Below are 68,596 nucleotides of genomic sequence, written 5' to 3' on the forward strand. Positions count from 1 at the left end.
ACTCTCCCTTCCCCCTTTTATCTCCCTGTTTTTTGCCCATTTGTCCCCCTCTTCTTCTCTCTCCTTTTCTCCTCCTCATCTCCTTTTCTTTTTCCTCCCTTTCTCATTCTTCTTTTCCCCTTTCCCCTCTTGTCTTCCTTTCCCTTTGGCCCCCTTTACTCTCCTCTTCTTCGCCCCCTTCTTCTTCTTTTTGCCCCCATCCCCACTTCCCCTTTCACCCCCTTTACCCCTTTTCCTCCCCATCTCCCTTTTCTCCCCGTCCCCCTTTTTTGTTTTCCTTTTCCTCTTTTTCTCCCCCTTCCTTCCCCCCCCTGTCCCTCGGCCCCATTCCTTTTTCCTTCCCCATCGTCCCCTTTTCTTCCAAAGCCCATTCCATTCGCAGTGCGATAGCGGCTCCTGCGAGCAGCCGAGCCCCGAGCAGCAGCGCTGCGTCTTGGCTCCCCCATTGCCCGCTGCTGAGCTCTTCCTGCCCTGGCTCCTCATTGGCTGAGCGCTGCAGCTTCCCCTTTTTGGCGACGCTTCACCACTCGCACAAACAGCCAGCAGACGCACATCTTTGCTGCCCAAACGCACGCAGGCCTTCATTGCTTCATTGCTTTCTCACCACTGCTCTCTTAACCAACGTGCGGTCGGAACTTGCGGCTCTCAGGTTTTCAGCATCAACACAGACACAGCCTCTGAATTGCTTCATTACCCCCCTGCCATTTGTGACCTTCCCGCTGCTCGTCGTTCTGCTCATCCGGCAGTCCTTCTGCAGTGCTGAGCTCGGCAGGAGGACAGAGGGGAGCAGCTGGGAGCCTCACAGCCTCCTCGCGTTCCCACGCAGCGGGACAGCGCTGCTGCGTGCGATGGCCCTGATTCCTCCCTCGTCCCCCTTTTCCTTTTTTTCCTCCCTCGTCCCCCTTTTCCTTTTGTCCTTCTCATGCACTTCCTGCTATCCCGCCTTATCCCCGCCTTCCCTCATCTCTTCTTGCACTCTTTGACCCCTTTTTCTCCCCCCAGCCTTATTTCTCTTCACATTCTCCTGTTCTTTTTTCCCCTTTCCTCTTCTTCGTCCCCAGCTCCGCTTCCCCCACCTCACGTCCCCTTTCTTCTGTCCCTGTACCCCATTTTTCCCTTTTTTTCCCCACCCCCTTGTTTTGTTCTCTGCTGTCCCCTATTCCCTTTTTCCTCTTTGCTCTCTCTCTCCTTTCTTCCCCCTCATCCTGTTACAGAAGAGAGTGAAGGAATGATGGACAAGCTGGTGCAGGATGGCAGCAGCAGGGTGGCAGGCCAGGTGGGTGCGATGAAGCCGGGGGTGGGCCTGGGTGGAGCCCGAGCCCTGCCTGAGCTCATTTAAGGGCTGGGAATGGCAGGGCTCAGATGTGTGCCTGGGCTTCTGGTGTCAGTGAGGTTGGGTGAGCAGTGAGGTTTGGGAGGGACCGACTTGTTGGCCTTGAGATTGATGCCCAGCTCCTTGCTCGTCGCATTCTGTTTGGCTCGAGGTTCCGGACACGGCTTGCTCTTCTAAGCAGTGTGAGGACTGCGAGAAAGACTTTGTTGGATGCAGCAGGAAAGCACAGCCGCTGCTGGTGGATGCCAGTGTCCGCTCCTGAGGCTCTGCGCCAAGGTACGTGGATCCCTGCCGTCTCCTGTTTCACACGCTCGCTCAGGTCCTTTGGGGCTTGGTGTCGCTTGTCCCTCGTGCTCCCGTTGCTGTCACCGCGTGTTGTTCCTTTCCCCATGCTCAGCTCTGCCCAGTGCTGATGGGATGCCAGTGCCACCTGCTGCTCTTAAGAAAAGGTAGGTTTGATTTCTTTTGGTTTCCATAGCATTTGCTACACTTTCATTCTGTCTCTCTTCTTTTTTTTTTTTTTTTTTTCTTTTTGCTCTCAATAAATGGCAGGTTCAATTCCTTTTGGCTCCTGTAGTGTTTGCTACACGTGTGTTCTGTTTCTCTTCTCTTTTTTCCATGTTGCCTGGCGGTGCCTGGCTGGAGTTCCCATGAGCCCCGGGCCCACTTGTGACCAAGTGAGGTGCCAAAAACAGAGGTATCTCCTAAACAGGCTTGTGCTGAGTGCTGTCCTCGTCTTGGGCTTTGTCCAATGCCCACCTTTCTTTTCTAGCCCACTTTGTTGAGGATGGCGTGTGAGGCTTTCTTCTTTCTTTGTAGGATTGGCGACTCCAGCCCCAGAAGTAGCAGGCATTTGGGGATGTCCAAGGTTCCGCAGTGAACGTGTCCTGTTCCTGGTAAAGGTGTGGGCGTTCCTGGACACGAAGGTATCTATCTTCATGCCTTGCCCATGTGCCCAGTCCCCCACCAGATGCTGTTTGCCTTTTGGCCCCCCTGATTTGCTGTACTGCTGCGCCCTGATCCTTGCAGAGGGGTAAGTGACACCTTTGTCCTTTCCGGAAAGCGCTCTCCACTTTCCTCTCGTTGGTCACCGGCAGCGCCGTCCTTCTCTCGCCAGGCTCTCATTGGTCAGCGGCAGTGCCGTCCCGCCCTCATGTGTCTCTCATTGGTGATCGACAGCACCGTCCCACCCTATCAGCGTCTCATTGGTCATCGACAGCTCCATCCCGCCTCCGCCAGCATCTGATTGGACAGCAGCAGCCTTTTGCCCGCCTTTTGCCCGCCTTTTGCCCGCCTTTTGCCCGCCTTTTGCCCGCCTTTTGCCCGCCTTTTGCCCGCCTTTTGCCCGCCTTTTGCCCGCCTTTTGCCCGCCTTTTGCCCGCCTTTTGCCCGCCTTTTGCCCGCCTTTTGCCCGCCTTTTGCCCGCCTTTTGCCCGCCTTTTGCCCGCCTTTTGCCCGCCTTTTGCCCGCCTTTTGCCCGCCTTTTGCCCGCCTTTTGCCCGCCTTTTGCCCGCCTTTTGCCCGCCTTTTGCCCGCCTTTTGCCCGCCTTTTGCCCGCCTTTTGCCCGCCTTTTGCCCGCCTTTTGCCCGCCTTTTGCCCGCCTTTTGCCCGCCTTTTGCCCGCCTTTTGCCCGCATTTCTCTTCACTTTCCCCCGGCCCCTTTTCCCCTTTCCTCTTCTTTCTTCTCATGTCCTGTTTTTTTCTTCCAGGTCTGCTTTTTACTCTCCCTTCCCCCTTTTATCTCCCTGTTTTTTGCCCATTTCTCCCCCTCTTCTTCTCTCTCCTTTTCTCCTCCTCATCTCCTTTTCTTTTTCCTCCCTTTCTCATTCTTCTTTTCCCCTTTCCCCTCTTGTCTTCCTTTCCCTTTGGCCCCCTTTACTCTCCTCTTCTTCGCCCCCTTCTTCTTCTTTTTGCCCCCATCCCCACTTCCCCTTTCACCCCCTTTACCCCTTTTCCTCCCCATCTCCCTTTTCTCCCCGTCCCCCTTTTTTGTTTTCCTTTTCCTCTTTTTCTCCCCCTTCCTTCCCCCCCCTGCCCCTCGGCCCCATTCCTTTTTCCTTCCCCATCGTCCCCTTTTCTTCCAAAGCCCATTCCATTCGCAGTGCGATAGCGGCTCCTGCGAGCAGCCGAGCCCCGAGCAGCAGCGCTGCGTCTTGGCTCCCCCATTGCCCGCTGCTGAGCTCTTCCTGCCCTGGCTCCTCATTGGCTGAGCGCTGCAGCTTCCCCTTTTTGGCGACGCTTCACCACTCGCACAAACAGCCAGCAGACGCACATCTTTGCTGCCCAAACGCACGCAGGCCTTCATTGCTTCATTGCTTTCTCACCACTGCTCTCTTAACCAACGTGCGGTCGGAACTTGCGGCTCTCAGGTTTTCAGCATCAACACAGACACAGCCTCTGAATTGCTTCATTACCCCCCTGCCATTTGTGACCTTCCCGCTGCTCGTCGTTCTGCTCATCCGGCAGTCCTTCTGCAGTGCTGAGCTCGGCAGGAGGACAGAGGGGAGCAGCTGGGAGCCTCACAGCCTCCTCGCGTTCCCACGCAGCGGGACAGCGCTGCTGCGTGCGATGGCCCTGATTCCTCCCTCGTCCCCCTTTTCCTTTTTTTCCTCCCTCGTCCCCCTTTTCCTTTTGTCCTTCTCATGCACTTCCTGCTATCCCGCCTTATCCCCGCCTTCCCTCATCTCTTCTTGCACTCTTTGACCCCTTTTTCTCCCCCCAGCCTTATTTCTCTTCACATTCTCCTGTTCTTTTTTCCCCTTTCCTCTTCTTCGTCCCCAGCTCCGCTTCCCCCACCTCACGTCCCCTTTCTTCTGTCCCTGTACCCCATTTTTCCCTTTTTTTCCCCACCCCCTTGTTTTGTTCTCTGCTGTCCCCTATTCCCTTTTTCCTCTTTGCTCTCTCTCTCCTTTCTTCCCCCTCATCCTGTTACAGAAGAGAGTGAAGGAATGATGGACAAGCTGGTGCAGGATGGCAGCAGCAGGGTGGAAGCCCAGGTGGGTGCGATGAAGCCGGGGGTGGGCCTGGGTGGAGCCCGAGCCCTGCCTGAGCTCATTTAAGGGCTGGGAATGGCAGGGCTCAGATGTGTGCCTGGGCTTCTGGTGTCAGTGAGGTTGGGTGAGCAGTGAGGTTTGGGAGGGACCGACTTGTTGGCCTTGAGATTGATGCCCAGCTCCTTGCTCGTCGCATTCTGTTTGGCTCGAGGTTCCGGACACGGCTTGCTCTTCTAAGCAGTGTGAGGACTGCGAGAAAGACTTTGTTGGATGCAGCAGGAAAGCACAGCCGCTGGTGGATGCCAGTGTCCGCTCCTGAGGCTCTGCGCCAAGGTACGTGGATCCCTGCCGTCTCCTGTTTCACACGCTCGCTCAGGTCCTTTGGGGCTTGGTGTCGCTTGTCCCTCGTGCTCCCGTTGCTGTCACCGCGTGTTGTTCCTTTCCCCATGCTCAGCTCTGCCCAGTGCTGATGGGATGCCAGTGCCACCTGCTGCTCTTAAGAAAAGGTAGGTTTGATTTCTTTTGGTTTCCATAGCATTTGCTACACTTTCATTCTGTCTCTCTTCTTTTTTTTTTTTTTTTTTTTTTCTTTTTGCTCTCAATAAATGGCAGGTTCAATTCCTTTTGGCTCCTGTAGTGTTTGCTACACGTGTGTTCTGTTTCTCTTCTCTTTTTTCCATGTTGCCTGGCGGTGCCTGGCTGGAGTTCCCATGAGCCCCGGGCCCACTTGTGACCAAGTGAGGTGCCAAAAACAGAGGTATCTCCTAAACAGGCTTGTGCTGAGTGCTGTCCTCGTCTTGGGCTTTGTCCAATGCCCACCTTTCTTTTCTAGCCCACTTTGTTGAGGATGGCGTGTGAGGCTTTCTTCTTTCTTTGTAGGATTGGCGACTCCAGCCCCAGAAGTAGCAGGCATTTGGGGATGTCCAAGGTTCCGCAGTGAACGTGTCCTGTTCCTGGTAAAGGTGTGGGCGTTCCTGGACACGAAGGTATCTATCTTCATGCCTTGCCCATGTGCCCAGTCCCCCACCAGATGCTGTTTGCCTTTTGGCCCCCCTGATTTGCTGTACTGCTGCGCCCTGATCCTTGCAGAGGGGTAAGTGACACCTTTGTCCTTTCCGGAAAGCGCTCTCCACTTTCCTCTCGTTGGTCACCGGCAGCGCCGTCCTTCTCTCGCCAGGCTCTCATTGGTCAGCGGCAGTGCCGTCCCGCCCTCATGTGTCTCTCATTGGTGATCGACAGCACCGTCCCGACCCTATCAGCGTCTCATTGGTCATCGACAGCTCCATCCCGCCTCCGCCAGCATCTGATTGGACAGCAGCAGCCTTTTGCCCGCCTTTTGCCCGCCTTTTGCCCGCCTTTTGCCCGCCTTTTGCCCGCCTTTTGCCCGCCTTTTGCCCGCCTTTTGCCCGCCTTTTGCCCGCCTTTTGCCCGCCTTTTGCCCGCCTTTTGCCCGCCTTTTGCCCGCCTTTTGCCCGCCTTTTGCCCGCCTTTTGCCCGCCTTTTGCCCGCCTTTTGCCCGCCTTTTGCCCGCCTTTTGCCCGCCTTTTGCCCGCCTTTTGCCCGCCTTTTGCCCGCCTTTTGCCCGCCTTTTGCCCGCCTTTTGCCCGCCTTTTGCCCGCCTTTTGCCCGCCTTTTGCCCGCCTTTTGCCCGCCTTTTGCCCGCCTTTTGCCCGCCTTTTGCCCGCCTTTTGCCCGCCTTTTGCCCGCCTTTTGCCCGCCTTTTGCCCGCATTTCTCTTCACTTTCCCCCGGCCCCTTTTCCCCTTTCCTCTTCTTTCTTCTCATGTCCTGTTTTTTTCTTCCAAGTCTGCTTTTTACTCTCCCTTCCCCCTTTTATCTCCCTGTTTTTTGCCCATTTGTCCCCCTCTTCTTCTCTCTCCTTTTCTCCTCCTCATCTCCTTTTCTTTTTCCTCCCTTTCTCATTCTTCTTTTCCCCTTTCCCCTCTTGTCTTCCTTTCCCTTTGGCCCCCTTTACTCTCCTCTTCTTCGCCCCCTTCTTCTTCTTTTTGCCCCCATCCCCACTTCCCCTTTCACCCCCTTTACCCCTTTTCCTCCCCATCTCCCTTTTCTCCCCGTCCCCCTTTTTTGTTTTCCTTTTCCTCTTTTTCTCCCCCTTCCTTCCCCCCCCTGTCCCTCGGCCCCATTCCTTTTTCCTTCCCCATCGTCCCCTTTTCTTCCAAAGCCCATTCCATTCGCAGTGCGATAGCGGCTCCTGCGAGCAGCCGAGCCCCGAGCAGCAGCGCTGCGTCTTGGCTCCCCCATTGCCCGCTGCTGAGCTCTTCCTGCCCTGGCTCCTCATTGGCTGAGCGCTGCAGCTTCCCCTTTTTGGCGACGCTTCACCACTCGCACAAACAGCCAGCAGACGCACATCTTTGCTGCCCAAACGCACGCAGGCCTTCATTGCTTCATTGCTTTCTCACCACTGCTCTCTTAACCAACGTGCGGTCGGAACTTGCGGCTCTCAGGTTTTCAGCATCAACACAGACACAGCCTCTGAATTGCTTCATTACCCCCCTGCCATTTGTGACCTTCCCGCTGCTCGTCGTTCTGCTCATCCGGCAGTCCTTCTGCAGTGCTGAGCTCGGCAGGAGGACAGAGGGGAGCAGCTGGGAGCCTCACAGCCTCCTCGCGTTCCCACGCAGCGGGACAGCGCTGCTGCGTGCGATGGCCCTGATTCCTCCCTCGTCCCCCTTTTCCTTTTTTTCCTCCCTCGTCCCCCTTTTCCTTTTGTCCTTCTCATGCACTTCCTGCTATCCCGCCTTATCCCCGCCTTCCCTCATCTCTTCTTGCACTCTTTGACCCCTTTTTCTCCCCCCAGCCTTATTTCTCTTCACATTCTCCTGTTCTTTTTTCCCCTTTCCTCTTCTTCGTCCCCAGCTCCGCTTCCCCCACCTCACGTCCCCTTTCTTCTGTCCCTGTACCCCATTTTTCCCTTTTTTTCCCCACCCCCTTGTTTTGTTCTCTGCTGTCCCCTATTCCCTTTTTCCTCTTTGCTCTCTCTCTCCTTTCTTCCCCCTCATCCTGTTACAGAAGAGAGTGAAGGAATGATGGACAAGCTGGTGCAGGATGGCAGCAGCAGGGTGGCAGGCCAGGTGGGTGCGATGAAGCCGGGGGTGGGCCTGGGTGGAGCCCGAGCCCTGCCTGAGCTCATTTAAGGGCTGGGAATGGCAGGGCTCAGATGTGTGCCTGGGCTTCTGGTGTCAGTGAGGTTGGGTGAGCAGTGAGGTTTGGGAGGGACCGACTTGTTGGCCTTGAGATTGATGCCCAGCTCCTTGCTCGTCGCATTCTGTTTGGCTCGAGGTTCCGGACACGGCTTGCTCTTCTAAGCAGTGTGAGGACTGCGAGAAAGACTTTGTTGGATGCAGCAGGAAAGCACAGCCGCTGGTGGATGCCAGTGTCCGCTCCTGAGGCTCTGCGCCAAGGTACGTGGATCCCTGCCGTCTCCTGTTTCACACGCTCGCTCAGGTCCTTTGGGGCTTGGTGTCGCTTGTCCCTCGTGCTCCCGTTGCTGTCACCGCGTGTTGTTCCTTTCCCCATGCTCAGCTCTGCCCAGTGCTGATGGGATGCCAGTGCCACCTGCTGCTCTTAAGAAAAGGTAGGTTTGATTTCTTTTGGTTTCCATAGCATTTGCTACACTTTCATTCTGTCTCTCTTCTTTTTTTTTTTTTTTTTTTTCTTTTTGCTCTCAATAAATGGCAGGTTCAATTCCTTTTGGCTCCTGTAGTGTTTGCTACACGTGTGTTCTGTTTCTCTTCTCTTTTTTCCATGTTGCCTGGCGGTGCCTGGCTGGAGTTCCCATGAGCCCCGGGCCCACTTGTGACCAAGTGAGGTGCCAAAAACAGAGGTATCTCCTAAACAGGCTTGTGCTGAGTGCTGTCCTCGTCTTGGGCTTTGTCCAATGCCCACCTTTCTTTTCTAGCCCACTTTGTTGAGGATGGCGTGTGAGGCTTTCTTCTTTCTTTGTAGGATTGGCGACTCCAGCCCCAGAAGTAGCAGGCATTTGGGGATGTCCAAGGTTCCGCAGTGAACGTGTCCTGTTCCTGGTAAAGGTGTGGGCGTTCCTGGACACGAAGGTATCTATCTTCATGCCTTGCCCATGTGCCCAGTCCCCCACCAGATGCTGTTTGCCTTTTGGCCCCCCTGATTTGCTGTACTGCTGCGCCCTGATCCTTGCAGAGGGGTAAGTGACACCTTTGTCCTTTCCGGAAAGCGCTCTCCACTTTCCTCTCGTTGGTCACCGGCAGCGCCGTCCTTCTCTCGCCAGGCTCTCATTGGTCAGCGGCAGTGCCGTCCCGCCCTCATGTGTCTCTCATTGGTGATCGACAGCACCGTCCCACCCTATCAGCGTCTCATTGGTCATCGACAGCTCCATCCCGCCTCCGCCAGCATCTGATTGGACAGCAGCAGCCTTTTGCCCGCCTTTTGCCCGCCTTTTGCCCGCCTTTTGCCCGCCTTTTGCCCGCCTTTTGCCCGCCTTTTGCCCGCCTTTTGCCCGCCTTTTGCCCGCCTTTTGCCCGCCTTTTGCCCGCCTTTTGCCCGCCTTTTGCCCGCCTTTTGCCCGCCTTTTGCCCGCCTTTTGCCCGCCTTTTGCCCGCCTTTTGCCCGCCTTTTGCCCGCCTTTTGCCCGCCTTTTGCCCGCATTTCTCTTCACTTTCCCCCGGCCCCTTTTCCCCTTTCCTCTTCTTTCTTCTCATGTCCTGTTTTTTTCTTCCAGGTCTGCTTTTTACTCTCCCTTCCCCCTTTTATCTCCCTGTTTTTTGCCCATTTGTCCCCCTCTTCTTCTCTCTCCTTTTCTCCTCCTCATCTCCTTTTCTTTTTCCTCCCTTTCTCATTCTTCTTTTCCCCTTTCCCCTCTTGTCTTCCTTTCCCTTTGGCCCCCTTTACTCTCCTCTTCTTCGCCCCCTTCTTCTTCTTTTTGCCCCCATCCCCACTTCCCCTTTCACCCCCTTTACCCCTTTTCCTCCCCATCTCCCTTTTCTCCCCGTCCCCCTTTTTTGTTTTCCTTTTCCTCTTTTTCTCCCCCTTCCTTCCCCCCCCCCCCCCTCGGCCCCATTCCTTTTTCCTTCCCCATCGTCCCCTTTTCTTCCAAAGCCCATTCCATTCGCAGTGCGATAGCGGCTCCTGCGAGCAGCCGAGCCCCGAGCAGCAGCGCTGCGTCTTGGCTCCCCCATTGCCCGCTGCTGAGCTCTTCCTGCCCTGGCTCCTCATTGGCTGAGCGCTGCAGCTTCCCCTTTTTGGCGACGCTTCACCACTCGCACAAACAGCCAGCAGACGCACATCTTTGCTGCCCAAACGCACGCAGGCCTTCATTGCTTCATTGCTTTCTCACCACTGCTCTCTTAACCAACGTGCGGTCGGAACTTGCGGCTCTCAGGTTTTCAGCATCAACACAGACACAGCCTCTGAATTGCTTCATTACCCCCCTGCCATTTGTGACCTTCCCGCTGCTCGTCGTTCTGCTCATCCGGCAGTCCTTCTGCAGTGCTGAGCTCGGCAGGAGGACAGAGGGGAGCAGCTGGGAGCCTCACAGCCTCCTCGCGTTCCCACGCAGCGGGACAGCGCTGCTGCGTGCGATGGCCCTGATTCCTCCCTCGTCCCCCTTTTCCTTTTTTTCCTCCCTCGTCCCCCTTTTCCTTTTGTCCTTCTCATGCACTTCCTGCTATCCCGCCTTATCCCCGCCTTCCCTCATCTCTTCTTGCACTCTTTGACCCCTTTTTCTCCCCCCAGCCTTATTTCTCTTCACATTCTCCTGTTCTTTTTTCCCCTTTCCTCTTCTTCGTCCCCAGCTCCGCTTCCCCCACCTCACGTCCCCTTTCTTCTGTCCCTGTACCCCATTTTTCCCTTTTTTTCCCCACCCCCTTGTTTTGTTCTCTGCTGTCCCCTATTCCCTTTTTCCTCTTTGCTCTCTCTCTCCTTTCTTCCCCCTCATCCTGTTACAGAAGAGAGTGAAGGAATGATGGACAAGCTGGTGCAGGATGGCAGCAGCAGGGTGGAAGCCCAGGTGGGTGCGATGAAGCCGGGGGTGGGCCTGGGTGGAGCCCGAGCCCTGCCTGAGCTCATTTAAGGGCTGGGAATGGCAGGGCTCAGATGTGTGCCTGGGCTTCTGGTGTCAGTGAGGTTGGGTGAGCAGTGAGGTTTGGGAGGGACCGACTTGTTGGCCTTGAGATTGATGCCCAGCTCCTTGCTCGTCGCATTCTGTTTGGCTCGAGGTTCCGGACACGGCTTGCTCTTCTAAGCAGTGTGAGGACTGCGAGAAAGACTTTGTTGGATGCAGCAGGAAAGCACAGCCGCTGGTGGATGCCAGTGTCCGCTCCTGAGGCTCTGCGCCAAGGTACGTGGATCCCTGCCGTCTCCTGTTTCACACGCTCGCTCAGGTCCTTTGGGGCTTGGTGTCGCTTGTCCCTCGTGCTCCCGTTGCTGTCACCGCGTGTTGTTCCTTTCCCCATGCTCAGCTCTGCCCAGTGCTGATGGGATGCCAGTGCCACCTGCTGCTCTTAAGAAAAGGTAGGTTTGATTTCTTTTGGTTTCCATAGCATTTGCTACACTTTCATTCTGTCTCTCTTCTTTTTTTTTTTTTTTTTTTTCTTTTTGCTCTCAATAAATGGCAGGTTCAATTCCTTTTGGCTCCTGTAGTGTTTGCTACACGTGTGTTCTGTTTCTCTTCTCTTTTTTCCATGTTGCCTGGCGGTGCCTGGCTGGAGTTCCCATGAGCCCCGGGCCCACTTGTGACCAAGTGAGGTGCCAAAAACAGAGGTATCTCCTAAACAGGCTTGTGCTGAGTGCTGTCCTCGTCTTGGGCTTTGTCCAATGCCCACCTTTCTTTTCTAGCCCACTTTGTTGAGGATGGCGTGTGAGGCTTTCTTCTTTCTTTGTAGGATTGGCGACTCCAGCCCCAGAAGTAGCAGGCATTTGGGGATGTCCAAGGTTCCGCAGTGAACGTGTCCTGTTCCTGGTAAAGGTGTGGGCGTTCCTGGACACGAAGGTATCTATCTTCATGCCTTGCCCATGTGCCCAGTCCCCCACCAGATGCTGTTTGCCTTTTGGCCCCCCTGATTTGCTGTACTGCTGCGCCCTGATCCTTGCAGAGGGGTAAGTGACACCTTTGTCCTTTCCGGAAAGCGCTCTCCACTTTCCTCTCGTTGGTCACCGGCAGCGCCGTCCTTCTCTCGCCAGGCTCTCATTGGTCAGCGGCAGTGCCGTCCCGCCCTCATGTGTCTCTCATTGTTTATCGTCGGCATCGTCCTGCCCTCATCAGCCTATGATCTGTCATCGACAGCGCTGTCCCGCCCCCGCCAGCCTTTATTGGTCAGCGGCAGCGCCATCCCTCCCTTGCCCGTCTTTCCTTGGTCATGGGCAATGCCTTCCTGCCTCCGCCACGGTATTATTGGTCATCATCGGCTCCATCCCTCACTTGAGAGCCTCTCATTGGTCATCGGCAGCACAGTCCCGCCTCTGCCAGCCTCTCATTGGTCATTGACAGCGCTGTCCTGCCCCCGTGTGCCTCTCATTGTTCATCAGCAGCGCTGTCCCGCCCTGGCCAGTCTCTCATTGGTCATCGGCAACGCCATCCCACCTCCGCCAGCCTCTTATAGCCTCTGATAAGGCTGTAGTCCAAACCTTAGTGAAGAGTGGGCTTTTGGGGCTCTGTGTCACCCCTCTAAGTTTCCAGTTTTGCCATTCCCGAAGGCAGGTGGCACCGATCCACTGGTACAGGATCCAAGAGAAATTAATGGCACAGTTCTCTTCGACACTTCTTTTAGGCCCTTCTTTCAGGTTGGGGTGAATCTTAATTTGGAAACACCTTTCTGCCTCCGTAGGCTGCCTTTCTCTTTTGGACTGGGTACCTGGGTTTTTGGTGGTTGAATTGAGGTGAGATGGCTCTTAGCGCTGTTGTTAGCCAAAATATTAACTCTCTCTCTACTTCTATGCTCCTTTTTGAAACAAGCACCCCAAAACTGCAAAGAATGGAGCAGATTGTCTTGAGGCACGTGCGGGATGAGGGGGGGATCAGGCCTAGCCAGCATGGGTTCGTGAAGGGCAGCTCCTGTTTGGCCAACCTGATCTCCTTCTATGATCCGGTGACCCATCTGGTGGATGAGGGAAAGGCTGTTGATGTGGTCTGCCTAGACTTCAGCAAAGCCTTTGGCACTGTCTCCCACAGCATTCTCCTGCAGAAGCTGGCAGCCCGAGGCTTGGATGAGTGCACTCTTGGCTGGGTGAGGAGCTGGCTGGAGGGCTGGGCTCAGAGAGTGGCAGTGAATGGAATTAAACCCAGCTGGCGAACGGTCCTGAGCGGTGTGCCCCAGGGCTCGGTGCTGGGTCTGTCCTCCTGAATATCTTGATTGATGGCCTAAAGGAGGGCATCAAGTGCTCCCTCGGTACATTCGCAGATGGCACCAAACAGGCTGGAAGTGTGGATCTGCCTGGGGGTGGTGAGGCCACACAAAGGGATCTGGACAGGCTGGAGAGCTGGGCTGAAGCCAATAGGATGAGTTTCAACAAGGCCAGAGGCCGGGTCCTGCACTTGGGCTGCAACAACCCCAGGCTGCAGGCTTGGGGCGTTGTGGCTGGAGGACGGCGTAGAGGAAATGGACCTGGGGGTATGGATGGGTGCTGGGCGGAACAGGAGCCCACAGTGTGCCCAGGGGGCCAGGAAGGCCAAGGGCAGCCTGGCCTGCATAAGAAACAGTGCTGACAGAAGGAGCAAAGAGCTGAGCATCCATCCCCTGCGCTCGGCCCTGGTGAGGCCGCACCTCGAGTGCTGGGCAACCTCCAGTGTTGGGCCCCTCACTGCGAGAAAGACATGGAGGCCCTGGAAAGTGATCAAAGGAGGGCAACAAAGCTGGTGAGGGGTCTGGAGCACAGGGATGAGGAGGAGAGGCTGAAGGAGCTGGGAACGTTCAGCCTGGAGAAGAGGAGCTCAGGGGAGACCTCACTGCTCTCTGTGACTGCCTGAAGGGAGGTTGTAGTGAGCTGGGGGTCGGCCTCTGCTCTCGTGTCATCAGTGATAGGATCAGAGGGAATGGCTTCAAGCTGCAGCAGGGGAGATTCAGGCTGGACGTGAGGAAGAATTACTTTTTGGAAAGGGCGATCAGGCACTGCAATGGATGCCCAGGGAGGTGGTGGAGTCACCGACCCTGGGGGTGTAGAAGGAAAGACTGGATGTTGTGTTGAGGGACGTGGTTCAGTGGGAGCTGTTGGTAAGAGGTGAGCGGTTGGACTGGATGGGCTTTGAGCTCTGTTCCAACCTCGGTGATTCCATGATTCCATGATTCTATGATAAGTGACCCATAGAGCCCCACAGTTGACCTGTAACCCATCAGTGCCGGTCCGTGCCCCACGAGTGACTCACAAGTGACACCACAGGGACCAACAAGTGCTCCACAAGTGCCACATCAGTGCCCCTTAAGTCACCCACAAGAGACAACTCAGGGTCCCAGACTTGCCCTACAGCGATCCACAAGCGACACAACGAGCGCCCCCCCTAGGAATCTGGGACCCACAAGTGCAACCCTAGAACCCCACAAGTGGCACAGCAGCGACACACAAGTACCCTTCAAGTGGCACCACCGTGACCCACAAGTGATGCATAGAGCCCCACAAGTGACAGGTGCCACCCCAGTGCCCCACAAGTGACACATATGCGCCTCATCACTGACCCAGAAGTGACCCACAACGCCCCACAAGTCACCTGTGACCCACAAGTGGTTCCCCAGTTCCCCATAAGTGACCCACCAGTGCCCCATAAGTGACACATCAGAGCCCCAAAAGTGACCCACAAGTGACCCGAAATGCCCCACAAGTGCCCCACAAGTGTCCCATAAGTGGCACACCAGCAGCCCCTCACTGACCCACAACTGCCTCCCAAGTGATACATCAGTGCCCCATAAGTCACCCACAAGTGACAACTCAGGGTCCCACCGTTGCCCCACAGCGACCCACAAGTGACACAAAGAGCCCCCCTACTGATCTGGGACCCACAAGTACAAACCCAGTGCCCCACAAGTGGCAGAGCAAGGACCCACAAGTACCTCACAAGTACCCCAAAGCGCCCTACAAGTGACCTGTGACACACAAGTGGCCCCAAGTGCCCCACAAGTACCCTTCAAGTGCCACGGCAGTGACCCACAAGTGACGCATAGAGCCCCACAACTCAACTGTGCAGCACAAGGGATCCATAGTGCCCAAAAGGTGCCCGATAAATGCCCAAAAAGTGACCCACAAGTGATGCAGACCGCCCCATAGTAGACCTGTGCCCCACAATTGCCCCAAAAGCGACGCATCTGCACCCCACAAGTGACTTCAAATGCATCGAGTCCGAAGTCTGCAGTGGAGTCCTGGGAACTGCAGCGAGGCGCCAGCAGGCAACATGGAAAAAAGACAAGTGAGACAAAATAAAACAGTAGCAAATGCTGTGGAAGCCAAAAGGAATTGAACCTGCAGTTCATGGAGAGCAGCAGGTGGCACTGGGCAGAGCAGAGGAAGGGGAGAGGAAGAACAGCCGGTGAAAGCAACGTGAGCATGAGGGACAACCACACCAAGCCCGAGGACCTCAGCGAGCGTGTGAAACAGGAGACGGGCAGGGATCCACGTACCTTGGCGCAGAGCCTCAGGAGCGGACACTGGCATCCACCAGCGGCTGTGCTTTCCTGCTGCATCCAACAAAGTCTTTCTCGCAGTCCTCACACTGCTTAGAAGAGCAAGACGTGTCCGGAACCTCGAGCCGAACAGAATGCGACGAGCAAGGAGCTGGGCATCAATCTCAAGGCCAACAAGTCGGTCCCTCCCAAACCTCACTGCTCACCCAACCCCACTGACACCAGAAGCCCAGGCACACATCTGAGCCCTGCCATTCCCAGCCCTTAAATGAGCTCAGGCAGGGCTCGGGCTCCACCCAGTCCCACCCCCGGCTTCATCGCACCCACCTGGGCTTCCACCCTGCTGCTGCCATCCTGCACCAGCTTGTCCATCATTCCTTCAGTCTCTTCTGTAACAGGATGAGGGGGAAGAAAGGAGAGAGAGAGAGAGCAAAGAGGAAAAAGGGAATAGAGGACAGCAGAGAACAAAACAAGGGGGTGGGGAAAAAAAGGGAAAAATGGGGTACAGGGACAGAAGAAAGGGGACGTGAGGTGGGAGGGAAGCGGAGCTGGGGATGAAGAAGAGGAAAGGGGAAAAAAGAAGAGGGGAATGTGAAGAGAAATAAGGATGGGGGGAGAAAAAGGGGTCAAAGAGTGCAAGAAGGGAAGAGGGAAGGCAGGGAGAATGCGGGATAGCAGGAAGTGCATGAGAAGGACAAAAGGAAAAGGGGGACGAGGGAGGAAAAAAAGGAAGAGGGCGATGAGGGAGGAAAAAAAAGGAAAAGGGGGACGAGGGAGGAAAAAATGGAGAAGGGAATGAGGGAGGAATCAGGGCCGTCGCACGCAGCAGCGCTGTCCCGCTGCGTGGGATCATGAGGAGGCTGTGAGGCTCCCAGCTGCTCCCCTCTGTCCTCCTGCCGAGCTCAGCACTGCGGAAGGACTGCCGGATGAGCAGAACGACGAGCAGCGGGAAGGTCACGAATGGCAGGGGGTAATGAAGCAATTCAGAGGCTGTGTCTGTGTTGATGCTGAAAACCTGAGAGCCAAAGTTCCGACCGCACGTTGGTTAAGAGGGCAGTGCTTAGAAGGCAAAGAAGCAATGAAGGCGTGCGTGTGTTTGGGCGGCAAAGATCTGCGTCTGCTGGGTGTTTGTGCGAGTGGTGAAGCGTCACCAAAAAGGGGAACCTGCAGCGCTCAGCCAATGAGGAGCCAGGGCAGGAAGAGCTCAGCAGCGGGCAATGGGGGAGCCAAGACAGAACGCTGCTGCTCGCAGGAGCTGCCATCGCACTGCAAACGGTATCTGCTTTGGGAAGAAAAGGGGACTATGGGGAAGGAAAATGAAATGGGGAAGAGGAGGGGAAAAGGAAAATGGGAAAAGGGGGGACGGGGTAAAAAGGGAGATGGGGTAAAGAGGGTGAAAGGGGAAGTGGGAAGGGGGCAAAAAGAAGAAGAAGAATGGGGAGGAAAAGAAGAGGAGGGAAAGAAGGGCAAAGGGGAAAGGAAGACAATGGGGGAAAGGGGAAAGGGAGAATGAGAGGGGGAGGAAAAAGAAAAGGAGACGAGGAATAGGAAAGGAGAGAGGAGAACAGGGGGAAAAGGGGAATGGAGGAGAAAATGGGAAAAAAGGGCGTAAAAGGGGAGGTAGAAGGGGGGAATGGACAGAAAAAAGGGGACCTGGAAGGAAAAAAGGGGCCATGAGGACAAAGAAGGGCAAAGGCCCCGGCAAAGGCGGGGCGGCAAAGGCGGGGCGGCAAAGGTGGGGGAAACGTGGATGCGGAGGAGAAGGGGATAAAGCGGAATGGGGATGGAGAGGAAATGGGGATGGAAAAGGCAAAGACAGAGGAGACGGGGCTTTACCAACTTCCCGTAGCTGCGCATCCATGGTCTGCATCCTGTCATTCCTGGGAACATACCATTTTCCTTGGCAGTTGGTAGCTCAGGGGTTTTGCAGAAGACATCTTTCCTGACAGCCCTTAAGGCAGTCAAACCAGCAGTTATCTGCTGCCAATGCAGCAACTCAGGGGAACCCCGAAGGCCAACAGTATCAGGTGGGGGACTGGGCACATCGGAAACGCATGAAGATATCTTCACATCCAGGAACGCCCACACCTTTACCAGGAACAGGACACATTCAGTGCGGAAGCTTGGGCAGCCCAAGATGCCTGCTGCATCTGCTGCAGGAGTCACCAATCCTAGAAAGAAAGAAAGAAGACAGCTTCGCTCGCACTACTGAACAACGTGGCTTAGCAACTAAGGCTGGTCATTGTACAAACCCCAAGTCAAGGACAGCACTCAGCAGCAGCCTGGTCAGGAGCCTACCTCTTCTTTTGCTTCTCACTTGGTCCGAAGTGTGCACTGGCGTCCTGGGAACTGCAGCGAGGCGCCAGCAGGGAACATGGAAAAAAGACAAGTGAGACAGAACAAAAGAGTAGCAAATGCTGTGGAAGCCAAAAGGAATTGAACCTGCAGTTCATGGAGAGCAGCAGGTAGCACTGACATCCCATCAGCACTGGGCAGAGCTGAGGAAGGGACCTGCCGAAAAGGCGCTTTTTCTTCGCAGTGCAGACTACAGTGCTCCCGACTTTTTTGAATGTGCTCCCAAAGAGCACAACATCTGTTGCTCCTTGCTATTCCCCTTCCCTCTTTACAGATTGTTATCCCTTCGACTCTTGTCGTCACAGATTGCAGACTTGGAGCCAGGGATAAACTCACTACCACGAAATATCTCTCGATAGAAAGTCATGGAGACAACCTTCAGAGCCAGGCGTAGTGCAATGTTCGTATTTTTACACGAGGCGAAGTCCAAACATCTCCTCTCGCACGTGTGCATAAGAGCCCGCTACTCGGAGAAAAGCAGCCGACTGCAGTCGACCATTCCCGGTGACCGAGAAAAACGAGACCGCTGCTGGAGGCTGCAAGCTGCATTCACGGAGAAGCGTGTTTTTTCATGCAGCAACGGAGCGGTTCACCGTGAGTGCCACTTACAAACCGCGACAGCGCGTAGTGCCATTCCGATGCCGAGAACTTGAGAAGTCTGCCTGCCTTCTGCGGTCCTTTCAACGGCATTTTTTCTGTACGCAGTGCAGACTACAGCGCTCCCGACTATTTCGATTGTGCTCCCAAGGAGCAAAACATCTGTCGCTCCTCGCATTTCCCCTTCCCTCTTCAGAGCGTTTTCCCTTCAACTCTTGTCGCCACAGAATGCAGACGTGGAGCCACGGAGAAGCACAGCGCATCGAATTGTTGCTTGATCCAAAGGCATGGACACAGCATTCAGAGCCAGGGGTAGAGCATTCTTCATTTTTTTACATGAAGCAAAGCCCTGGAAGCAGACAAGCTCAGCCTGATCCTGCTTTGGGTTACGGTTAAGTGCTACTATTCAGTATTACTGCTAATTGTGAAGGGTTACCCTTCTGCACGGGCTTTAGAGTTACTGTTTTAGATTAGATTTCAAGGTAAGTATTAGCGATCTGTTTTAGTGTTAAGGTTTATGGAATCACGGAATCATAAGAGTTGGAAGGGACCTCCAGACATCATCGAGTTCCACCCCTTGCCAAAGTGGGTTCTCTACATCTACAGGTGGCACAAGTAGGTGTCCAGGCAGGTCTTGAACATCTCCAGAGAAGGAGACTCCACCACCTCCCTGGGCAGCCTGTTCCAGCGCTCCGTCACCTCACTGTAAAGAAGTTCTTGCGCACATCTGTGTAGAACTTCCGCAGTTTATGCTGCAGCTTCTGGCTGTTCCCCCTTGTCCTTTCTCCGCACACTGCTGGAAACAGTCTGGGTTTACCACTCTGCCCCCACACCGTAGATATTTATAGACCTGGATCAGGTCTCCTCTCAGTCCTCTTCTCTCAAGGCTGAACAGACCCAGTTCATTCAACCTTTCTTCATAGGGGAGATGCTCCAGGCCCCTCACCGTCTGTGTGGCCCTCCGCTGGACTCTTTCCAAGAGATCCCTGTCTTTTTTTACCAGTGGGCCCAGAACTGGACACAGTGCTCCAGATGTGGACATACAAGGGCAGAGCAGAGGGGGAAGATCACCATACTTGTCCCCTCCCTGTTCTATAGGCCGTTTTCTGGACCTTTTGGCTGTGAATGTGGAATGCTTGTTACTTTGCCGCAGGCCATTTTGTGCTGGATAGCCTTGCGGAGTGTCCGGCAAGCACGTTCCGAGGAAAATGCTCTGTGGTTTTTGGTTGAAGCGTTCAGGCCTGAGAAATGCTGCATTCAGTATCACACCTCTCTTTTTGCTCTTGTTACAGGTTGGATTTTTCCCTGCAGAGTGTGTGGAACTCATTAACAACAAAGTTCTCGAGGCTCTCATCAGTTCGGGGCCAAAGCCAGGTATGGATGTTCCATATGATCGTTCAGGGAAGCAAAATAGAGTCCTTTTTTGGGTGTGTTCCGTGTTTAATACCTCCCTTATCCATCCCACCTTATCCTCTGCGCTGATGATCCTTCATGCATAGCACGGGGCGTATGGCTGGTGTTTTGTAGGCAGTGAGAATGAGGGAAGGCAAAGGCAGTTCTCCTGCAAGTCAATACAAGGATGAGAATCGCCAGCGTCCCTGGTGGACCGACAGAGGTCTGGTTGTGCTAGTGACACGCTTCATCAGAACGTGGCTTTTCAAGAGGGTCCTTAATCCCCAAGTTGAGCAATCTGAGCAAGTGGAGTGCATTAAACTCCATCGGAACGTGCGGAGATTTGGCCCAGTCCTCCAGTGCTTACGACTGGAGTTGGGGAAATCCCAGAATCCTTGTAGAATGGCTTGGGATGGAAGGGAGCTCAAGGATCATCCAGCACCAAAGAATACCTGAGAGTCTGAGAGCAGCACCCTGCTGGCAGAGCTCAGCATTTACAAAGGCGCTGTTGGCTCTTAAGAGTTTCCATTCCACCTCATCCGGCCATGCTATGGTTAGGCAACACTGCTTTCCCTCCTTGCTTTAATCGCAGTGCAGCCCAGCGCAGCAATGACTGTGAAATGCTCTCACAGTAGTCCAGGGGCTCAGGCACTTGCTGTGATCCAGGGCTGCAAATGGTCTTTGTCTACTGAATTTCACCAGACCGCCTGTAGCAGGGAGCTGCCCATAGCTTTGCATCAGTCAGCTGGCTCTGAGGGTGCAGGCAAGGCTTTGGCTCAGATAGACCGGTACTCTTCTTTTCTGCCAGTACTTGGCTGACGGAGTTTGTGGCCGTTCTGTGGCACGGAATGCAATCAGCACGGAAGCATCGTTTGTCGTTGTGGATTTTGAGTAAGATTTCTCACCCTCTGCTCATGATGGGTAAGAGTTCAGGTGTCCAAAGAGAATAGTTGAGCCGAGAAGAAAAAACAGGGCGGGAAAGACAAAGGAACCGAGGCTGATCGGCGGGGCGGATCCGGGCGGTGGGGGCGCCGCCGACCCTCACGTCTCGCCACCGTCCGGCCGAGCCATCGGGTCCGGGCTCCCGGGAGTCGGGTGGTGGGAGGAGGACGGGTGCGAGCTGCGATAAACACCCGGCGCGTTCACAGGCGCACGCACAGCTCCAAGTTCTCCCTTAGAAGCTGGTGAGCTGCTGGCACGGGCTGCCCAGAGACGCTGTGCGCATCCCGCCCCTCCGAGTCCGTTCCGGGCTCCCGTGGCGCCCCGGCTTCGGAAGCGGCCGCTTCATCCGCGGGGAGCGGCGGCACGCAGGCTGCGCCGGCTGCCATCGGCCCGGGGCGACGGCGGCGGCCCGTCCCGGCCTCTCATTGGTCAGCGCCGGAGCCACCCCGCCCCCGGCCTCCCCCTCCGCCCCCGGCCTCCCCCTCATTGGTCAGCGCCGAAGCCGCCGGCTCTGTCTCTTCTCGCTCCCCTTCCCTTCAGCTCCCCGTCCCCTTCCGTTACCTTGCAGCGTCTCCCCCCGCTTTCCTTTCCTTTCCTTTCCTTTCCTTTCCTTTCCTTTCCTTTCCTTTCCTTTCCTTTCCTTTCCTTTCCTTTCCTTTCCTTTCCTTTCCTTTCCTTTCCTTTCCTTTCCTTTCCTTTCCTTTCCTTCCCTTCCCTTCCCTTCCCTTCCCTTCCCTTCCCTTCCCTTCCCTTCCCTTCCTTCCCTTCCCTTCCCTTCCCTTCCCTTCCCTTCCCTTCCCTTCCCTTCCCTTCCCTTCCCTTCCCTTCCCTTCCCTTCCCTTCCCTTCCCTTCCTTCCTTCCCTTCCCTTCCCTTCCCCTTTCCCTTCCCTTCCCCTTCCCCTTTCCCTTCCCCTCCCCCTCCCCCTCCCCCTCCCCCTCCCCCTCCCCCTCCCCCTCCCCCTCCCCCTCCCTTCCCTTTCCCTTTCCCTTTCCCTTTCCCTTTCCCTTTCCCTTTCCCTTTCCCTTTCCCTTTCCCTTTCCCTTTCCCTTTCCCTTTCCCTTTCCCTTTCCCTTTCCCTTTCCCTTTCCCTTTCCCTTCCCTTCCCTTCCCTTCCCTTCCCTTCCCCTCCCTTGGGGTGTTTCCCCCCGGTCCCCTTTCGTTCCCTCGTGCTGTCCTCCCCCCTTTCCCTTCTCTTCCATTACACCATCTCCCCCCTGCCCCCTTCCCTTCCCTGGCACGAGAACCTTTCTCGTGTCACACGGGCTGAATTCAGCTCAACAGAGTCTGGGTGCTGGGCACAAGAGAATTCTGCCACAGCGTTTCTGTTTGTGTTGCCAGAAGGGAGTGATGGGGATACGAGGGGATGCACGACTTGTGCACAGGAAACGTGCACGGCTGGCAGAGATGGCTGCCGTCCTGGGCACCCGCTCTTGCAGAGCATGGTCCTGCCGGGCCTTGGCAGCGGCTCTCGTTGCCACCCAAACTGCTCTCTCAAAACACGGCTCCAGCTTCCTCACGTCAGTTGATGGCGACAGACACGACATCAGCAGACTGAGTGGAAATAAAGCCAATTCATTTTTATTGGGAATAGTGCATCCAAAACTGAGGTCCCCGGTACAAGAAAGACGCAGAGCTCTTGGATGAAGTGCAGAGGAGGGCCCCTATGGTGATCAGAGGCCTGGAGCACCTCTCCTGTCAAGAAAGGTGGAGAGAACCGGGCTTGTTTAGCTTGGTGAGGAGAAGGCTCCGGGGAGACCTCACTGCGGCCTTCCAGTTCTTGAAGGGAGGCTGTAGAGTAGAGGGGGAACGGCCGTTGACGAGGCCGGATGGTGACAGGACAAGGGGGAATGGTTTTAAACTGTGAAAGGGGGGCAGAATTTGGTTAGATGTCAGCAAGCGTTCTTCACACGGAGGGTGGTGACGTGCTGGAACAGCTTGCCGAGAGCTGGGGGACGCCCCATCCCTGCGGGCATCCGAGGGCACGCTGGATGTGGCTCTGGGCAGCCCGGTCGCGGTGATCTTCGAGACCCTTTTCAACCCAGGCCGTTCTACGAGTCTTTGGTTTTCTACGATCTTCCATTCACAGGTGGAAATCTGGACGGCTTCCCAGCCCCCGTGTTGAGAGCTCCACCGCGGTCACCACCGATGGCTGCACCTTCCCCTCTGGAGCCGTGCGAGCATTCAGCCCTAGGGAGGCGAGAAGAGCACGGAGCGTTAGGGCTGCGCGCAGGCAAGTGGTGCAGGCCGGGCTGCAGCCCAGCTCTCGGGATCTGCTGCCTACGGAGCTCACCGGAGGAGGTGCCGCTTCTGCTCCAGCTTCTGCCGGTTTCTTTCCGCTGTGCCGGCAAAAGCCTCTTGCTGACGGAGGTGCGGCTCCAACCTTCGGAGCACCTGAGCCGCTCGTGGGGAAAGGAGGCTGCAACAGGAGGAGAAAGTCATCCCTCGGGCTCCGCTGAGCCGCCCCTGCCTCTGCCCTCACCCGGCCCCGCACCCCCTGCTGCCCCCCGGTGTCCCCAGCCTTGCACCCCACCAGCAGTTTTTGGCCCGGGCCGTTCCTGTCCCTGAGCTGCAGTCACAGCTGCCCGAGAGCCTCAGGCAGCCGGCAGAGCCCACACACACTCACTCAGCATGCAGTGTCAGCTTGGTTGCCGTCCCCATTATACTTCCCGGCAGCAGACCCTCATCCTTCCTCCATCTCCTTTGCACTTGCTGTCTCCTGGGCTGGGCTGGAGGATGCGGAACACGCACGCTCTCCCTGGCCAGCAGCTGCCAAAGAGGAGACGCTGTCAGCAAAGCGGCTGGGAGCACAGGGCTGTTCCCCAGAGGCCCTCTGCCAAGGGCCCTGCAGCAGGCCCCGGCAAGCAGGAGACTCAGCCCTGCTGGCCCATGGCTCCCGCTGCCCTTCCCTTCTCCCTGCGGGGCTGTGCCAAGCTCTCCTCCCGGGAGGAGCGGGCCAGCCCCTGCCATGCTGCGCGGCGCCCGTCCCGCTCCCACCCCCTGCGCCCTGCTGAGCTCGCACCCTGGCTCAGTGGCTGTTGCCAGCAGGGTCGATCCTTGACGGTACCTGGGGCGGATGCTGGTCCTCCCCTGCGCTCCAGCCTTCCCATGCCGCCATTTCTGCCTGTGCTCGCTCTATTTGCTGTTGGTGCATGGGCCACGTGTGGTCTGCTTTCCACAGCGCAGACTCTTTGCGGAGCTCCTGCAGAGACACAGCAGCATACAGGATCAGCCTCTGCCCCTGGGGCCTTCCTTCAGCTCCCCGCTTCCGCTCCTCGCCTCTGCCGGCCTGTGAGCACTGCTTTGCCCCTGAAGGACCAGGGGCCCCAAAGGCAGGCCAGGATCCGCAACTCGTGGCAAACGTGGCTCCTCTCTCACGGCCCCTGCTCAAAATCAGAGTGCTGTGGCAGGTGGCAGGCCAGGAGGCGAGACGGGGAAAGTGTGCAGCACCCTCCATCTACCAAAGAGGAGGTGAAGGAGCGGACAGAAATGTGAAACGGTGGCACCCGAAGGGCTGTGCTCCAGATCACTGCACACACAGAGGCTTTTGCTTCCCTCCCTGCGGAAGCACTCAAGGCCAGGCTGGTCGGGCTTAGGTCTGGAGACAGGTGTCCCTGCCTGCAGCAGGGGATTGGAACCAGGCGGTCTGAATGGCCCCTCCCTACCCAAACTTTCCTAGGATTCTACCATCCTATGATTGGTGCAGTCTCAAGCAGCACAGTCCCTGCAGCAAGGCAGAGCCGGTACCTGCAGCACTCTCTTAGACTCCTCGGTGGCAGGGAGTGCAGCGCTGGTCTGGGCAGCAGATGTTTCCTTCTGTCCCGCTTTCTTCGTCCCGCGGGAGCTGCCTGCACACGGCGGGAGCGCGCTGCAAACAGACACAAGAGGAGTCTGCAGGAGCCCGGGGCACCTCGATTTCCCCCGTGCTCCCACAGCCATCAAGATGGGCTCCGGTGCAGAGCGGAGAGACCCCTGAAGGGAGAAGAGCTTCTGCCATCGGTAGGGATCGGCACTCAGCTCTCCCAGGGACTGGGGCCAGGGTGGAACATGAAGCTGTGTGTCTGCCTCAGGCGATCGTGCTGCACGCTTGCCGCCCCGGAGAGAACAGCCCCCCCAGGACACACGTGTGTCAGGAGCCTTTGTGGGTGCCGAGAGCTGGCAGCTCCGAAGGGGAGGCCGCTCCTACACGAGCGCACGCATCTCCTTCTTTTCGCCCAAGGCCCTCACCTGGCAGAAGGCTCCTTCGCCACATCTTGCTGCCTTGAGCTCGGCTTGCGCTGCAGCAGCATGGAGGGGGGAAGTGTCTTCCGCCTCTGCAGCAGACTGCAGGCAGAGACCCCTGGAACCAAGAGAGAAAGAAGTTCTTCAGAGCAGCCCCACGGGCACGGCACGTGAACCTGGATCCGGTCACCCGGCATGGGACAGGACCCCCCTCCCTACAGCTGGGACCCGCTCCTCACCTTTACTCATCTTCCGCTCTATGGCAGCTTTTTCTTCTGCGGCGGCCTCTGCTCTGCTCTTTTCCACGGTGAGCTGAAACCTGGAAACAGAGAGTGACAATCCTTGAAGAAGGATGACCTCCTGCCCCACGCAGCTGGTTGGTGGTATTTATCCCTGTGCTCTGCAGAGCGTTGCACCCTTTTCCTTCCTGGCATTGCCAAACCAGCACACGTAGCCCAAATTACTCTGCACGTGCAGTCCGTTCTCTCTGAGGGGAATCGGGACAGCTTGGGCACCAGTAACACAACCCTGATTCCCCAAAAAGCCAAAAGGCAGCAGTGGAGAACCAGGAGCCAGACTTTCCAGCATTTCTCCCTGACTGGAGGCTGAGCACGGAGACCCAGCAGGGCACGACCCAAAGGAGGAGGTGGAAGGAAGCCTGTCTGCTGGCCAGCTAAGTGCTGCAGAGGAAATGCACTCACCTCGGGAACACGCGGATGCCATGGGCAACGGTCTCTGGCCCGAAGTCAGCAGAATCGTCCGTCCAGAATCTCTGCAAAGGGACACAGACCTGCTGGAGGCTTGCCAAGGACATTTTTTCATGGCTCTTGTTTGACAGGAAGCAAGCCTGGCTCCCATGCCAAGAGAAAGCTGCTCTCCACCAAAGCCTCCTCCGTGAACATCAGAGCTTTGTTCTGCTCTGAAGGAGCAGGATGGCAAAATAGCGAGGCCGCGCAAGAGCACTGCCAGGCTTTCTGCATGGGCAGAGATCCAGGAAATCTCTTTGCCAGTGGAGAAAGCCGTGGGGGCAAGTGTGGGGAAAGGCATTGGACTGGCCTGCCACGTCCAGGCTGGCCAGCGGTGATCCGACAGCGCACCTCACAACCTCCTCAACTTACAGTGTGGATCAGTGCGAGGACGGTGGCATTGCTCTCCAGCGTTTCAATGCAGCTGCAGAAGAACCTCATGAGGAGGAAGTCGTCTTGGCAGGTCATAACGCCGAGGTTCTTGAACACGAACAGGACGGGCTCCCTGCTCCTCAGGAGGTGACAGTACAGGAGCACGCTCTCCCGCACGCAGCGCAGCACCAAGTGCAGCGGGACGCCGCAGGCTCGCGAGAGCTGCCGGTAGTTGAGCGGCTCAATCTTGACATCGTCTGCAAGGAGAAGGCACATCCTCACTGCCACAGCCAGCCCATGCAGCATTCATAACCAAATCCCACAGAAAAGGTCCTTTGGAGAAACAGCTCTTGGGCTGCGGTTCCTCCTGGAGGAACTCGCGCTGCACCCCGAGCTTTGCAGACACTTCTCTGCTGCTCCCGGCCGTTTCCAAAGAGCAGGGAGAACACAGCTGGCCGGACGTGGGGCGGGAAGGGGAAGGTGGCTGCTGCCTTCTCACCAGGGATGATGTCGTTGGGAGACTGGAGTTCCTGCAGCCACAGCACCCCGATGTCCAGCTGGAAGACAGGCCTTAGAACGGAACGCGCCTCTTCTTTGCTGTGGAATTGCTCTCGGACCCCAGCAAAGACCCCGAGTCCCGGAATCAGGACTCCCTGCACAGGGAAAAGACAGAAAGGCTGACGAGCGTGTACTTTAGGGGGGGGGCAAAAGCCATGAACATCAGGAGCGTGGGGTCACTGCTCTCCGCCCTCCCCACTCCTGACGGACAGCGGGGTGAGATGGGGCTCTCTGGAAAGCTTTGGAAAAGTCTGTGCTCCCTGCAAGACAGTCACCTCCGCACAGTATTTCCCAACATCCCTCGGCTAGAGAAGAGCCTGGGCATGGACAGCACAGGGCTGAAGCCTGGGACTGATCCCAAGGATTATCTTCGGCACAGGGCCAGAAAAACCCCCCACCCATTTCTCCCTTTGTTCTCCCCATTCTGACTAGGGCAGAGCGAAGCCCCTGCGTGTGCCAAACATTTGCTCAGAGCAGCTCTGGCCTTGGCTTTCCCTCCCAGTTGGCCAACAAGCCGCTCTGGGCACCTGGCTTGGGCTCAGCGTGCTGCTCAGTGTGGTGCTCAGGGAGGGATTGCTCTGCGGGGCCCACACTCTCGGCAGGACTGAACCCCTCTCCAGGGCGAGGGTCACCAGCACACCAGCCCACCTTGCCCAGCTTCATCTGTTCCAAGATGTAGTCAGACACAGCGTCCCAGACCGCCACAATCTCTGCAAAGGAAAGAAAAGACAAGTCAGGCTCCAGGCCAGCCTCTTCACAGCTGCTTGGCAAGCTCCTCACACAGACAGCGATCGGTGCAGGTACACGCACACACCCCAGAAAAGCACCACCATGGCTACCGGAGCTGGGCTTTGCTCCGATTTCAGCCTTATTTGGAGCCCCAGGGGGAAACGGGGACATAGGAAGCCTCTGGGACACGGGATGCCTTTCCTCCCAGAGCTGCAACCTACGGAAACACCGTCTGCCAGGGAAACCTGGCCTCGGACTGCCCTATCACAGGGGACCGAGCATGCCTAAAGGAACTGGGGGCTCTGGGCAGCTCTGCTCTCGGGACCTGGCTGCCACGTGGTCCCCAGAGCCCAGCGGGATCCTTGGGCAGGGCTCTCGCAGCAGCCCCCAGCCACGTCCAGCCAAGCGCAGAGAGCAGGAGCTGCGGCTTTGGACAACCAGCAGCCCCGCGCGATGCCTTGGGAAGGGGGTCCGGACAGCCTTACCTTCAGCAGAGAGTTCCAGCAGCGTTAGGAACGAGTAGGCCAGCTTCGAGCTGACGCTCACAGTCCAGCAGCCTTCCATGTGGCTTGCCGACAGCCTCAGTTCAGAACTAAGGATGCCCTCCGCCAACAAGGCTCCTCAACCAACCAACAATTCTCTGCAAAGCGCCCCTGCTCCTCCACGCGTCAGCGAGGGTCACCCAGAGCAGCCTGGCTGCCCCAGAATCGACTCCTGGTCGCAGAAGGACAGAGCCCCTGAGCAGTGCTGCAGCAGCGCCCAGGCCCTGCAGGGAAGTGCCGGCCCTGCCACTGCCCTGGGGAAGATCTGCTTGTGATGCAGCGCATGGCATTGTGACATCAGCCCGTGTCACCTGGAGCTCTGTTAGGCATTGTGACATCAGCCCGTGTCACCTGGAGCTCTGTTAGGTCACTGGCACGGAGAGGGCAGCTCCTCTTCCAGGAGCAGTTCCGCTCAGCTTACTGAATTACGGTACGCAGGAACGCAAGCCTAACTTTAATGGTTCTGTAAGAGCAACTGTTTCACATCTGTCTAATAAACAGAAACCTGTGCGTTCACAGGCACACGCACACCAGGTGAGGTTGAAATATCGACCATCGCTGTGCTTTACTCGGCAAACGGCACGAGAACCTGCCACGTGTCACACAGGCTGAGGCTGGTGAGCTGCTGGCACAGCTGCCCAGAGACGCTGTGCGCACCCCGTCCTGAGGGGTGTTCAGGTCCAGGCTGGATGGCACCCTGTGCAACCTGACCTGGAGCCTGATCTCGCTGTTGGCTGCAGCAGGGGGTTGGAACTGGGTGATCTGTGAGGCCTCGTGTGCTGAAAGGCAGCCACGTGGTCTCCCCAGAGCCTTCTGCTCTCCGGGCTCAACGAGCCCCAGTCTCTCAGTCTCTCTCCAAAAGAGACGGTCCTGATGCTGGCCTTTCAAGTCCCGTTGCTGATGTCCAAGTTTCGTGCCCATCGCGTGCTGATGCTGTTGTGCCAATCCATGGGCTCAACAGGGAGAACAAAGACACCAATGTCTTTGGGACAGGCTTATTTTATTGCCTATGACAACATAACACGAGCAATAGTATTTACTAGCAGCGTCTGTAGCCAGGAGAGAAGCTTAACAGACAAGGCAATAAGCGAGGCAGTGGGCCTACTCATGGCCACGTGAGCTCAGCGATGGAGAAAGGTGCATCACCACCTGCCCCAGCACTTTGCCACCAGCCAGACCCGCAGCCACTGGGGAGCCCTGTTTGCAATCAGGATCTGTGGGGACATGGATTTGGGATGGGAATGGGGTGGGGGATGGGGACGAGGTGTGGAGGGATGGATACGAGATGGGTTTGAGATGGCTATGGGGTGGATGCGATGGATATGGGATGGGATAAAGGTGTGGGATAAGGATATGGGATGGCTATGAGATGAGGCTGTAGTGGTTATGGGGCCATAGGGGCTCCTGGTGGGACATCTCCAGATCATCCTAGAGGCTCCTCAGAGCTCCTGAGCCCATCCTCGGAGTTTCCAGATCCTTCAAGGGATCCCCGGGAGCATCCTGGAGACCCCCTGGACATCAAGACCCCACTGGGACATCTCCAGACCCTTCAGGATGAACCCAAGGATCCCCCTGGACCCAGCTGGGAACACCCCCGCATGCCCCAAACCCCTCGAGGACATCTGCAGATTCTTCTGCATGACTCCAGGGGTGGATAGGGGAGGTTGCGGGAGGGAGAAAAGGGGCTAGCGAGGCTTCTAGAGGTGGAAAGAAAGTCTGGGGGTGGATAGGGGGTTGTGGGGAATCTACGGGGGGGAAAGGTGTGAGTGGGGCTTCTGTGAGGTGGAAAGAGGGTCTGGAGGTGGAGAAAGGGTGGAAGAGGGAAACTGGGGGATTGTGGTGGGCTAGAAGCCCTGTGATGTGGAAAGGGGACCTGGGGGTGGAGAGGGGATTGTGAGGGGGAAACGAGGAGAAAGAGGCTTCTGTGAGTGGAAAGGAGGGTCTGGGGGTGGAGGGTTACATTGTGGAGGGGAATATTGTGGAGGGCAACTTGAGGAGTTAGTTGAAAGGGGGAAAAGGGGTTTTTGTAGGGCAGAAAGGGCAGGTCTGGGAGTGGATGGAGGACTGTGAGGGGGAAAAGGAGTGGGGTCTCTACAGGGAGGAAAGGGGGTCTAGGAGTGGTGAGGAGGTTGTGGGGGGCTTCTATGGGGTGGGTGTCTGGGGTAGACCTCAGGGGAGTATCTGGGGGAGAAGAGGGGAGTGGGGTGCCTATGGGGTTGGAAAAGAGTTGGAGGGGAATTTAGTGGGTTGTGGAAGGGAAAAGGGTGAACAGAGCCTCTGCAAGGCAGAAAGCGCATCTGGGGCTGGAGGGAGGAAGGGGTGGGAGGAGAGAGCCAGGGGTTGTGGGGGGCTTCTATTGGGCAGAAAAGGAGTCCGGTTGGGGGGGAATGGATGTCAAAATGGGGGAACTGACTCCAGGGGTCAGGGAGAAGCACACAGGGGGTACAGGGGACTCTAGAGGTCAGAAAAAGGGGTCAGAAGGTGGGGAGAGCAAGGAGGACACGGGACCCTGGGGGTCAAAGAGAAGGTAATGGGGGGTGACTCTAAGGATCAGAATGGGGGAAATGGAGTGGGGGTACCCGGGAGGAGGAGAGGGGATTCTGGGGGTCAGATAGAGGGGACTGGGAAAGTGGGGGGACTCTAGGGCACAGAATGGGGAGACTCGTGACGGGGTGGAGAGACATTAGAGATCAGAACAGGGGACAGGGGAGAGATCGGGAGGGCGGGGGGACAGATAGGTGGACCCTGGGGGTCAGAATGGGGGAGGCGCAGAGGGGAGGGCTGGAAGAGAACTACAGGGATCAGAACGGGGGAAACGGAAGGGGGAAAAAGGGGGAGGGAGGCGCAACCCCGGGGGTCACACAGAGGGACGGGGGGGGTTTGTGGGCGATCCGTGGCAGGGGGAGGGGAGGAGGGCAGTGAAACGCACGGGGTGGGGGAGGCGGGGAGACGCAGGGCAGCCGCCCCCGCCGAGCGGAACCCCGAGCACCACAGTGACGTCACGAGGCCAACGCAGAGCGGCACGCGGCCCCTGCAGCACCTGAACCCCGGCCCCCGCCCCGGTGCCCCCCGAACAGCCACCTGCAGAAGCCGAGGCGGCTCTCGGAGGCCCGGCTGCTCCGCACGGCCGCCCCCTGCTCGGGTCGCGGGGCTGATGACGTCACTCAGCGGGGACGGCGCCTCGCCGCAACGACGGAGGACGGCTCGGTTCCGCCTCCGAGAACAGCTGGATTCCGACGGGGGACGGACGGGGCCGGCGGCGGTGCCTTCCCCTGACCGCCCGGCGTCCCCGAGGCACGGGGCGGCGGAGCGCCGCTTTCTCCGCGCGGAGCCTCGCGGCTCCGCCATCCCGCCGGCCCCATCGCCATCGCGGCGGCCTCTCGTCGGCAGCCGCCGTTGGCGGGGCGCCCGCGCTCGGTCCCTCCCCCTCGCCTCTCCCATTGGTCAGTCCGCCGAACGGGGCGGGCAGTCCGGGCGGGGTCCTTTGCGCTCGGTCATCGCGTCCTCACCGCGCGGCTTCGCCCGGCTGCCCTCGGTGATGCCTGTCGTCATGCGCCCGCTCCGCTTCCGGGGCCGCAGCTGCGGGGACGTGGGGGACCTCAGCGAGGCCGAGCCTGCGCCGCCCCGGCCCCGCTTCGCTCCGTGCGGGCCTTCCTGGAGAGCGGCGAGCGCGGGCTGGCGGCCGCCGGCAGGTGGGGGAGCGGGACGTCCGGGCGGGCGGCGCGGCCCGGCGATGGCGCTGGGGAACTCGCTGGAGACGAGCGGCTCCGCGGGCGCCTTGACGTCGCGCTCCAGGCGGCGGTCGCGATGCCGGCGCTGTGCGGAGCGGGACGCTTCTACGTGCGTGCTGGAACTTTCCTGCTGGAAACAGCCCAGAGCAGCGCGGCACGATGGAGAGATGCGTGTGAACTCGCAGCCTGGTGTTACCTGAACGGTTTCCATGTAAGTCCCTGTTCAGTTTGTGCCTGCAGTGGTTGCAGTTGAGTGCTCTCGCTGTGCACGCATTGAACGCCTGCGTTCCAAAAACTAGCTGCTGTTTTTAAGGCTGTCTCCTCGCCAAATCTTACCCTTTCGTACTTGTTCGAAAGATTTCAAGTGGTGTGAATCTCAGCTGTTTCACTTGTCAGCAGTGCAATGACTCTGAAGGGCTAACGAGTGTATTTCCTGTAGGCTGTTCCCTTCTCTGTAATGCAGCTGCATTAACTAACATTAAGGTTATTGATACGGGAGGGAGGGGAATGACCCGAGTAGCTCTCACACGCTTATTGCATAGACAGCAGAGCTTGATCAAGCTGAATTCTGTGCTTTATGGAATACAATCAGTTTTCCTTTTGCACAAGTGCTTGCGCTCAGAACATCGCTTTGTCTTGTGCGCTCTTACAGCTGTTTGCAATTGTTCAGTTACTCATCTCGTGTCCTTTCCTGAGAAGAAACAAGCTTGTTTCCTAACTTGTAAGACTAAATGAAGAGATTTGCTTTTTATTGTCAAGAAGCTGTAGCAATTCTATTCTTTCTTTGCCAGATTCCTAAGCCAAGGTCAAAACTAATAAGAGGAGATGGTGCTGGGCAAGATGTGCTGGAAATGTTGGCCTGTGACCGAAAGCCAGTGTGGTAATAAAACTAGTAATTACAAATGTTCCGTAGTTCTGCTTTAATCTTATGAGCAGCTAATGTCAGAGTTAAAGGTTTGTTAAAGAGCACGCTTGGCGTCTTGGAACACACCATAAAACGTTCTGCATTTTGGCTGCGTATGAATTGCAAGCAGCGGTTTGATCCTGGCACGTACTGGGCTTTTTCTTTTTGTCTGCAGGACGTTAAGATAGAATTTGTCTTTCAGGTGGGAGGAGGTTGGTGGGAAGTGCTTTGATGGGAGAAACGTTCAGAGCTCGCTCCTCTTGCAGTGAAACCCAGCTCTGATCAGAGGCAGGTCTTCCTAACTCGGACGCAGACCCTCGCTTCTCACAACCCTTGTTGCACAGGTGCTGTTTGGATGCACAGCTGTAGTCTCCAGCACCTCGCGTGGCTTGGCTTGCAGTGGAATTCTGTGTCAGTGTTATTCCCACTGCGCAGATCGTTACAACAACTTTTTCACTCACCCCACGAGACATCGAGACTGGAAGCAGATGCTCCTGAATCCATTTGCCTGTTGGTCCTTGAAGTAAGCAAGCTTCCCAAGTTGTTAAATGCATTTAAATGCCGGTTTTTTGGTCCCTAATTCCTTCTGTTTGTTTGTTTTTACCAAAGCAGGATTTTTTACTCGGGATGGTGTTCACTAGCAACTTAGAACTGCAAGAGAAGTTCAGCACTCAGCTTGGCACACATCAACCTCCTTGCTTACCGTTGCTGCTGTGCAAACAGAACTGTACTGAGAAGCAAAGGTCTTGGTGGGATGCTGTGTGTACTCTCATGCAGAAAAAGCAACGTAGGAATTCTTCAGTTTGGAAATATTGGAAGCAACCTTCTAGAGGGCTTCTGAATTGATTGCCATGGGCTGCATAAAACCAGTTCCTTTTGTTTGAACGTTCAAGGTTTTTTGCTGCAGGGGTGTGAGATGGTGAAGAGCTTTGTAAAAACGGGCTTTACATTTCTGATATTGCATTTGTAAAGAAGTACTGGCTTAGGACTAAAGCTGCTTGTTGTGTTCATCAAACAAATGACGTGTGAGCAGATGGAAAAGAGGGAATGCTAACTGAGGAATGTTTCTGTTGACATTCAGGCCAGACTCGGCAGCCAAGCTGAAGCTTCTTGTACAGCATGGATGGAGTACTGTGTGAGCCCTGGAGAGACACGGCCTTCACCTGCCTTAATTATACACTGGGCAAGAAGCCTGCAAGCAACAGTAAGTTAAGATTGTCTGTAAATAAGTACCGTCTGTTTTTCTCTAATTTGCAAACGTAACAGGCTAAATAAAATCAGATGAGAATGTAGTATTGAGAAGTGCTGCTGATTTTGGTGGCATGACTGGAGCAATCACCTTGCCTGACAAGTACTCTCTACCTCACTACTCTGAACAGCACAGGTAAAAGCAACGTTGTTTTCTCCCCGTGTTACTTTCTGTGACTATAGAGAGATCTTCTGAAATACGTCCCAAGTGTCAGAGAAAAGTTCTTGAAACTTCTCGAGAAAACAACTGCATCAGAGAAGAAAAAGTAAGAATGACATTTTATTGGAATTTTCTGTGACAGTTTGAATTTCTCTTCTTCAACAGGGCGTTAGCCTGAACTCGTGCGACCAGAAAGAATCTATGGGAAGAAGCGTCTGCTACTGGAAGGAAATTCTGCTTAGCTTGAAAACTATCAAAAAGCACAGAAGTATTCCTGAACCTGCTGATCCTCTCTTCAAGCATTTCCACAGTGTGGACATCCAGGTACTGACGGATATTCAAAGAGGAGAGTAAGAGGGGTTGTACGTCGCGGGCTTGCACGTGAATGGTTGGTTGGTGTTTTGTTTTGGTTGGCTTTGTGTGTTGATGGGTGGTGGTTGTCTTATTTTTTTGTCACTGTGCTGCTAATGCAGAGATTTGGTAGTATCTTTCTGTTGAACTCCTCGGAGTTTTAAAACTCTCTGATTGGAGGACACTGAACTGCCTTAGTACCAGCTTTCTGAAAAGCTGCTTTCCCGTCATACAGGGAAACCAGGCATAGTCTTAACCTCCTCCTATCTGCCTACTTATTAGATGCTTACAGTCTTACACCGACTGTTCCAGGTGTCCACACTGTGTTGTGTGTGACTTGTCTGTGGCTTTGGTTGTAGGTCCTCCAGGTTGCAGCCTGTGAAGAAGAGGCACGTGTGGCTTTTGCAACGCTGGGTGCAGCTGAAGGCAAAACTGATGATGCTTTATTAGCCTTTGAAGCTGTTAACAATGCGGTTTCGTACTGGAACCTATGCACTGTAAGTTTGTAAATTGCATTACCTCAGAATGCTTTTCTGTCACTTGCGTTCTGACCAATTCTTCCTGATCGATATGCTGCTACTTAGCTTTGTCAAAGAAAGGCAGAGGAGGTTGAGAGTGATGGTGTGCTACCAGAGGAACAAGAAGAACGCAAAGCCTGTGTTGTTGAAAGGCAGCACTGCCTGATGAAGATCATTGAGGAAAGCTCCTCTGACCCGTCAGTAGCTGCCCAAGTAAGTAAAAGAATTAATGCTTGTGTGAATGGTCCTCTTAGTTAATGTTAACAGGTGTGGGGCTTTCCTGGGGGAAAACAACAACAAAAACACCCCGAGTTTCTGCAGAAAGCCGTGTGCACTGTTCAGCCGTAGATCAGGACGCAGTCTCTTGCTCTGAGGAAGAATTGCCATCACGACTTGCGTTTCCAATCCATTTCTAGCTGCCGGTATCTGTTAGAGCTGTGACGGAAATGCTGAAGGCAGTGATCCGGGAGCTTGGGGAGAACGGTGAGGAGGGAAGTCTTGCCTCCAGAAACATCTCAAGAGCTGCGCACGTGGAAGTGGAAGATGCAGTTCCATCACCCAAGAAGTTCTCTTTCTCACCAACTAACACCTACCAGCTATATTAGCCGGTTACTCTTTTAGGGAAGTGTTCCTTTTGTGTAAGAAAATCCAAGTTCAGTAAGCTTTTTTTTTTTTTCTTTGCTCAGACTCTCCTTCAGTGGGCAGAAGACCACAAGTCCTTACTTCAAAAGCTGAGTCAGCAAGTGGAAGCTTTAAAGGTAAACAGCTTCTGTCACTATACTGGATGCAGAACAGTTGATCTTTTTGTTCTGGTAAGTACTTTGTCACCCAAGCACTGAACTAAGCTTCACTTGCCAGGCTACCTCTTAATTCAGCGAAGAGAACTGCTGTAAACATCCTCTTAAATTCAGGGCAAGAGTGAAACTTTGTTGCCTACAAACTCTAATTTGGTACTCAGATATAGGAAGTAATCCTGAGGATTGTGTGTGCAGAAAGTTGTGCTTTCTTCAGCTTAGCTGTTGTCATCTTGGTTCTGGGTTTATTTCTAGCTTCAGGGCACAGTCTCGGTTTTGTAAAGCATGGGCAGATCGTGGATTATTGCAGCAGTTAACTCTTCTTTTTTTTTTTGTCTCAGATCTTGAACGTGCTTTTAAATAGCAAAGGAGCGTAGGGAGCATTCCTTGGGTTTTCCCCACATACCTGTGTTTCATACGTTTCCATTCTCTTAATTGAAACCCTGTCTTTAACAGAATGAAACACGGGAAATGAAACGTAACAGTTGCAGTGTAAGCGTGCCATCTCATTGCTGGCCTGCTGAAAGCTGTGGAGCAGATACTGTGTCAGATGGTTATGGGAGAGCACAACATCTTCGTGAAGCTCCTTGGAAGGGTAAGTTGATGCTGGATTTTTAATTGACCGCTTAGCTAAACAGTGAGACTTCTTAAAACCTTTCTGCAGTGTTCTGAGATGAATGAGTAAAACTGGTCCCTGGGGAAAGTTCATTCAAGTCAGAAATGAAAACTGGATGCAAACCCTTTTCTTGGTGTTCCTTTTCAGTTGCTACCTCTGGCCTGTCTGTTTGCAGTAGCCAGTCACCTGCTGTGACTCGCAGTGTCTTCGAAGAACTGCTGCAACCAGTGTACCACCAACAGAGGTGAGGACAAACGAATCTGCTCAAGCCATTTCTACTGATTTGTTGAGAACAGCTGGTTGTGATTCTGTGTGCAGCTGGGTATAACTGCGGTTCCCTAGAGAGCATTTACTACACTTGAGGTCTGCTGGAGACAGGCAGAAAGTTCCATTATCAGCTGATCTTTGGGACGTGGGGTTTGGGAGAAACAGCCAGCAAAGGATGTTTTTAACGTGCTGGCACATGTCCTCTGCTCGTTGTCTGCGATGTTCTTTTCCCCAAAATAGTATGGGGACTTGCTGGTTTTGACTGTTTTGGTACTAAAGGAAATGAGTCAGTTCACTTACGCTTCTCTCCAGTCTGTGTGTTCAGATACCATCCAAGTTTTGAACGTATGATTTCAGTTTAAACTGATGAGAGTTGAAATCTAATTTTAAGGTGCACCTTGCTATGAAGAGTGCACGTTGCATGGGCTTCAGCCCCCTGATCCCTTTTTCTCCTTTTGCACGAGGAAGTAACGGTGTGTTTTTCTTTAGGCGCCTGTCTGTGGCGTGAACGGAGCTGCACCTCAGCACGTCGACGTGCTCAGCAACAAGCGATCCACGCGCCGCCTCTGCACAGCACTTGTGCTGCTGTGTTTCCTCAAGGCACCTGTGGTGCACCTGTGTGTTTTGATGCTCCGTCTGCTGGAATCCTTTCTCCTCGTGGAGGTGATGATCGCTACAACTACGGCCTGCCCCAGGCGAGTGCAAATCCACCTCTGCCTGAACCAGGCTGTTTTACAAAACCTGCGTTTGCACCCACAGGTTTAAAACCTGCAGAGTCCCGTGTCAGTGCCGCACAGGACAAATTAGGATCCGCCTTTGCGAAAAAGGAAGGGCAGTGGGACTGTAACATCTCTTCAGTGAGAAATGAACCCACTGCCCCAAAATGTGTTGCCCTGCAGAATGCAAACAAAACTCGTTCAGCAGTATCTCTTCAAGAACTGTCCTTTAAACTCGATGGGAAAACCCCAGCGTGTACCTCTCAGAATCTGGCAGATGCTGAAGCGGAGCCTGCAGAGGGAAGATGTAACTTCTCAGTGTGGATGCCTCCAGGTGGATTTAAATTTGGCATAGAGGAGTGCGGGTTTCTCTGTAGGTAAGTTTTGCATTGCTGAAAGAAAACTGCAGGTAATTCACAAAGGATAGCTGGGCTAATCAGAATGTAATTGCTCTTCAAGCTTAGTGTTGCTTATCTTGAGCTGTTTCAAGCTTTTACGGATGTCTAAGATGGGAGCAGCTTGTGAAACCCAGTTTTCCCCAAGCACATCAGGACGATCTGCCGCTCAGGAGCTGTGGTTTCACACAAAGCCTTTGGGTGGCGTGGACTTCCTTACAGCTGCAATTCTCAGACGACCGTGCGTTAAGATGCGCTGCATCAAGCAGCTCTTCCATCCGGTTGCTGAAGACCAACAAAGACTGAACTTGTCAGAGGACAGCACCTAGCATTGAAAGAAGAGCTGTACGTAGTTGCACCGTTTCCCTCCAGCCTCCCTTGACTGTGCAGTCCAGGACCATAATGGATAGAGCTTTCTGCTTTGGAAGATGTGAATGTCGTCGGAGTCCAGCAGGGCATATCTGGAAATATTTGGAAACAGCCGAAGAGCCCTCAAGCACACTGAGGAGCTGTGAGAAGGCACTAGGGTGCTCTGAGATGTCTCTTGGTCCCCCTGCAGCACGCATGATTGCTCTGGGGCATGTCTGGATATCTGCAGAGCAAACTGTGGGTCCTGAGAAACCTCTGTGGCACATTAGGGGGCACTGGAAGCCAGAAGTCAACAGGGGAGTCCTTGGAGACCCCTGGGTAAGACTGCATGGGCCCTGGAGAGTAGGAGCAGCTTGTACTGGTTGCACCTGCTGGGCTGGGAGCTGATTCCCTCGGTTTGATTAATGTAATTACCAGATGATAATTAAATCACGCTATTCAACAGTTGTTACAGATCACTTTTTTCCCAAAGTTCTGTCACACAGCTGTTGCAGCTTTGCTACAATATGCCGAGTTGATTCAAAATTCCACTGATGCTCCTAAAACACTCAAAGTGCTTTTGGGGGCAGTGAGGAAACAGCTCTGACAGATTCTCGTCATTAACGAATGTGTGTTATGCGGCAATCCAGACCTCCTTGGGCTGCATAAATTCAGTTTCCCCGCCGCGTTCCATCTCCCTTCGGCGCGGCAGTGGAGCCGGAGACCCACTGACCATGGCGCACTGAGGCACCGCACCGCATCCCGTTCCTACCTTCCTCCCGTCATGCACTGCGCGACAACAGCGGTTCCGGTTTTGGCGCTGCGGTGATTGGTCCATCCTCTCCCCCGACCGGAAGTGAGCGTTCTGACAGCGAAGTTGGAACCCGGCGAGCTGCCGGCCGGGCCGCGCTCTGTGCAGCTGCCGGCTGCCCCGCTCGCTTTCGGCCCGTCGGAGCGCGATTCCGGTCTGCGGCGGAGGCCAGGTCGCCCCGGAAAGGAGGTTGGGGGGCTGGGAGTAGCGCTCCGTGTGTCTGCGCTGAAGCGGCGGGGCTCCTCGGGCGGAGCGGCCTGCAGAAAGGCCGGGGTGCGCTGTGCCGGAGTGGCGCGCGGGGTGGGATCGAAGCTGAGACGGCCCTGCTAACGGACAGAGAGCGCTGCTGGGCCGCTTAGGCCTATGGGGAGAGGCTCCCGCTGCTTCCTAACGAGGTTCAACAAGGCCGAGTGCCGGGTCCTGCACGTTGGCCACAGTAAGCCCCGTGCAGCGTTACAGGCTTGGGGCTGAGTGGCTGGGTGACTGTTAAGAGGAAAGGGACCTGGGGGTGCTTGGCTGAACACGAGCCAGCAGCGTGCCCAGGTGGCCAAGAGGGCCAGCGGCCTCCTGGCCTGCATTAGAAATAGTGTGGCCAGCAGGAGCAGGGAGGTGATCGTCCCCCTGTACTTAGCTGTGGTGAGGCCGCACCTCGAGTATTGTGTTTGGTTTTAGGCACCTCACTGCAAGAAAGGCATTGAGCCCTGGAGTGTGTCCTGAGAAGGGCAACGAAACTGGTGAGGGGTCTGGAGCACAAGTCTTATGAACAGCGGCTGAGGGAGCTGGGATTGTTTAGTGTGCAGAAGAGAAGGCTCAGGGGAGGCCTCATTGCACTCTACAACTTCCTGAAGCTCCTTGTGATGAGGAGGGGTTTGGCCTCTTCTCCCAGGCAACAAACAGGACTGGAGGAAATGGCCCCAAGTTGTACCAGAAGAGGTTTAGGTTAGACGTAAGGCAGAACTTTTTCTCTTCTCTCAGAGAGAGAAAGAGAATTAGGATAGGCTGCCCAGAGAGGTGGCGGGGTTGCCGTCCCTGGCAGCGTCCAAAAGGCATCTGGATGAGGAGCTGTGAGATCTGGTCGAGTGCTTGTGGGAGCAGTGGTGATGGGAGGGCGGTTGGGACTAGATGATCTTGCAGGTAGTTTTCAACCTTGTGATTCTGTGATTCTAAAGCTGTAGTCCAGCTCTGCTGCTGCTGTGTGGCATGAAGCTCTGAGCAGTGCTCTGTACTGTTAGCGTAAGGAAGTCCGAGCCATGCAGTGTTATTCACAACTTTAAGCCTTTTTGTTTTGAATTTTAGGTGGTTTTGCAGAGGTGAAACTCGGACGGCATCTTTTTACTGGTGAAAAAGTTGGAGCAAAAATCATGGACCAAGTTGCTTTAGGGGTAAGCCAAAAGATATTTAAATATGATGACACCTTCTGTTGCAGTTGTGGAGTTCTTGAGAACACAGGGAGGTGGTATATAGAAATGCAACCTACTAGTGCCATTGCCTTTTGAAGGATGCTGTAGGAGTGGAAAAAGTTCAGCAGAACACCACAAATCTTGTTCCTCGTTGTTCAGAGGGCAATGCTCTCTGGCTGTAAAATGGAGGAAGTTCAACATTACTACAGCAACTTTAACAAAGTGCTAATGAAAATACTGGATATTTTACCTTTCAGCTTTCTCTGATCTGTGTTTTAGAATTCCTATGGGAGTAATGTCAGCCATTGCTGAGTTGATGCTGAATTGTGTACTGTCACATACAGGCTTTGACATCTTATGTTACACAGTAGTCAGATGTGGTACCTGGTGTGCCAAATTAGTTAGCAATTTCATAGCTTGCTTTTATGGTCTCTTAAGGATGACTTGCCTCGTGTTAGAACAGAAATTGGTGCCATGAAGAACTGAAGTCAGCAAGATGTTTGCCAATTGTATCATGTAACAGAGACATCAAAGAAAATATTCATGGTCTTGGAGGTAAGAAATAGAGCTTGTGCCACGCTTAAGGCTACTGTTTTTATCTTTAGCAGCAGACAATAATATAGAAATGAAGCTGAAATGAAACGATTCTTAAATATCTCAGTGGTGAATGGGTTCAAGATTCATTGGTTTTAAAATTAAGAATGCAATGTTCTATATTCTGTCTTTCTGTAAAAGACACTAATCAGCATTCACAGTAAGGGAACTGGTTTTAATTCCTAACTCACACTTCAGTTTTTAAAGTAGCATCTGAAAGGTCTGCAGGACACCAGACCCCCACGTTGTTGCCATCTCCTGAGTGATTTATGCCACCCACAACATTGAGTGCAGTGCCTCAGTTACCAGATTGGAGTTAAGGGTCAGATTTCTTGGCTTGTGTGGTGTGCCACAGTGCTGGCCCATGGCATAACTGGAGCACTCTGTACTGCTCTGACTGAGCACAGGGAATGGTGTCCTGTGCTTGCTGTGCTCTCACTGCTGCTTATTTTTCTCGGATGCATTCTAAATACGTTGTCAGATAACTTTACCTTTCTCATTAAAGCATTGTCCTGGAGGGAAGCTGTTTGATTATATTGTTTCTAAGGACCACCTTTCAGAAGAGGAAGCTCGAGTCTTTTTTCGACAGACTGTTTCAGCACTTGCTTATGTTCCCAGTCAGGGTCATGCCCACAGAGACCTCAAACCAGTAAGTCTGAACTGTATTCAGTCTTTCATAAATAACAATGAGCGTGTTTTTATTTTTCCATTGGGAGTGAAAGTTGTTCCTTTGTGGTTGTGGTTTATTTAACCTGGCAGGTGCCTGAGCATCACGCAGTGCTTCACTCAATCCACTCCTTTCCAGTGAATTGCAGGAGGTAATGGAAGGGGGAAGAAAACCACACAAAGTAGAACTCATGGGTTGAGATAAAATTATTTACTGAGGTAGAGGAAGGGAAAAGGATAACAGTTCTGATGAATGCAAAAGCAATTGCTCACCACCTACCAATCAATTTCCAGTTAGGCTCCCAGCAGTAGAAGAGATTTACATGAACTTCTACGCCCTTCAGAACTCCTTCCACACCATGTCATATGGTGTGGGATCTCCCTTTGGCCAGTTTAAGTCAGCTGTCCTAATTCTGTTCCCTCTCACTTCTTTGGGCTCTCAGCTGAGAATGACTTTGGCTCTGTGCAACACTGCCTAGCAGTAACTACAGGTGTCAGCGTGCAGTGTGCTCCAGTTTTGTGCCTGAAGGAACAGTGGTCCTTCAAACAAACAGTGGCTATGCAGAGTATGGGATGAGATGCATGCCTTGGCTCCATCCAGTGGGTTTTCTGTCACTGAAGGCTTTAAGCACGGGTTAGATACTGGAAGGTTTGAGTCTTTCTACACAAGTAGGTTAGAACTTTGCATTTCTCAAGTTGCTGATATCGCCGAGTAAAGCAAATCATTACAGCACTAGCATTTTCCTAGGCATCTTATGAAATCCTCGTATCTAAAGAATCTTTCCCCTCTGAAAAATAAAGCATTGCCTATACTTTTTGCAAGGAACTGGCTTCCAGCTGAAAAGCTGGTGGATTCACAGGCTCGGACAGTAACTTGGAATGGAGGTGACTTCTAGAGATTTGTGCCTGAACCTGCTGCTCCGAGAATCCTGACACCAAGTTTCTCAGAGCTTTTTCGTTTTCATGCTCAACCTCTCCCAAGGATGAGGCTGCATGCTCTCTGTGGGTAATCTTGCTTGAGCAGTTTTGTTTCCTTCTGTCCAGTCTGCTGTTTCCATTAATGACTGTTTTTGGTCACTATCCCACCATGACCTGCTATACGGATTCTCAGGAATCTGTCTTCCTTTCTTCATGCTTCCCTTGTGGGCGTTTAGAAGTTGCCATGAGGTTCCTCTGCACTCTGAACAAACCTCTTTCTCCCCAGTTTCTCTTCTCTGAGTGGGAGCTTCAGCTCCCTGCACTGACTGGAGGCCATCCACAAAGCTTGCTTCAGGTTGTTATCTTTCCCGGCCAAAAACTAAATACAGTATTGTAAATGTGGTCCAATGAGTGTGAAGCAGGGGTGACTTGTCCTGGTCTGGTTGTGCTGCTTTTGAATGCAGCCCGTTATCCTGTTGTGCTTTTTTTCCTGTCAACACACACTGCTGGCTTGCATTCATCTTGTGGTCTTTCACCACTTGTCCTCCTAGTCCCCGGGCCCTTTCTAACAGATACAAACCAGTATTTCCCACCTGGGATATGGGAACTTGTTAGCAGTCAGTGAAAATCTCTGAGAGACAGAGAGAGAGAGAGAGAGGGCTTTTAGTAGCCTGCTAACCACTGACCACGGGAAGAAATAACAGAAGAGAAAATATGTTTCCTTGAGGGTTCAGGTGAAAATAATTCCTGACTGCTTTTTCATTCACCAGGAAAATCCGCTGATTGATGAGAAACATGTTTCTCATAATTTGAAGCTGACAGACTTTGGACTCTGTGCAAAGCCAAAGGTAAGAGTATCTGAAATCAAATATAATGTGCCCTCAAGTAATGCATGTTTTTCTACAGTATGCAACAGGGACTTGCCCAAACACCCTACATTCAAGCTGTCTCTGTGGTTGACATGCAGTTGCATCCTGCTTGGAAGGGCCTTAGCTGTGTGAGAGTGAACAGATTGCTCAGAAGCACACTCAGATTCTTTTCTCTTCCCAGACTTCCTATTTTCACAGTCTAACTGTAGACAATCTTGTACGTGTATCGCCTGTCTTATGCAAGGGCCTGTCATAGGAGCACTGGGCTGGCATGCCATTATCTCTTCGAAGGAACTGTGTGTAGATTGAGATTATGGATAAAACCAAGAAGTTTTGCAGGTGACAAACAGATCCTGTGGTTGCATATGCTTGAACTGAATTGAGAATTGATTGATCTTAAAACGGCTTTCTAGGAGCCTTTACTTAACATGCCAGATGGGTGCTGGTGAGAAAGGATTTAATGGGAAGAGTGCCTTCCTGATTCAAAGAGAATTACTTATCCTCAAATCGCTTTTCCTGGCCAATTTTAGAGCCTCTCGCAGGTAATCAAGACCAACAGGCTGTTGTCCCAGGGGTATAATGTCATCTTGCTCTGACCTGTTCAGCACAAAACCCAAGTAGAGTAATAGGATACTCTGAATAAGGAAGTATTCTACCAGTTGTTCTTTGTCAAGTTTGTGAAGTGATTGCATGAAATTGCTCTAAATGACCAGCGAGCCTCAAACACAACAGCTCTTGTATGACTTCTTTCTCAGTTTGGTGTTTGCGCAGACAGTTCATCTTAGTAGATGATCAGCTGAGGAAAATAATGCATCATGCCAAGGATACATCAGATAAGTGAGCAGCTTGGGATCTGTATATTTGTACAGTGCTCATGGTCTTGGACAATATTTGCTTAGTGAGGTCACCTATTGAATGAAAGCCAAATATATAGTGAATGAAAGTATGCCCAGGAGAAGAAGCCTCTGAGGCTTCTGAAATGTCCTTACAGAAAGCATGAACTCTGTTAAAGCAAACTCTTCTGTTTTCTGTGTTATTCCAGGGAGGCCTTGATGACCGCCTGAACACGTGCTGTGGAAGCCCAGCATGTGCAGCACCAGAGCTAATCCAGAGCAAAGCCTATATTGGCTCAGAGGTCTGCAGACCAGAGTTTGTTTGTTTTGCACCTCTCCCCTCTTTCCCTCCCCAGAGAGCGTTTAAAGGCAGTGGAGCTCAGATACGCTCACTTGGTTCCCCTCCTGAATTCTGCTGGGTTGCGTTGCTCAGTGGCTCTCAGAAGCTGTCAGTGGCCACAGACTGAAAAGTGCAATGGGCCACAGTTCACACAGCTGGCTGGTTTGTCTCTGGCTGATCCTCATCTGTCTCCACCAATTGTCCCCTACTTTGGGGCTCTGTAAAACAGCAACTTCAGAGATCTCCTTCTATTAGTAAGTTTTTGAAAGAGCAATTTGCTCTGCTAATTGTCCATCACTGGTCAAACTCTTGTGCGGTCTCAGGATCTTACATGTTTTGTTAGACTTGTCTTTAGCTTCCAAGTTGTGTTGAAGACTTGCTTCCACTGTAATGCACAATGTACTAAAAATTGAGAGACGAACATGTGAAGAGTTTTTCCAGCCTTGATTTCATGTTTCGAACTTTGGAACCCACTACTTGCAGTTGTTCATCTGTCCCAACTGGTCTGGTTTGAAATGCCCTCATGCTTGTTGAATTGCTCTGCTGTTAAAGATGAAGCAATTCTTTTGGGTACCATTGCACCGCTGTTGATGGCTTCTAATTCTTGCTTTCTTTGTTTTCCACAGACTGCTTTTCAAGCCCCCTTTTTCTTTACAGTCAAAGTGAGAATTGCACTGTGAGGTGTAGAGCCTTGTTGTGCCTGTACATAAAGAGAACAGCAGCAGAGCCTCACAGCTGACTGTTGGCAGCTCTCGTTGTAGCCAGTAGCAAGTAACTATGCCAAATCCTTTGTGATGGGTTTGATTTCATTTTTGCCAGTGAAATCCTTATAGGTATAAGGTACTGCAGAAGGGTGATGAGCTAAGAGGTTTTCGTAGTGCTTTAAGTTGAGCGGAAGAGCAATTGAATTAGGGTCATATGCTTTGTCTGGAGCCATAAGGTTTTTTTCCTGGGGGAAAGAGCCAGCTTTTTGTAGGTTGTATGTGGCCTTTGGCAAGGGCGGACAATGCAGTCTGTCAGTAAGCCATTTTAGGTGCTTCAGGTTTGTAAACTTGTTTTATTTTTCAGGCAGATTTTTGGAGCATGGGTGCACTGCGGTACGCTCTGCTGTGTGGGTTTCTTCCTTTTGACGATGGCAGTGTGATGGCACTCTACAGGAGGATAACAGGAGGTATTGATGGTGCTAGAATACACTGAGAAGGGAAATAGCTGAGCATGACAAGAGGCCTTGCTTCTCTGATGGCAGAACATGCTGAGCTGTGCTGTGTGTGGAAAAGCCTGTCTGCTGAATATTGTCCCCTTTTTTGCTGCTTTGTCTACCAGTATTTTGTGGGTTTGGTTCTGCACTTGGTTGGCCTATGCGGTGCTGTAGCCTGATTATATAACATGGTAGCATGCAGAGTTTGAGGAGAAGTGTTTACTTGCCAATGGGCTAATTTCTGTATCTGGTTCTTCAACTGGCTGCTCCCTGTACTACGTGTAGTAAAAATAGAAATACATCGTTTGATTTACCAGAAATGAATGTTATGGAATGCCAGCTCTTCTCATGTCTAGGAAGAGCAAAGTTCTGCAGCTGCTATCAGAATTTCCTCTTCCAGAACCAGGAGGAAATGTGGGACCCCACTGATTGCCTTTGAATTCAACAGTTCGTTCTGTTTCCTTTCAGAGCGCACAACAAGCTAAGCATGTGAACTGTGTTGTGCACTGAACCTTTGTCCCTTTGTAATTAGGACGTTGTCCATTTCTGCAGGACTGCAGAAAATCCTTTGTGCTAATCACTTACTCCAATTTGCAGAACGTGGCAAATGGAAAATGATCCAACTACTTCAGGTGTACATTTCCTTAAAATTGTGGATAGTTTTGGACTGCGAGTCTGTAAGCAGAATGGAGCTCTTAAAGCTGTCCAAGATTGTTTCTGCACCATTTAGTTCTGTCTGTCTGATACACACAGGAGCTGAGGGCTGCAGTGCTTGAACTGGTGGAACTTGTTTAAGTGAACTGGGATGAGCAAGTTTCAGAACTGAGTCAGAATGCAGTGAAAAATGGATACTCTCACAAGTATTAAGATACTGGCTTGCTATTTCTGCACTGAATTTGTTTTGATTTGATGTGGCTGTGATCTGAAAAGTGCTTGGAATGCAGACACCGAGGCATTGTTGTGTAATTGACTGTCACACGTTACAGATCCTGAGATATCCTGGAATCTAAAACTCAGAACTGGTTTAAGTCTACTGCTTGAATCCAATCACAGCATCTGTGTTCAGTGTTCTTTTCCCTGTAATGCTCCACATCACTTCATTTGGGAAATACTTAAGGAAATTGACTATGTGCCATAACTGTTGTTAGAACAAAGTATTTCTGGTGTGCTGTTGGGCATTTTGTAGCTCTTGTGAGCAGTTTCCCTTCCAGCATTGCCCTCAGCCAAGCACGTGTGAATTTTTACCGTTACATTTATTCAAGCTGTTCTTAAAGCAGAGTTTGTAATCTCTGTTCCTACGCTTTGAAAGAAAAGAGATGTCAATATCATCCAAATAATTTAATAGTTCCTTTTGAGCTATTTGTTGAAGGTTCATTCTCAATCCTCTCTTATTTTAGTGAAGAAAATAACTTTTTTATTGCAGAGAGGAAAAGACACTGTTCCAAAATGGCTTTCCCCTAGCAGCACGCTGCTACTTGACCAACTGCTGCAGGTAAAAGAGCTGCTTCTGTTCAGATTGATGTACAAAATGCTGTTGCATCAGCTCAAAGCATTGATGGAGTGCTTAGAAAATATGCGGTGTTTAAACAAGTTAAACTGCTCCATGCCTGATGTCCTTGAAGAAAAGGTTAGCATTGCCTTGTGCTGAAAATTCTCCAATAGTCATGTAGTACTAGTTAATGGTTATAGAAATATTGCAGTTTTAATAACTACACAGTCTTCAAGCAGCTTGCATTTGGATGTTCTTAATTGTGCTGTGTAATTAAAAGTGATCTGTACACAAAAGCTGTTTCTCAAAGGAAGCTGAACGTACTGAGTGTGCCTTTGGGCTGTATCTACGCAGTCTCACATACAAAATGCTCGTGGAACATTTACTGTAACCATAGGTGCTGTAACTGTTCTTCACAGCTCAGGTGTTTGACCTTCCTTCTGGTGAAGTGAATAAATACTGCTGGTCTCTATTTGTGCTTCCAGGCACCTTGAAGTTCTTAGGAAAAGAATAACTGTCTGCAGTTCTTCTCGGTGATGTAAATAACAACTTGAATGTTGCTGCCCACTAGGCAGACCCAAAGAAGCAGATGACAGTTAAACTCCTGTGAAATCACCTTTGGCTCATGCAAGGTGCTGTTCAGTGGCAAAGTAAATACCCAGTAAGTACACACACTCGAAGAAGCCTAAGTATGTTCTGGAGTCTTTCCTGGACCACTGGCATCCTCTCAGAACGGGAGTGATAACACATTTCTTCAGAGGCTGCTGAAAAGTGGTTACTCTCCGGGGTCCATTTTGGCACCTTCAACACCTTTGTCAGTGACAGAGAGAATGGAACTAGAGAGCACCTTCAGAAAGTTTGCAGGCAGCCCCGTGCTGAGAGGTGCGGTGGATAAAACAGGAGGTAGGGATGTCTTATCCTGGTGGCATTCAGGGCCGGGTTGGATGAGGCCCCGGACAGTTTGATCTGGTGAGTTGCAGCTTTGCAACTTGGAGCTTGATGGTCTTTAAGGTCCCTTCCAACTCAAGCCGTTCTATGATTCTCTGGAACTGTGCTTGTGCTCCTTATCTCTCAATTGTCTGATCTGTGTGAGAGGTTGGGGTAGCGGGGTTGGGGTGGGGGTGGGAATTGGGTGTGCGAGGGAGATTCTTGCTGCAGATACTGAGAAGTTGCTGTGTATTTGCAGCCAATGGCTGCTGCTGGCCTCTGGGTGCCACTGTTTCTCTGAAGAACAGCTGTGCTGATCGTACACCACCGTGTGCTGTGCATGCCATGGAACTGAATAATTAAGAGGGGATAGAGGTGTAACTTGTGCTCTAGTGAAAATCTCATCTGCTGACAGGCTTTTGTACTTGAATGCAGAACCTGTTGCCACAGAGGGACCCGTTGCTGAAGCGTGGTGACTCTGTTTACTCCTTGCAGTATTTAGCCCTGATGCTAACTATTTAAAATAGAAAATCTGAAATGGTGGCTAACTATTGACTTGATTGGTGCATATCAGAAGACTATCATGGTGATATTGGCTCTGTGAGATGACTTGGAAGCTGTTTCTTCAGTACAGGTCTTGTTCTTGCAGCTGGGGCACCTTGATGAAGACTGTGCAACAGAACTTGCTGTGTTTCAGAACCAGAGCAGAGAGAGCAGAGAGAGTATATCGGCATTAATATCGGAGGTAACGAATGTATGTAACTCATTGTATTTAAGCTCACTACTGCAGTAAATAACCTTTCTGTATTAACAGACTCTAATGCTTGCTTCTTCTCAAACATGAAATCTTTCATACCTTTCAGAGCTAAGGTACCCCTGCTGAACTCCATAGTCTATCTGTAGCTAACAACTACATTTCTGAAGTTCACATTTATTCTCTTTTTCTCCTTTAGTTTTGTTTCCTAAGCCTTTCTGTTATTTTGTACCATGTTAAAATCCTGATGAATCTCTGGAAGTCCAGATAGACTCAAAACAGAAACTTATGGATGCACAGCAGGTGTCACGTGCTGGCTTAACTCACTGCTCTGAAATGTTTCATTAATAAGTGGAAAGTATCAACTCCTCACTCAGACAACCAAACAAGCTTTGGGAATTACAGCTCACAAACTCTTAAAGAAATGAATCCATTCCAGTAACTTTTGAAAATGAATGAGAAAAGCTAAACTGAGTGCTTGTAGAGATATTGTATCAATGTTACTAATGACATTCCAAGCTACAGAAGAGATTTAAAACACGATGTGTACTCTGGCTTTAACCTGAATCTGAAAACTGTTTCTTGAAATTGAATTGTCTTTCTATTGAATAGAAAGTGGTAAAACTTGGAAGGATTGTTAAGATTTCCAGGTAACTTTAGTAGGAATAGATATAAAATGTAAGTTTTACCTAGGAGAGACATTTCTACTTTTTTTTTTTTTTCAGGTACAGAAAGTAATGAGAACAATCTACCTACAAGGGGAAGAAGTTCTTCCATGTTAGTCTATTTTCACAGTCCTTTATCAGAGGACTTCTAATGCCTTATAAGTAATTCAAGCTGATTGTGCTACACTGTGAGTCTATCAAGCAATTTACCCATGGTTCTCATAGCAGTCAAAAAGCTGCTGAAAATCAAGTTGGATGTTGATGCTCCTTGGAGCTGGGCTGAAACATGACCCCCAAAAATGGGAGTCCAGCTGAAATACTGTGCAAAGTGCATTAATAGGAGCTTTGCCATTCACTCCAGTAGAGCCATTCTGGCACCAGCTTTACTTTTCACTTTCAGCAATTGTACTGCTCTCAAGCAAAAACAAGAGCAGTCTGCTTCTCTATCTTAAACTTGTTGTGTGAGCAGCTAAGGTCTGAAACTAGCCTGATGTGATCAGACGTGAAGGTTGCACATCAAGGGGAAAATATTCCAGACATGCAGAAACGTTTAGAACGCTAAGCTTTCTTTGTACTGACAACTTCTCTGAAGAGATCTAAATACTCTTGTTTTCAGGTGGAACTGTGACCAGATGTCACAACCTATCTCTTGCTTCAATCCAGGAAGGTTCGTGGCAAGCGCATCCACTTAAGAATTCCATTACAAACGACGTGCAGTACAACACAGCCAGCAAGCCACGGGTAAGTGTTAGAGTTCAGCACAACATTCTGGTAAAAACGCTGCTGTGTGCCGAAGCTCTGCCTGGGTAAACAGCCTGGTGGCCTCAACATCTGTAAGAGAGATGTGTGCAGCCAGTCTTGGTCGTCAGATCTTGTTCTATGATAAGGCCACTCACTTTGTGTACAAAGGCAGAGGATGAAATCTTTCTAGATTTCAGGGAGGCCTTTGATCCTGTCCCTCGTGGCATCCTTCCAGACAAGTCATCCAAATGTGAGATGGACAGGTACAGCCTATACTGAGTGGTTCAGTGGCAGAGCTCAAAGAGTCACAGTGGATGGGGCTCCCATTGACTTGGACGCAGGAGAGGCGTGCATCCTCTGCAGGTTTTCTTAAACAGCTGATGATATTTAACTGGGAAGTGCTGGAGGCTCCCTGGAGGGATGGGAGACCTTGCAGAAGAATCTAGATAGATCAGAGCGTTAGGCAATCAGCAGAGGAAAATGCCAGACATTGTACCAGCAATGGAATAGGAACAAACATACAGATGAGGAGACAAGTGTCTGGAGAGCAGTACTAGGACAGGGTCTAGAGGTGGTGGGGACAACAAGTTTAACATGAGCCAGTGGTGTGCCCTGGCAGCCAGGAGGAGGGGAACAAAGCTGCTAACAGGACTGGAAGGTGTGTGCTCTGGGGAGAGGCTGAGGGCACTTGCATTGCCTAGTCCAGAGAAGAAAAGGCCAGGAGATGACCTCTTTGCTCTCTGCAACTCCCTGAATAGGGGAGAGCAGAGGAAGGTGCTGTGTTTACCTGGGGGTCCCCCACCACATCCTCATCTCCAAATTGGAGGGAAGTGGATTTGATGGGTGGACGACCCGATGGATAAGCAATTGGTTGAAAGGCCGCAGACAGAGGGTGGTGGTCAATGGCTCTATGTCCAGGTGGAGGCCGGTAACAAGTGGTGTCCCCCAAGGGTCTGTCTTGGGACCGGTGCTCTTTAACATCTTTATTAATGACATCAATGAGGGAATTGAGTGCACCCTCAGCAAGTTTGCTGACGACACCAAGCTGAGTGGTGCGGTTGATACGGTGGAAGGAAGGGATGCCATTCAGAGGGACCTCGACAGGCTGGAAAGCTGGGCTCAGGTGAACCTAATGAGGTTCAACATGGCAAAGTGCAAGGTTTTGCATTTGGGCCGGAAGAACCCCAGGCACCTGTACAGGCTGGGAGGAGTGGGCCTTGAGAGCAGCTCGGCAGAGAAGGACCTGGGGGTCCTGATGGACGAGAGACTGAACATGAGCCAGCAGTGCGCTCTGGCAGCTCGAAAGGCAAATGGGATCCTGGGCTCCATCAGGAGAGGGGTGGTCAGCAGGGACAGGGAGGTGATCGTCCCTCTCTACTCAGCTCTTGTGAGGCCCCATCTGGAGTACTGTGTCCAGGTGTGGAGCCCTCAGTACAAGAAAGACATAGAGATCTTGGAAAGGGTCCAGAGGAGGGCGACTAAGATGATCAGGGGGCTGGAGCACCTCCCCTATGAGGACAGGCTGAGGGAGTTGGGCTTGTTCAGCCTGGAGAAGAGAAGGCTGCGGGGTGACCTCAGTGCAGCCTATCAATACCTGAAGGGAACCTACACCCAGGAGGAGAGTAAACTCTTCAAAAGGGCTGACAACAGCAGGACTAGGGGAAATGGATCCAAGTTGAAGGAGGAAAGATTTAGGTTGGATGTTAGGGGGAAGTTCTTCACAAGGAGAGTGGTTGGGCCCTGGAACGGGCTGCCCAGGGAGGTTGTGGATGCCCCGTCCTTGGACGTGTTCAAGGCCAGGTTGGACGGGGTCCTGGGCAACCTGATCTGAATGTGTACGTTTGGTGGCCCTGCTGGGCAGGGGGGTTGGAACTACATGATCCTTGAGGTCCCTTCCAACCCGGGTGATTCTGTGATTCTGTGACAGGACGATCAGGAATGGCCCAGAGCTGCATCAGGGGAAATTCAGACCAGACAATAGGAAACATTTATTTACTGTTAGTGTGGTCAGCTGCTGATACAGGCTTCTTAGGCTGGTGGTTGATTCCCCACCAAAAAAAATAAAAGCCATACAGAGTTGAAGTTATGCAAAAAACTCGAGGTGATTGCTCTTGAACAAGGACCTTGCACAGAGAAATGCCCTTTTGCTGCATGTTCCCTGTCGGCCTTGAAGACCGATAGTACTATTGAGGTTGGAGATCTTCCTGCTCTGGATTGGTTCCTTTCATTGTCTCTTGGTGGATTGTTTTCTCCAATCTTCAGGACTGTGAGATCTGCCAATGTTTGCAGAGTCTCAATTTAGTCTTTCTTACTTCCTTATCTTGCAGTTAGAGTAAGCTCTGTGGCTTTCTTTACTTGCAGCTGGGTGAAAGTCCAGCAGTCTGTTTCCTTAGGCTTCAGCAGATTTAATTGCATCTTCTAAGCAAGTTCTGTGCAAGATTATTCAAGTAGCACAACAAATTAGAGAACAAGAATAGCCTTATGAATATAAATCGTAGAGTAGAATCATAGAATGGTATGGATTGGAAGGGACCTTTAAGATTATCTAGTATCTATAGGCAGGGAATACCTCCCCCTAGATCAGGCTGCTCAAAAGTCCTATCCAGCCTGGCTTTGAATGCTTGGAAGGAGGAGGCATTCACAACCTTGCTGGACAACCTGTTGCAGTGTCTCACCATCCCCACTGTAAAAAAATTTCTTCCTAATATGTAGTCTAAATCTACCCTTTTCCAGTTTAAGCCATTTCCCCTTGTCCTGTCACTACCTGGCCTCATAAAAAGTGCCTCCCCAGTTTTCCTATAGGGCCCTTCTGGTACTGGGAGGTCACTACAAGGTCTCCTAGGAGCCTTCTCTTCTCCACATTGATGAGCTCCAGCTCTCTCAGCCTTTCCCTACAGGTGAGGTGTTTCAGCCCTCTGATCATCTTTGTGGCCCTCCTCTGGACATGCTTAACAACTCCATGTCCTTGTGCTGAGGGCTGCAGAACCGGACGCAGTACTGCAGATGATGTGTCAGTGAGAGCAGAGCAGAGGGGCAGCATCACCTCCATTGAACTGCTGGTCACAGAATCACAGAATTGCAAGGTTGGAAACGACCTGCAAGATCATCTAGTGCAACCACCCTCCCATTCCTATTAGTGCCACAAGCTACTAAACCATATCTTGTAGTTAATAATAATGTGATTTCTGTGATCACAGTGAGTTAGTCTTTCGCATCCAGATCATTAGTCTTTCTGGGTTCAGCAACAGTGAAGTTGCTCTATCTATCTAGCTGGCACTTGTGACATGGGTGCCAGGTAGGTCTGGTTAGTGCTGCTATTTAAAAAAGTGCATTATGCCCTCACATACGTTGATGAAAATCACGTAACACAGCAGCCTATCAGTCCTTCCACAGTAGTCAGAACAAACTACACCTGCCTGCCTGAAGATAAGGCATCTGAATACATGCTCAACCTGCCAAAATACCTGAACAGCAAATGCCTCTAATTAGAACTGGTCTCATGTGAAGACAAGAAAGTGAGAGAACGTAACCTTTCACATAACCTGGCATTGTTCAGCCTGGGGAAGAGATGGCTCAGGAAGATCTTATTGTGAGTGAATACCTGGACTGAGGATGCAAAGAAGGTGCAGCCAGGCTCTTTTCATTGGTGCCCAGTGGCAGGACATGGGCAGAAACTGGACTGCAAGAGATTCTGTCTAAACATCAGGAAAAAATGCTGTGTGTGGGTGACCAAGCACTGTCACACATTGGCCAGAAATGTTGTGGAGTTTCCCTCCTTGGAGATTTTCAAAAGCTGACAGAAATAGTTTGGGGCAGCCTGCTTTAGGTGACCCTGCTTGGGCAAGAGCGTAGGACCAGATGACCTGCAAAGTCCCTACAAGCCAGTCTGTGATTCTGCGAATTTGATGGCACAAGAGTATGTGTAACACCACCTTTTTGGAAACAGTTTTATGTGTAAGGAAATTCCAAAAAAATCATTATGGCCTACATTTCTTCTGAAACACAATAGTCACGATATCCTGCTCAGGCATTCATATTGTAATGGAACGTGATCTCAGTTAGAGAATAGAGATTGCCCATAGCTAGCAGCCCTCTGGAAAGGGCTTTTTAGTAAGTCATCATAGAGCTTCCCTAGATCTGCTGTTTCTGCTTTCACTAGCAATGAGACATGTGATCATTGTGACATCTATGAACACAGATCAGGAGACACTTATCTGTCACTAGAACATAGCTTCCAAAAATGCCTCCTTTCTATCTCAGGACTGATAAGGTAGCTGTATGCAGTATTGGCAAAGTGGTATGAAATAAGTCCATGGGAAGGATGTTCCTGAAATCATAATGAGCTGTTAGAAACAAAAGATGTTTTGATACCACAGTCATGTGTGGTGTGAGATGTGAAGATTAGAAATCTTGACTGAAACACTGAATTCCATGATTCAGTAAGGAACTTTTGCCTGGGCTTCCTCATAGGCTTCCAAACACTGCTTCAAGCAGTGCTGCAGATTGCACAATCATATGTTTTGGATATGACTTGTTTGCCTTTTTATGAGCCACTTTCAGACCTCACGGCATTCTTTTCTTCAGTTCTTTCCAGGCTGTTATTTGACTTTTGTTGAAAAGAGCTTGTGGTCCAAGTCTCCAAATGGAAGGCTCTGAGATGCTGCTCTTGTTGACACAGGTTGTAAAAGATGACTCGAGCTTTAAGAATAATTTCCCTTCTGCTCTTGATATGAATGTCAAATCCACAATTACAATATTAAGAGCATGATATAAATTTGGGGCTGTTGGCATGTGGACTTCCATTAGCTGTTAGCCATAGTTAGGAACTTGCAAAGCAATCATATTCAGATTTTACTGGTATTATTTTTTTCTGATGAAATCTTCCTTTTAATCCTGCAGAAGAATCTCAACTGAACGCTTCTTTTCAGTCTGAAAAGGCTGTGACATCTGAAGATGTGCCAGGTTGCAGCCATGTGCCACATGCGTTTGGATCCATGGAATTTGCTGATGGAACTTCATTGTTTGAAGAATCTCCACTAGAAGAGTTTGTTCTAAATGCTCACAGAACAAAGCAGGTGTCTGAAGATCCAGTGCTGGTTTCTGACAGAAAAAAACACAATTCTTAATCCAGAAATCTGCTTCTCAGTGTGTATAATGCTTATTACATATTTAAGTATCTAGTGGACCTTGACCAAAGGGAGATACAGATTGAGCAAAGAAGTATGTTGAGCATAAACTTGATGCCTTCTACCTGAAAGCCATGGTTCATTTGATGAGAACCTTAACTTCAGTGTTCGGTTTGCACTGAAACAGCGAGTAAGGAAACAAGCGAAGGAGTCAGTGAGGATTTTAAAACAAAATGGGAAGTGATAAGGCACAGTTAATAAGATTTTGGAGTTAGGCAAGAGGTGGACAGAGCTTTAAAGGTACCGACAGAAATTCAATCTTTCTGTATTGGACAAGAAAACCCACAGTGAAGCAATTCAAATTTCGCAGCTAAAAAAGTGATAATTCATAGCTATGTTTAGATAAGCTGGTGAGGAGTTAATCCTAAATGTAGAATTCAGATGAACAGATAGAAAAATGGCACTTGACAATCTATAAGAAGCAAACTCATTTTAGGGGAGAATCAGAGGTACTGAAGAGTTTTTAACTACTTTGCTCAATAGACAAGTAGTGTAGGATGTTTTTATAAGCATTGTGTCTGACCTGCTTAGATGTTAGAATTTCCTTGACAGTGACTTCTCTGGATGTGATTGCAGTACCTGGCAGCATTCAAGGTGTGATACTCAGCTGGGCAATATGGAATTCACACTGTCAGCTCCAGTGACAGGAAAAGTGGCATCTATGCAGCATGCAAAGAAATGTGGATGCAGAGTCAGCATAAAGAAATGCACTGCCCTTTGCACTTCCTGCTCCAAAGGCCTCCTTTCCAAAGAGTGAGACACAGAAACAAGTGCAAGGCAAACCCCTCCAGGCACCTCCTTCCAAAGGTACGTTGTGTCTAACAGATGAGAACCTAGAACGTGTGTAGCTTAGGGATTTTTTAAATTCAAATGTGAACACAATACTTGTAGATCCTAACCTTCTGTTTCTGGAAGATTTAGGTTTGGGGTTTTTTTGGTCACAGCGCGTGTATTCACCAGCCTGTACATCTGACAGTGCACTGCAAGTGGTTTAGCCATATGTCAGGGCAGGTTACTCGTCTGTTAATTACAGAGGTTCTCACAGTTTCGCAAGGAGCGTGCCTTTAGATGCATTCAGATAATGAGACAATTGCTGTTCCTAAAACTGGCACGTGGTTCCACTTCTTGTGGAGATCTAGTAGAAAATTTCTTCAACGTTCATTGTGGTTTTTTGTTTTCTTCTGGGCTGCTGTGTTGAGTGAAAGAAAAGGGTAAATGCTTTTATTTAACTGTGCTCTTATTGCATCTTGCTTCTAAATGAAATGTAACCAGTACTTTCACATATCTTCTTGGTGTGGCATTGAAAATACTGAGGCTAGCAATGTTAACAGCTGCATTTACGTGATGGACCAGAAATGTGTCCATGCTGTATCAGCTCCTCTGGGTTACAGAGGTGCTTGTCCTCATCCTTGGTGTTGATACTGCACGTGTTCACTCTGCCCTTTAAAGTATTAAGCGCTTCCTACAGTTGAAGATTCTTCTGTTCCAAGTGCTAGGGAATATTGTTCAGAAATGCTCCATCTCTGCAGGCTAATATGTTACTAAGAGTCACTGAACATACCACTTTCCTTTGGTAAGTGTTCAACAAAGCGCATTACAAAGGCTGGTTGTTCACACAGGTTTTATTTTTGTCTTAAGACTGCATGTGGTAACTTCTGATGTTGGTCTTATGGCAAGCTTAAAAAGTGAAAGTAGGTATTTCTTACATGAGAAGTGCAGAAGTGTGATTTCAGCTCATTTCTGTTAGATATTCCTGAGAGTTAAGCAATTAAAATACTGTTGTTGTCTATTGGAAGTTCTTGCATTCAGGATAGTTGAAGCAGTACTTAAAGATATAACAATAAATGGTGGGAGTATCTCTTGGAAGTGTTGAGAACATGGCTGTCTGGGGCCAACTGCTGCTATGGAAAGCTGAATCTTCGAGCTGTATTGAGTTGTCTCCACAAATGCAAAGCTGCTCCACAGAGCTCTTTTCCAACACGTGGACAATAGAACTTTTTAGGCCGTTACTCAACATGTAGTATTAACTGTGGTGATGCAACTCGCACCTTTACACCTGAAGGAAAATGCTTGATGTGGAATGCAACCTTCTGACATAGTAAATTCCTCAGTGTTTGTCCTGAGACCAGTGGCAGAACAAGAAGCCAGTTCTGGTCCTCATCCCTTCCAAACTGTAGTACTGCACTGCGCCGGCCCCTCAAAGACTTTTGAATTACAGAGCTCTGGGGGGATCAGTCTCAGTTTTCTGTTTAGTCTTGTTGTTCTAGTTAAAACCTATTTTATCACGCTGAAGATGCAGACTAGAGATAGATAGGAGGCTGGCTTTAAAAAAGTAATTGCTAATCGTGAGAAATCCTGACTGAAGAGAAGTCAATCCTCTACTGCAGAAACATACCTGCTTTGGTTTGGATGCTTTCTTTCAGAGAGCCAGTGCACAACAGTCATCGCAGTTAAGAAGCCCAAAACACCAGCAAATACGTATGAACTGACAGCAACTGAGGTTCTTCCTGAGAGGAGGTAGGTGTGCAGTTATCTGTATATGTTTTTGGTTTAGAGCAGTGCTACCTCAATCAGTGAACAGCCTAGGAAGCATTGTTCACAACAGCAAGCTGTATTTCCTTTCTCTTGGTTAAAATTCTCCTAAAACCTCTTGCTGTATTCCCTGGGAAACACTGAAAGCAGAAAATAAAAATTAAAACTAGAAGTCACTCAATCTTCAGAATGCATTCCTGCTTTCCATAACATAAATCCCATCTTGTTCCATTTTCCCTGTGCTGCAGTTTTAAAAAGCATCTCTGAGCTTCAAGCTCAACTGACATGTAAGCAGAAACTCTCATAATACGCGACGCTTCCTTTTGTTTTCTTCATTCTATCTGACCATATTCTATTAGTGCATATGAAATAACTACAGTCTGATTGCTGAGGAAAAGTGCCGCCACACTAACAGCCGCTGTTATTCCCAGTTGACCTCCTTCTCTCCAGAGGCTCTCAGTACCAACACTGCCATTCTCTCTGCAGAGGCTAGCCTCACTTCCAGTGCCCTGTCCTCTCTATCTCCCCCTGTGCAAGTCATGCTGTTTACAGCAGCAGTCTCCATCTGCAGCTTACTCTCTCACACCAAGTTCTGCTTGCAGGGAACGGTGTGGGGGGTTGCTCTCACCTCAGCACAGATGAACTCACTTTCTCTTTAACCCTTTTTCCTTTGTCGTACCCTCAGTTACCCTTCCACATACCCTCCATTCTACTTCTGTATACCAGTAACAATTACCTTTCTTATGCCATCAAAACAGTTTGTCCCATTCCTTTCACAATCCACAAATCAAACCGTACAGTTCTTCAGCTTCCACAAACACCCAGCACTTGGTCTCTCATGATTAGGGTACTCCATTATAAAACTGGTCCCGTTATTCCATTTATGTTCCTAGTTTCTTATTTGATATTCCCCCTGGCCCTCCTGCAGCATCCTTCCAATATGCCAACATACACCTGAGAGGTGTTTGTTTGTTTGTTTTGTTGGTATTTCTTTCCCTTGCGACCCTCCCATAGCGCTATTTTGTTGTTTTATTAGTTTATTAACGTTTCCACTAATTACTCCTTTTACCCTGAAGTTTCCCCGGAACAATCCCCAAAACTTGTTCCACCACTGTTGTCCACACTCCAGACACAAGTAACACCAATCCCCTTGATGTATCTCTTTACAAGCTGAGCAGAGTATAACATAATCTGGACAAAATAATATGTGGAATATACACCTTTCTTCCGGTCTGTCACTGTAATTTATGACATATAGGTTCCCATATTCATCCCACTCCAAAAATTTCATTTGCATTTACACTGAAACCATTCAGATTCCCTTTTTCCCAATTTATCAAAAAGAAGAATTTTACTTCTTTATTGGTGAGCGAGAGGAATGGGAATGTAACAAATGACCCTTGACATAAGGCACTTGATTAAGAATTGATTTTTTTAATGACAGATTCAATTTCGTTTTGAAAACCAAAACAAAACATTTGGCAATCAAAGAAAAGCTATATAAATACTGGTTAATAAGCTTTAATATCATACCAAAATACTTTTTCACGTCAGTTAATGTAGTTAATAAGGTATTTGTGGGTTTTGTTTATATACATACAATATATGGCTTTATTTCACAAAAACAACAACAAACACCAAAGCATTGCTAACAGCAACAATTAGTCACCAAGATTCCCTTTTGAGCCCTTTTCACATTAACCAGAGCAGGGGTTGGCGTTAGACTTGGGTACATCAAGGATTTCGGTTCAGGATAGGGTTCTGAGAAAGAAACAGTCCTGCAAGAGGACTCGAGGTCGGGAACGGACTCCATCAGACCCCCGGCCGCGTGCCACTGCCAGACCCTCGCCCCGAGTCCAACAGCAGCACCCCAACAAACAGCCCCGTGCCGCCCTCAGCCCCGCTAGACCCCCACTTCCCCCAGCCCCCAGACACAAGCGGACCCCAAAACGCGCCCAGGCCTTCAGGGCTCCAGAGGGACGCCCCAAATCCCCGCGGGACCCCGCAAGTCCCCACGATCCACAGCCCAGCCCCGCAAGGAGCCCCATTCCGTATCCCGAGCCTCGGAGCCGCTCCCGGCCCCAAACCGCAGCCCCCACCCCCCGCTCACGTGACACGCAGCCCGAGCTCCGCGCGTCTCCTAGCGATGGCGTCACGCCGCCGCGCGGCTGTCGCCCGGGCTCGCCCTCGGCATGGCGGGCCGGGCACCGCCGGACGAAACGTGCACGCGCACGGCGTGGAGAGGAAGCCCGCCCTGGAGTCGAGTGACGGCCGCGGCGGCCAATCGGCTCTGCGGAGACGGGGGGGGGGCGGGCACGCGCTGGCAGTCAATAACGGGCTCAGACGTCACGCATCTCCCGGCCCCGCTCCCTGCGATGGCGTGCCGTGTGCCGTAGGCGCAGCGCTGCCGTCAGAGCCGCCGGCACGGCCGGGGTGCCCGTGCCGTGTGCCGCCCTCCCGCAGTGAAGGTGCTCGGGGAGGCCTCAGCGAGGCTGCAGGCTGCAGCTGCGGGAGAGCCCTGCTCCCTCGTGTTCCTTCTCCTCGGAGGCCATATCCTCCAAGCCCTTCCCCAGCCTTGCTGCCCTGCTTTGAAGCTGCTCCAGTACATCCGTGTCCTTTCTGTGCTGAGGTGCCCAAATCTGAGCACCGAACTCCAGGTGAGGCCTCAGCAGTGCCGAGTACAGGGCAGGATGAGTTCCCCAGTCCTGCTCACCACTCCGTGCCTGATCCAAGCCTGGGTGCCGTTGGCCTTCTTGGCCACCTGGACACACTGCTGGCTCGTATTCAGCCGGCTGTCGGTCAGCACAACAAGGTCCCTTTCTGCCAGGCAGCTTCCCAGCCACTCCTCCCTAAGCCTTCAGGGTTGCCTGGGGTTGTTGTGACCGAAATGCAGGACCAGACACTTGGCCCTATTGAAACTCCTGCAGTCAGCCTTGTCCCACGGATCCAGTCTATCCAGGTCCCTCTGCAATGCCTTTCTCCCCTCAGGCAGATCAACGCTCCTCCCAGCTTAGTGTTGTCTGCTAACCTACTGAGGGCACGCTCAGTCCCCTCATCAATATTGGTACTAGAGATGTTCAATAGAAGCGGGCCCAGTGCTGAGCCCTGGTATATTGTATTATATTGTGTTACAGTGTGTTATCTTGCATTCTGATCTCTTGTTTAGTAAATTAGTTTGTTTCTCCTCAGAACGTTGCCGCTGTTTTGTTTTGGGGCCCATCTCTCTATCCTTTATCCCTGATCCCTTTCCGGGGTCCCTCCACCCTGCCAGTCACGGAACCGGGCCAAGCCAGCCCATAAACTGTTGACAAAACCCCATTCCTGGAGACATTTGAGGTCGGGCTGGACGGGGCTCTGAGTGACCGGATCAAGAATCTCCTCAGACACTGTACACCTCCCCTACAGCCAGCCCAGGGCCTCACAGAAACCCACAGTCCCCATCAGCACCCCTTATCCCTTCCCTGAGCTCCCCCAGAACTCCCGTTTCCTCCTTCTGACCTCCCTTACCCCCTCGGGTCACCCTTGGGATCTCACAGTCCTGACAGGACCCCCCTCACCGTCCCAGAACCCCCATATCCCACCTGGGGCTCTGCTGCTCAACCTGGCGTCCTCAGTGAGCCCTGCCACAGTGCTGCACCCTGAGCCCTTCTGCAGTGCTGCAGGACGGGACACACGCAGATCCCAGGGCAGTGGGCACAGCTCTGCGTGTCACCACCCGGCCCAGGAACGCCACCCTGCGCTGCCTGTGAAAGTCTTGCCTTGGCTCCTGGCACATCTTCCATCTCCAGAGCACACGAGCAGTGTCCCTCAGGCTGCAGCTCCGGGTTGACCCCGCAGCGTCCAAACGAGGCACCCTGCAGCAACCCACATCTCAGGATGGGCTGCAGCTGCGCCCCAGTGCCTTCATTACAGAGAGCAGAATGAAGGAGCGCAGCAGGGCATCTTTGCTCCTGACATTTCCCCCGTCTGCATGTTGGCTGTACCATGGGAGCGGCATTTGTCACAGAGCTGTGAGTGCAGGTGTGTGTGCATGCAGGGTGTGCAGAGATCATAGAATCACAGAACGGCCTGGGTTGAAAAGGAGCACAGTGCTCATCCAGTCCCAACCCCCTGCTGTGTGCAGGTCGCCAACCAGCAGCCAGGCTGCCCAGAGCCACATCCAGCCTGGCCTCAAATGCCTTCAGGGATGGGGCATCCACAGCCTCTTTGGGCAACCTGTTCCAGTGCCTCACCACCCTCTGGGGGAAAACCTCTTCCTAATATCCAACCTAAACCTCCCCTGTCTCAGTTTAAAGCCTCTTGTCCCATCACCACCCACCCTCACACACAGCCGTTCCCCTCCTGTTTATACGCTCCCTTCAAGGACTGGAAGGCCACAATGAGGTCTCCCCAGGGCCTTGTCTTCTCCAAGCTAAACAAGCCCAGTTCCCTCAACCTTTCCTCACAGCAGAGCTGCTCCAGCCCTCCGATCATCTTAGAGGCGGTGTTAAACATCAGTGTGCATTGCACGTGGGTGTGAGCAGGGTGTTTCCATGTGAATGTTAGTTTTGCACGTGTGTATGTGTGCACACGGCTGTGTGCAGGGCTGGAGCTGCGCTCGTGTCTTCATGCACGTTGGTGTGCAAAGGGGTGGGTTTACACACGGGTGTGTGTGCGTGAACACGGGTGTGTGCATCAAGGTCTCTGCACAAGGCTGTGTGGTTTTGCACACGTTTGCGTGCACGTGGATGGAGCGTGCACACAGGGCTGTGCAAAGATGTGCTTGCATGTGCGTGTGGATGCTCAGGTGTATGTGCAGGGAAGTCCTTGCACGTGCGGTTCTGCACAGGGCTGTGCACACAGATCTGCATGCAAGGGAGCAGCAGAGGTTCCTGGGAACAGGAGATTCCTGGGAGAGGCAGAACTCACACGAGAGTGCTGGAGAGCACAGGGCTGGGAAGCACAGCTCTGCAGCACTGCGCTGTGCACAGCAGGATGCACAGCCTGCAGGATGGCACCGATGGAACCAGGACACGGCGTCACACCAGGCACTGCAAAGGAAAAGCTCCATCCCAGCCCACACAGGGACAGGCAGGCAGGCGCTGTGGAGGGCTGCACGACAGAGGGGCGCCTTCTGAGTGCCACAACCTGCAGCACTGTCTGTGAGCAGAGCAGTGCCGGGATGGTGGTCCTAAGCTGCAGAGATGCATGTCGATAAATCCTTGTTATCCTGCTTTACAGGAGTAGGGTGTGACAAGAAGCCAATGACTACCAGTTTACAGGAGGTAATGAATTTAAAGTTTCCCTTCTTCTTCCCTTGGCACTTAGCTTATAGAGTTCTGCTGTGCCGGGTGCTGGTGTCATACGTCTAAACCACAATATTGATGGGCTCAGCTGCCACCAACTGGTAGCTACTGAGCCACCTTGTGTGTGAAACGAGGAAAAAACGCCATTCTGAACCCACAGCACCTCAAAGCCCCTTCAAGAGCCCCCAGTACTGCCCTGAGCCCTCCAGTTTTCCCCGCTGCCCCTTCAAAGCCTCAGGAGTGCCAGCAGCACCTCGTGCCTTAGGATGCCCGGTGGATTTCACAAGGGTGCTCCCATCTCCTGCATTGTGATCAGTGGCAAAAGTATCCAACGGCGCTGACCGGAGCTGGGGGCTCAGCGGTGACATACAGGGAAACCTGCTGTGCTGCAGCGTGAGCCTCCGGTCCCGCTGCTGGGCACCGCCGGGCACAGCCCGGCTCCGTCCTCTGCGCAGCTCCCTGCACAGACCGATGGCCGCGCCCCGGATCGCCCCGAGCCTCCTCTTCTGCAGGCTGAGCCGCCCCAGCTCTCCCGGAATCCCACCCCAGCCATTTCCCACGCGGTGCCGAGGAGGGGAGGGGCAGCGGGGGGAGCGACGGGGCCGGGGCTCGCATGCTACGACACGGCCGTTTGCGCCGCCCCGTCCTTACCTGGCGGAGGGCACGGGGACGGGGCGGGTTATTGGAGCTGCAGAAACGACCGCGGGCAGAAGCGCCGAGAAACGAACGCTGCCTGTCGTTTCCACGCTGTCTCGGTGCTCTCCTTGTATTGATATGGTGATTTTCTTTAAAGTCTGCGTTGAACAAAGAGCTCTGGGGATGATGCCAGACCTTCCGATGTCTCTCGAGGCACTTCCTCGGGCTGCCATCACTGTTTTCTGGTTTGCTCTCGTGCAGGATATTCTTGCAGTGTGTATGACAAAATATACATCTATACACGTCTATACAGAGTGTGCGTGCCTGGGAAGGTTCGTCCAGAGGATCAGTGATGTAAACTATCAGAGATCTTCCCCAAGTGAAGTAGAAGGACTCCCAAAAAGAACTATGATAGCGGATATCATGAAATAAAAATAATATTATCCAATTCTAATGCAGAAACAACATTTGATTCCCACACTGGGATGGTGTGGGATGGTTTGGGGTTGTGAGGGATGGTGCTGGGATGTGCTGGGATGCTGCTGGGAGTTTCTAGGATGGTGTGGGATGGTAATGGGATGGTTCTGGGAAGGTCCTGGAATGTGCTGGGATGGTGTGGGAAGGTTCTGGGATGGTAGTGGTGTATGCTGAGAAAGTGCTGGGATGGTGCTGAGATGTTCTGGGATGGTACTGGTATCTGCTGGGATGCTGCTGAGACATTCTGGGGTGGGACATGCTGGATGGTGCTGGGATGTGCTGGGTGTGCAGGGATGGTGCTGGGACGAGCTGTGATGGTGCTGGTGTGCGGTGGGACGTGCTGGGATGGGCTGGGATGGTTCTGGATGGTCCTGGGATGCTACTGGGATGTGCTGGGATGCTGCTGGGATAGTACTGGTATATGAGGGGGTGGTGCTGGGATGGTACTGGTATGTGCTGGGATGGTGTGGGTTGGTGTCTGGTGGTACTGGTATTGTGTGGGGTGGTGGTGGGAGGTGCTGGGATCGTGGTGGGATGTGCTGGGATGGTGCTGGTTTGGTACTTGTTTGAGCTGGGATGGTGCTGAGATGATCTGGGATGGTACTGTGATGTGCTGGAATGGTGTGGGTTGGTGCCTGATGGTACTAGGATGGTGCTGGGATGGTGCTGGGATGTGCTGGGATGTGCTGGTATAGTGCTGGGATGGCTGGGATATGCTTGGATGTGCTGGGATGGTGTAGGATGCTGCTGGGAAGACACGCAGTGGTGCTGGGATGGTACTCGTTTCAGCTAGGATGGTGCTGGGATGTGCTGGAATGGTGCTGGGATGGTACTCGTTTGAGCTGGGATGCTGCTGAGACTTTCTGGGATGGTACTGGGATGTGCTGGAATGTTGCTGGGATGTGCTGGGATTGTTCTGCAATGTGCTAGGATGGCGTGGGATGGTGTTGGAAGGTGGTGGGGTGGCCCTGGGATGTGCTGGGATGGAAATCGTATGTGCTGGGATGGTGTGGGATGTGCTGGGATGTGCTGGTATGGTATGAGATGATGCAGGAAGGTGCTAGGATGATGCTGGCAGGCGATGGGATGTGCATGGATGTTCTGGGATGGTGTATGATTGTGCTGGGATGTGCTGGAGTTGTGCTGGAATGGTATTGGTATGTGCTGAGATGGCGTGGGATTGTGCTGCGATGTGCTAGGATTGTGTGGGATGATGTGGGAAGATGCTGGGGTTGTGCTGGGATGTGCTGGGTTGGAAATGGTACATGTTCGGATGGTATGTGATGGTGCTGGGATGGTATGGGATGGTGTTGGGATCGTGCTGGGATGCTACTGGGATGCTGCTGGGATAGTACTTGTATATGCTGCAGTGGGGCTGGGATGGTAATGGAATGTGCTGGGATGGTGCTAAGAGGATCTGGGATGGTACTTGTATGTGCTGGGATGGTGTGGGTTGGTGTCCGGTGGTACTGGTATTGCGTGGGGTGGTGCTGGGATGTGCTGGGATGGTGCAGGGGTAGTAGTGGTATATGCTGGGGTGGTGCTGGGATGGTGCTGGGAATGTGATGGGATGGTGCTGAGATGATCTGGGATGGTACTTGGACCTACTGGGACGGTGTGGGATGGGTCCGATGGTACTGGTATGGTGTGGGGTGGTGCTGGTGTGGTGCTGGGATGTGCCTGGATGTGCTGGGATGGTGTAGGATGCTGCTGGGAGGACCCGCAATGGAGCTGGGATGTGTAAGATATTCTTCTGTTAACGTCAGCGTCTCAAAGCTTGCTGGGGACACAGATGGACTTGTGCAAGTGCAGGCAAGTCCTGAGCAAGGGTTGTGAAATCCTTTGTCTGGGGGAGACGAGGCCAGGGGCAAGGAGGGGAGATGAGCTGCAGCTAAGTGGCTGTGAAGTGCTCTTTTGTGCGGACTTACCTCAGGATGACGGCCATCTCAGGGGGCACTCAGTGACTCTTGCTCAAGACCCATCCTTGTCACGTAGGCAGGAGAACAAGGAGGATAAAAGGGAATCGAAAACCACGAGGATAGTTTTCCTGGCAGCAGATTCCTGATGAAGGAGAACAGAGGCTTTCTGGCAGCAGATTCCTGATGAAGAAGAACAGAAGTTTTCTGGCAACAGATTCCTGATGAGGAAGAACAGAGGCTTTCTGGCAGCAGCCTCCTCACCAAGTGACGCCTGCATGCTGCCGAACTCTCCTGGGCTGCTGCCCGAGCGCTGCTGCTTCCTCCCGCATGGCTCCGCGGCCGCCTCCTGCTGCCTGCTCGCTGCCCAAGGCCGCCACGCTGCTGCTCCCCCCCCCCGCTGCTTCTGCCTCGGACCTTCAAACGCCGTGCAACGGTACGTTGCTGGATCCTGGCGGTGACCATCCCCGCTTGACGCAATTCTTGCTTCTTTCCCATCTTTTCGGTCGCCCTCCTTCCCTTCCCCGTCTCCCTGATGAGGATTTGCAACAAACCGGTCGGACTAACACATGAACCGTTGTTTCTTAATCTCACGCCGGGCATACAGATATTAAAAGAACCTCATCTCCCTCCTGTAAATTGGAGCGAGACGTTTTGTTACTGGCGTAGCCGTGGCAGGATACCCGCTGTGAATGTTGTCCTTCCGGGTGCAGTTTGAAACCTCTCTGTGTGCACCTTCTGGAGTTGCAAGGAGCGATCTTTTTGAACATTGAGACGTGAGTCCTTCTCCAGGAAGACCGCTCCGTATTCTGAACCTTTACTTTTTACGTGAGTACCTGTCGGGGGCGTATTTTGACTGTTTGCATTTTGTTTGTTTGTGTGTGTGTGTGTGCGCGCTCTTGGGGAAGTGAAGAAGTGATATTTTGACTTAAACGTGTGTGCCTCTCCAAGACCTTTTATTCTCTCTATTGAAACCTAGAAAGTGTAGCTTTAGCTTCTTCACACTTTTTGTGCTGCCCCAAAGAAAGGGAGGAGTGGTTTGAGCGGTGAGCAGCTCCTGGAGTTGCAAAAAGTGAACTGCAGTGTGTCTTGTAACTCAGGCGTGGTGTTCGCAGCTTTTTAGCCTCTTGTCTTTGTGTGCTCCCCTCAACAAAAGGAGGCGCGATGGGAGCATTCGAATTTGTTCAGGTGTGGTGCCTCCTTGGGAGGAGCGGTGAGGAGTAACTGAGCTTTTGAAGACATGCACCTCCTCCTCCCTTAGCGTAGGTCTCCCATGGCATTACGAAATGAGTGACGGTGTTGCCGGTCGGAGAAGTGAAGCTGTGTTATTCGACCTTTTAGAAAAGCACGGTGCTCGTCCCTCTCGATCAGGGGTGGGCCGGGCACGCCAAAATGGGCATCATTTGCAGTGTTTGGACCGCATTAGCGCCTTACAGAATGAGGCTGGGACACAGCTGGAAAAGGAAAGTCATTTGTTTGTGCCGTGCTCGGGGCTGCTTTAAAAGCTGCCGTGGAGTTCCGAGATGAAAAGCATTCGGCAGAACAACAAACCATAGAAGCACAACAGGAATCGGCGAGAGTTACACAGAATGGGTAAAAACTCTGCGGAACCAAATAGTTAATGGCGAGGAACAATTAGAAAGAGAAACGCAATTCGGCCTTGTTGCAGATGGCTTTCGAGGGACTGTTAGCATGTAAGGATACTAGCGACAGTGTCACCCACAGTCTGCCTCAAGCAAAAACTTTTCCTCAGGAGGAACTGCAAGAAATAAAGGAAAGGCCAGACAAATGAGAAACCTGGGATGTTCTGGGATGGTTCTGGATGGTCCTGGGATGCTACTGGGATGTGCTGGGATGCTGCTGGGATAGTACTGGTATATGAGGGGGAGGTGCTGGGATGGTACTGGTATGTGCTGGGATGGTGTAGGTTGGTGTCCAATGGTACTGGTATTGTGTGGGGTGGTGGTGGGAGGTGCTGGGATGGTGCTGGGATATACAGGGTTGTGCTGGGATCGTTTGGGATGGTGATGCGATGGTGATGTGATGGTACTGGATTGTGCTGGAATGGTGCTGGGATGTTCTGGGATGGTATTGGAATGTGCGGGTATAGTGCTGGGATGTGCTGGGATGTGCTGGGACAGTGTTGTAGTGGTGCAGGGATGGAGCCCGGATGTGCAGAGATGTGCTGGGATGTACTGGGATGTGCTGGGATGGTGCTGGGATGGTGCTGGGATGGTGCTGGGATGGTGCCCGGATGTGCAGGAAGTGTTCAGATGTGTAGAGATGCTGCTGGGATGTACTGGCCTGTGCAGTGATGGTGCTGGAATGTGCTGGAATGCTGCTGAGATGTGCTGGGATGGTGTCCAGATGTGCAGGGAAGTGCTGGGATCTGTTGAAATGCTGCTGCGATGTGCTGGCATGTGCTGTGATGGTGATGGGATGGTGCTGGGATGTGCTGGGATGCTGATGGAATGTGCTGTGGTGTGCTGGAAAGATGCTGGGTTGGTGCTTGGAAGTGTAGAAATGTGCTGGGTTGATGCCTGGATATGCAGAGATGTTCTGGAATGGTGCTGGGATGATTCTGGGAAGTGCTGATATGTGCTCGGGTGGTGATGGAATGGAGCAGGGATGGTGATGGGGTGTGCTGAGATGTGCTGGTATTTGCTGGGATGGTATTGGGGTGGAGCAGGGATGCTGCTGGGATGGTGGTAGGATGGGGCTTGGAAGTGGTGATATGCATTGGGATGGTGCTGGGATGCTCCCTGGACGTAATGGGATGTGCTGGAATGGAGCAGGGATTGCAGAATCACAGAATTGTAGGGGTTGGAAGGGACCTCTAGAAATCCTCAAGACCAACTCCCCCTGCCAAAACAGGTTTCCTAAACCACGTTGCACAGGTAGGCATCCAGGATTGTGATTGGATGGTGCTGGGAT

The 68,596-nt window shown here is 52.2% G+C and overlaps 2 protein-coding genes across 3 annotated transcripts; one reads left to right on the forward strand and one right to left on the reverse strand.

The window, feature by feature from the left end:
* Positions 1-21,790: 21,790 nt before the first annotated feature.
* LOC128072065 (coiled-coil domain-containing protein 81-like) lies at positions 21,791-30,527 on the reverse strand. The gene is made up of 12 exons (XM_052665473.1): positions 30,459-30,527; positions 26,755-26,816; positions 26,048-26,201; positions 25,549-25,805; positions 25,132-25,202; positions 24,670-24,749; positions 24,437-24,548; positions 23,957-24,077; positions 23,277-23,411; positions 22,836-22,978; positions 22,503-22,628; positions 21,791-22,399 (listed from the first exon to the last, which is right to left on the reverse strand). The coding sequence occupies exons 2-12, from the start codon at positions 26,767-26,769 to the stop codon at positions 22,279-22,281; spliced, it is 1,335 nt and encodes a 444-aa protein (XP_052521433.1). The 5' UTR covers positions 26,770-26,816; positions 30,459-30,527; the 3' UTR covers positions 21,791-22,278.
* Positions 30,528-32,336: 1,809 nt separating this feature from the next.
* LOC128072063 (ranBP2-like and GRIP domain-containing protein 3) lies at positions 32,337-57,524 on the forward strand. 2 transcript variants are annotated; one of them, XM_052665468.1, is made up of 22 exons: positions 32,337-32,535; positions 32,622-32,755; positions 33,094-33,216; positions 33,586-33,744; positions 34,131-34,268; positions 34,356-34,502; positions 34,706-34,882; positions 34,973-35,101; positions 35,540-35,678; positions 35,847-35,943; positions 36,456-37,059; positions 39,533-39,618; positions 40,075-40,191; positions 40,736-40,879; positions 42,585-42,662; positions 43,726-43,818; positions 44,925-45,027; positions 46,478-48,215; positions 48,950-49,077; positions 49,506-49,630; positions 54,530-55,623; positions 57,240-57,524. In XM_052665468.1, the coding sequence occupies exons 3-11, from the start codon at positions 33,136-33,138 to the stop codon at positions 36,472-36,474; spliced, it is 1,086 nt and encodes a 361-aa protein (XP_052521428.1). In that variant the 5' UTR covers positions 32,337-32,535; positions 32,622-32,755; positions 33,094-33,135; the 3' UTR covers positions 36,475-37,059; positions 39,533-39,618; positions 40,075-40,191; positions 40,736-40,879; positions 42,585-42,662; positions 43,726-43,818; positions 44,925-45,027; positions 46,478-48,215; positions 48,950-49,077; positions 49,506-49,630; positions 54,530-55,623; positions 57,240-57,524. The 2 variants fall into 2 exon arrangements, with proteins under 2 accessions (XP_052521428.1, XP_052521427.1); XM_052665467.1 differs by having other exon boundaries at positions 32,625-32,755.
* The last annotated feature ends 11,072 nt before the right edge of the window (positions 57,525-68,596 follow it).

Source organism: Tympanuchus pallidicinctus, unplaced genomic scaffold (genome assembly GCF_026119805.1).
Source record: "Tympanuchus pallidicinctus isolate F22 unplaced genomic scaffold, pur_lepc_1.0 scaffold68, whole genome shotgun sequence".
NCBI lineage: Eukaryota > Metazoa > Chordata > Aves > Galliformes > Phasianidae > Tympanuchus > Tympanuchus pallidicinctus.

Coding starts and splice junctions, on each gene's coding strand:
- LOC128072065 (XM_052665473.1), bottom strand. Junction 24,750..25,131: donor GGCATCCGCGTGTTCCCGAG/GTGAGTGCATTT, acceptor CTCTGTTTCCAG/GTTTCAGCTCACCGTGGAAA. Junction 22,629..22,835: donor AAGCTGACACTGCATGCTGA/GTGAGTGTGTGT, acceptor CTCCTGTTGCAG/CCTCCTTTCCCCACGAGCGG.
- LOC128072063 (XM_052665468.1), top strand. CDS start 33,136: ATGGAGTACTGTGTGAGCCCTGGAGAGACACGGCCTTCACCTGCCTTA. Junction 33,745..34,130: donor TCCACAGTGTGGACATCCAG/GTACTGACGGAT, acceptor CTTTGGTTGTAG/GTCCTCCAGGTTGCAGCCTG. Junction 35,679..35,846: donor TCGTGAAGCTCCTTGGAAGG/GTAAGTTGATGC, acceptor GTTCCTTTTCAG/TTGCTACCTCTGGCCTGTCT.